General features: G+C 41.5%; 2 protein-coding genes, 2 long non-coding RNA genes and 1 other non-coding gene across 10 annotated transcripts in view; 2 read left to right on the forward strand and 3 right to left on the reverse strand.

Moving 5' to 3' along the window:
• LOC133142908 (uncharacterized) overlaps positions 1–247 on the reverse strand; it is a 10,709-nt gene extending 10,462 nt beyond the window's left edge. For all 3 annotated transcript variants that reach the window (XM_061264541.1, XM_061264542.1, XM_061264540.1), the window contains exon 1: positions 158–247. The gene's annotated coding sequence lies outside the window, so the exon portion shown is untranslated. The remainder of the gene's footprint in view (positions 1–157) is intronic.
• A 16,164-nt stretch (positions 248–16,411) lies between these two features.
• Positions 16,412–28,633, reverse strand: LOC133143226 (ATP-dependent DNA helicase PIF7-like). 4 transcript variants are annotated; one of them, XM_061265069.1, is made up of 7 exons: positions 28,588–28,633; positions 26,465–26,929; positions 25,647–26,364; positions 19,301–21,753; positions 18,161–18,306; positions 17,942–18,054; positions 16,412–17,825 (listed from the first exon to the last, which is right to left on the reverse strand). In XM_061265069.1, exons 3-5 carry the CDS (start codon positions 25,677–25,679, stop codon positions 18,201–18,203), a joined length of 2,592 nt encoding a protein of 863 aa, XP_061121053.1. In that variant the 5' UTR covers positions 25,680–26,364; positions 26,465–26,929; positions 28,588–28,633; the 3' UTR covers positions 16,412–17,825; positions 17,942–18,054; positions 18,161–18,200. The 4 variants fall into 4 exon arrangements, with proteins under 4 accessions (XP_061121053.1, XP_061121050.1, XP_061121051.1 ...); XM_061265066.1 differs by lacking the exons at positions 25,647–26,364; positions 26,465–26,929; positions 28,588–28,633 and having other exon boundaries at positions 19,301–25,640; XM_061265067.1 differs by lacking the exons at positions 25,647–26,364; positions 26,465–26,929; positions 28,588–28,633 and having other exon boundaries at positions 18,161–25,640.
• Positions 28,634–42,658: 14,025 nt separating this feature from the next.
• On the forward strand, positions 42,659–43,424 carry LOC133171212 (uncharacterized). Its single transcript, XR_009718690.1, has 2 exons — positions 42,659–43,101; positions 43,223–43,424. It is a non-coding gene; the product is annotated as an uncharacterized LOC133171212 (long non-coding RNA).
• Positions 43,425–60,182: 16,758 nt separating this feature from the next.
• Positions 60,183–61,698, forward strand: LOC133143269 (uncharacterized). The gene is made up of 2 exons (XR_009710392.1): positions 60,183–60,862; positions 61,365–61,698. It is a non-coding gene; the product is annotated as an uncharacterized LOC133143269 (long non-coding RNA).
• Positions 61,699–63,171: 1,473 nt separating this feature from the next.
• Positions 63,172–63,253, reverse strand: trnas-gcu (transfer RNA serine (anticodon GCU)). The gene has a single exon. It is a non-coding gene; the product is annotated as a tRNA-Ser (tRNA).
• Between the last annotated feature and the right edge of the window lie 8,836 nt (positions 63,254–72,089).

Here is a 72,089-nt window from a genome sequence, read left to right on the forward strand (position 1 = left end):
CAAGAAAACGCAAGGACCGTTTGGGGCTATTTGCCTACACGCGCGGACAGACAAACACCGAATGGACATAAACATGATAGTTTATAGTAAATTTAGACCATTAAAAAAACACATTTGGCCAGTTGCATTCTTATGAGGACGACGTGTTGCTACTTACCTTCGGCACCCATTCACGGCAGGACCGGAATGAATGTGTTCACCTCGTGACGCGTACATGCTCTCGTGATGCATTTACGACAATCGGAAAATCTAAATTTCAAATCCCTCGGGTAAGTAGCTTATTAAATTATCGTGTTTTGAGCCACGTACCTAGTCACAAAAATGACGATGTGCTGCTGGTTGAATATCAAAAGTAGAGTTTGGATTCAGAAAATCAGTCAATTGCCGTCTAGCTCGGCAGGTATTCAATGGCCGTTGAATGTTTCAAAATGTGAGGATTGATGTATGAAATTATAATGTTGACAAACAAGTTTGACTCTTGCAGTAATTTCGATAATCGATTTCATACTTCTTTTTTCTTTTATTGTTTACATTTCCAACGAAGCGACAGCACCACGTCAGTTTTTAATGTCACTTGGGTGACACCTAGTGTTCAAATTGGGAAGTAACAGTTTGGACAATGTGTCAAGCACCACCACAACAGACGTTGTAATGTATGCCAAATCTCTCCCACAATAAAAACCTCGAATCTTTGTGACAGCAATTCATCAAAGCAATTCAACTGCATAAAGAGGAATAGAGCGTGAGAGAAAGAGAGCGAGAGAAATCAGTTACTGTGCTTGAACATAGATTTGTATCACATGTAAAAATTTTAAAATGTTATTTTTAAATACAAATATTTTGGTTTGGGAATTTTAAATATTTATTGCACACAAACTCTACCAACCAAAAACAAGAATGAATTATCAGACATTCACTATCACCGGTACACGCACATGTGCTTCGAATGAGGACATTGTGGATACGCTGCATGTTTACTGTCTGCATTCAGAGATGAATGCAAATGGAGCGCTTTTTGCTTCTTGGAACAAATCTGAATGCGTCTTACAGCTTGCTCGCAAACTAACATACCGTATTTTTCCATGTATAATGCGCAAAATGTAAGTAATTTATTGTCCTAAAATCTGGGGTGCGCATTATACATGGATACAATTTTTTTTTATTTATCCGGATATCATACGGAGGCCGCCATTACATGCGCTTTCTTCTCTGCTGTTCACTTCAAACACACTCCATACGAACACAATGCTCTCATATCAAAGTCTGCTTTGTTGTCAACTTCTTCACATGCCGAGACACACAAAGAGATCGAAATTACGTTTTCTCTATCCCACGGTGACAAGACATAGTACACGATAGACATACAAGTAAACGACGCAATATAAAAAAACAAGAAGGCACAAACAATAAATAATAAGAGTAATAATAAATAATAAATAACCAGATAACACAACAAATAAGAGCCAGTGTGCATACAGACAGTAAAACTACAGGATGCTACGCAGAACGGGGAAGCGAGTTCAGGATCCTAACAGCCTGGAGTATGAAGCTGTTTGAGAGTCTGGTGGTGCGGGAGCGCAGGCTTCTGTACCTCTTCCCAGAGGGCAGAAGCTCGAACAAACAGTGAGCGGGGTGACTCACATCACTCACAATCGTGGTCGCCTTGCGGGTGAGATGGGTGGTGTAAATGTCCTTCAAGGAGGGGACGCTCTCAATGGTGCCGCGGTAAAATGTAGTCATGATGGCCGGAGGAGCGCTCGCTCGCCTGAGTTTCCGCAGGAAGTACAGGCGGCGCTGGGGTTTCTTTGCCAGTGAAGCGGTGTTGGTGGACCAGGAGAGATCCTCACTGATGTGCACCCCCAGGAACTTGGCGCTGCTCACTCTCCCCACCACAGCACCGTCGATGGTCAGCGGCAGGTGTTGGGTGTGACCCTTCCGGAAGTCCACAACAATCTCCTTGGTCTTGTCGACGTTCAGCAGGAGGTTGTTGTCCCTGCACCACATGGTCAGAAGGTCAACCTCCAGCCTGTATTGAGTCTCGTCTCCCTTGGTGATGAGACCCACCAGAGTCGTGACGTCAGCAAACTTCACTATACGGTTGTCGCTGTAGGTTGCAGTGCAGTCATGCGTCAGGAGGGTGAAGAGCAGCGGACTGAGCACGCAGCCTTGGGGGGCCCCCGTGCTCAGCGTGATGCTGGCGGAGATTTTGTTGCCAACACGTACTACCTGTGGCCTCTGACAGAGGAAGTCCAGTAGCCAGTTGCAGAGGTAGGTACTGAGGCCCAGCGTGTCAAGTTTGCTGATGAGGCGTTGTGGCACAATGGTGTTGAAGGCAGAACTGAAGTCCACAAACAGCAATCTCACATACGAGTCCCTTCTCTCCAGGTGGGTGAGGGCCGAGTGGAGGGCAGAGCAGATGGCATCCTCAGAGGACCGTTGGGCTCGGTACGCAAACTGGAAGGGGTCAATGGTGGGGGGAGAACAGATCGGATGTGCTCCATGACAAGCCGCTCAAAGCACTTCATGATGATGGGCGTAAGTGCCACGGGGCGGTAGTCATTGAAGCAGGACGGAGCAGGCTTCTTCGGCACAGGTACGATGGTGGCAGCTTTGAAACACGACGGGAGGATGGTCTGCTGCAGGGAAGTGTTAAAGAATTCTGTGAAGACATCCGTCAGCTCACCAGATGCTTGCTCGATCACCTGCTCGTTTGCTGTCACAATACACAAAAAATGCATTAGAAATTTGAAATGCAATAATGCAGAAATTAGAGTAAAAAACAAAATGTAGAAGTTAGAGCAAATGTTGAATCCCCATAGAGAATGAATGGGAAAATAAAAAAGGCAATTGCGCTAAATCTTTCTAAATTTGGAACAAAACAAAAAAAAATGGCCTCAGGAGGTTCACTTTTGGGGTAAAAATGTTGAAACGGGTTAAATCGGACAAAAAACGAAGACGTTAGCGCAAATGTAGCTATTTGGGGCACTTAGTGTTGAAATAAGGTCACTTCCGGCTTGATTCGGGTCATTTCCGGTCTAATTTGGGTCACTTCCGGTTTATTTGGGTCACTTCCGGTTTAAAACAGGTCACTTCCGGTTTAGCTGAGGTCACTTCCGGTTTATTTGGGGTCACTTCCGGTCTAAAAAGCTCACTTCCAGTTCATTTGGGGTCACTTCCGGTTTGATTTGGGGTCTTTTCCGGTTTACCAGAGGTCACTTCCGGTCTATTTGGGGTCACTTCCGGTTTATTTGGGTCACTTCCGGTTTAATTTGGGTCACTTCCGGTTCGTCTGAGGTCACTTCCGGTTTATTAGGGGTCATTTCCGGTCTAAAAAGGTCACTTCCGGTACATTTGGGGTCACTTCCGGTTTGATTTGGGGTCACTTCCGGTTTACCAGAGGTCACTTCCGGTCTATTTGGGGTCACTTCCGGTTTATTTGGGTCACTTCCGGTTTAATTTGGATCACTTCCGGTTCGTCTGAGGTCACTTCCGGTTTATTAGGGGGCATTTCCGGTCTAAAAAGGTCACTTCCGGTACATTTGGGGTCACTTCCGGTTTGATTTGGGGTCACTTCCGGTTTACCTGAGGTCACTTCCGGTCTATTTGGGGTCACTTCCGGTTTAATTTGGGTCACTTCCGGTTCGTCTGAGGTCACTTCCGGTTTATAAGGGGTCATTTCCGGTCTAAAAAGGTCACTTCCGGTACATTTGGGGTCACTCCCGGTTTGATTTGGGGTCACTTCCGGTTTACCTGAGGTCACTTCCGGTCTATTTGGGGTCACTTTCGGTTTGATTTGGGCCACTTCCGGTTCATTCTGGGTTCATTGGTGGCACTTCAGGGTCATCCAAGATGGCCCCCACACTGGAATTGTGGGGGTGAATGGGAGTGAATGTGGGAAGAATAAGGTGAATTAAGTGAATAAATTTGGAATGGGTTGAATCTGTTGAAAAATGTAGAAATGAGAAGGGAAAAAGGAATTGGGTGTGAATTTCAAAATAAAAGATGTGAAGTTTTTGGTAAGTGGGAAGTTGTGGAATAGGTAGAAAAATGATGAACAGTTGAAAGTTGGAATGGGTTGAATCGGTTGAAAAATGTAGAAATGAGAAGGGAAAAAGGAATTGGGTGGGAATTTCAAAATAAAAGATGTGAAGTTTTTGGGACGTGGGAAGTTGTGGAATAGGTAGAAAAATGATGAACAGTTGAAAGTTGGAATGGGTTGAATCGGTTGAAAAATGTAGAAATGAGAAGGAGAAACGGAAATATTGGAGAATTGGGTGTGAATTTCAAAATAAAAGATGTGAAGTTTTTGGTAAGTGGGAAGTTGTGGAATAGGTAGAAAAATGATGAACAGTTGAAAGTTGGAATGGGTTGAATCGGTTGAAAAATGTAGAAATGAGAAGGGAAAAGGAATTGGGTGTGAATTTCAAAATAAAAGATGTGAAGCTTTTGGTAAGTGGGAAGTTGTGGAATCAGTAGAAAAATAATGAACAGTTGAAAGTTGGAATGGGTTGAATCGGTTGAAAAATGTAGAAATTAGAGTAGAAAAACGAAATTTTAGAGAATTTTGGTTGAATTTCAAAATAAAAGATGTGAAGTTTTTGGTAAGTGGGAAGTTGTGGAATAGGTAGGCAAAAGATGAACAGTTGAAAGTTGGAATGGGTTGAATCGGTAGAAAAATGTAGAAGTTAGAGTAGAAAAACGAAATTTTGGAGAATTTGGTTGAATTTTAAATTTGGAATTGTTGGTAAGTGGGAAGTTGTGGAAAAGGTAGGCAAAAGATGAACAGTTGAAAGTTGGAACGGGTTGAATCAGTTAAAAAATGTAGAAGTTAGAGCAAATGTTGAATCCCCATAGAGAATGAATGGGAAAATAAAAAAAAGCAATTGCGCCAAAATCTTTCTAAATTTGGAACAAAAGCAAAAAAAACGGCCTCAGGAGGTTCACTTTTGGGGTAAAAATGTTGAAACGGGTTAAATCGGACAAAAAACGAAGACGTTAGCGCAAATGTAGCTATTTGGGGAACTTAGTGTTGAAATAAGGTCACTTCCGGCTTGATTCGGGTCATTTCCGGTCTAATTTGGGCCACTTCCGGTTTATTTGGGACACTTCCGGTTTAATACAGGTCACTTCCGGATTAGCTGAGGTCACTTCCGGTTTATTTGGGGTCACTTCCGGTCTAAAAAGGTCACTTCCGGTTCATTTGGGGTCACTTCTGGTTTGATTTGGGGTCGCTTCCGGTTTAGCAGAGGTCACTTCCGGTCTATTTGGGGTCACTTTCGGTTTATTTGGGTCACTTCCGGTTTAATTTGGGTCACTTCCGGTTCGTCTGAGGTCACTTCCGGTTTATTAGGGGTCATTTCCAGTCTAAAAAGGTCACTTCCGGTACATTTGGGGTCACTTCCGGTTTGATTTGGGGTCACTTCCGGTTTACCTGAGGTCACTTCCGGTGTATTTGGGGTCACTTTCGGTTTGATTTGGGCCACTTCCGGTTCATTCTGGGTTCATTGGTGGCACTTCAGGGTCATCCAAGATGGCCGCCACACTGGAATTGGGGGTCAAGGGTTGAATTGTGTAAGCATAGTGGAAGTGGGGGTGAATGGGAGTGAATGTGGGAAGAATAAGGTGAATTAAGTGAATAAATTTGGAATGGGTTGAATCGGTTGAAAAATGTAGAAATGAGAAGGGAAAAAGGAATTGGGTGTGAATTTCAAAATAAAAGATGTGAAGTTTTTGGTAAGTGGGAAGTTGTGGAATAGGTAGAAAAATGATGAACAGTTGAAAGTTGGAATGGGTTGAATCGGTTGAAAAATGTAGAAATGAGAAGGGAAAAAGGAATTGGGTGGGAATTTCAAAATAAAAGATGTGAAGTTTTTTGGACGTGGGAAGTTGTGGAATAGGTAGAAAAATGATGAACAGTTGAAAGTTGGAATGGGTTGAATCGGTTGAAAAATGTAGAAATGAGAAGGGAAAAGGAATTGGGTGTGAATTTCAAAATAAAAGATGTGAAGCTTTTGGTAAGTGGGAAGTTGTGGAATCAGTAGAAAAATAATGAACAGTTGAAAGTTGGAATGGGTTGAATCGGTTGAAAAATGTAGAAATAAGAGTAGAAAAACGAAATTTTAGAGAATTTTGGTTGAATTTCAAAATAAAAGATGTGAAGTTTTTGGTAAGTGGGACGTTGTGGAATAGGTAGGCAAAAGATGAACAGTTGAAAGTTGGAACGAGTTGAATCGGTTGAAAAATGTAGAAGTTAGAGGTGAAAAACGAAATTTTGTGATAATTTGTCGGAATTTTTAACGTGAAAACGTGAAATTTTCGAATTTGGGAATTTTGGGAATGTCGAGAATCCTTCCGAATGTGATTAGAATGTGCTGAATGATGTGAATTTCAAATTGGAACGACGTAAATGTGAAATGTCGAATGTGCCATTAAGAATGAATGGGGAAAAATTTGTCGGAATTTTGGGAATTTTGCGGAATCGGAAAATTTTCGGAACGAGAAAAATACAAGCGCTCGTCGCGTGAATATTTGGAATACGTGAAAAGTGGAATGGAGTGAATCGGATGAATTATGTGGAAGATGAAACGTGTCGAAAAAGTGCGGAGAAACGTAGAGAATAATAATAATAACTAGAATTTTGCAATTTCTGGAGAAATTGCGTGTGAAGGCGAAATGTATGAATAACTTTTTCGGGGAATGCTGCCGAACGATGTTGAAACGTGTTGAATTACTTGAGAAATGTAGAATATTTGGAGAATTTGTGGTGAATTTCAAAATCGAAAGTTTGGAATATTTGGTAAGTGGGAAGTTGTGGAATAGGTAGGCAAAAGATGAACAGTTGAAAGTTGGAATGGGTTGAATCGGTTAAAAAATGTAGAAATTAGAGTATAAAAACGAAATTTTGGAGAATTTGGTTGAATTTGGAATTTTTGGTAAGTGGGAAGTTGTGGAATAGGTAGGCAAAAAGTGTACAGTTGAAAGTTGGAATGGGTTGAATCAGTTGGAATGGGTTGAATCGGTTAAAAAATGTAGAAATTAGAGTATAAAAACGAAATTTTGGAGAATTTGGTTGAATTTGGAATTTTTGGTAAGTGGGAAGTTGTGGAATAGGTAGGCAAAAGATGTACAGTTGAAAGTTGGAACGGGTTGAATCAGTTGAAAAATATAGAAGTTAGAGCAAATGTTGAATCCCCATAGAGAATGAATGGGAAAATAAAAAAAGCAATTGCGCCAAAATCTTTCTAAATTTGGAAAAAAAACAAAAAACGGCCTCAAGAGGTTCACTTTTGGGGTAAAAATGTTGAAACGGGTTAAATCGGACAAAAAATGAAAAAGTTAGCAATTGTAGCTATTTGGGGCACTTAGTGTTGAAATAAGGTCACTTCCGGTTTGATTCGGGTCATTTCCGGTCTAATTTGGGTCACTTCCGGTTTATTTGGGTCACTTCCGGTTTAAAACAGGTCACTTCCGGTTTAGCTGAGGTCACTTCTGGTTTATTTGGGGTCACTTCCGGTCTAAAAAGGTCACTTCCGGTTCATTTGTGGTCACTTCCGGTTTGATTTGGGGTCACTTCCGGTTTACCAGAGGTCACTTCCGGTCTATTTGGGGTCACTTCCGGTCTATTTGGGGTCACTTCCGGTTTATTTGGGTCACTTCCGGTTTAATTTGGGTCACTTCCGGTTCGTCTGAGGTCACTTCCGGTTTATTAGGGGTCATTTCCGGTCTAAAAAGGTCACTTCCGGTACATTTGGGGTCACTTCCGGTTTGATTTGGGGTCACTTCCGGTTTACCTGAGGTCACTTCCGGTCTATTTGGGGTCACTTTCGGTTTGATTTGGGCCACTTCCGGTTCATTCTGGGTTCATTGGTGGCACTTCAGGGTCATCCAAGATGGCCGCCACACTGGAATTGGGGGTCAAGGGTTGAATTGTGTAAGCATAGTGGAAGTGGGGGTGAATGGGAGTGAATGTGGGAAGAATAAGGTGAATTAAGTGAATAAATTTGGAATGGGTTGAATCTGTTGAAAAATGTAGAAATGAGAAGGGAAAAAGGAATTGGGTGTGAATTTCAAAATAAAAGATGTGAAGTTTTTGGTAAGTGGGAAGTTGTGGAATAGGTAGAAAAATGATGAACAGTTGAAAGTTGGAATGGGTTGAATCGGTTGAAAAATGTAGAAATGAGAAGGAGAAACGGAAATATTGGAGAATTGGGTGTGAATTTCAAAATAAAAGATGTGAAGTTTTTGGTAAGTGGGAAGTTGTGGAATAGGTAGAAAAATGATGAACAGTTGAAAGTTGGAATGGGTTGAATCGGTTGAAAAATGTAGAAATGAGAAGGGAAAAGGAATTGGGTGTGAATTTCAAAATAAAAGATGTGAAGCTTTTGGTAAGTGGGAAGTTGTGGAATCAGTAGAAAAATAATGAACAGTTGAAAGTTGGAATGGGTTGAATCGGTTGAAAAATGTAGAAATTAGAGTAGAAAAACGAAATTTTAGAGAATTTTGGTTGAATTTCAAAATAAAAGATGTGAAGTTTTTGGTAAGTGGGACGTTGTGGAATAGGTAGGCAAAAGATGAACAGTTGAAAGTTGGAACGAGTTGAATCGGTTGAAAAATGTAGAAGTTAGAGGTGAAAAACGAAATTTTGTGAAAATTTGTCGGAATTTTTAACGTGAAAACGTGAAATTTTCGAATTTGGGAATTTTGGGAATGTCGAGAATCCTTCCGAATGTGATTAGAATGTGCTGAATGATGTGAATTTCAAATTGGAACGACGTAAATGTGAAATGTCGAATGTGCCATTAAGAATGAATGGGGAAAAATTTGTCGGAATTTTGGGAATTTTGCGGAATCGGAAAATTTTCGGAACGAGCAAAATACAAGCGCTCGTCGCGTGAATATTTGGAATACGTGAAAAGTGGAATGGAGTGAATCGGATGAATTATGTGGAAGATGAAACGTGTCAAAAAAGTGTGGAGAAACGTAGAGAATAATAATAATAATAATAATAGAGAATGGTGTAGAATAACATATGTGTGAAGGCCTTCGCCTTCACACAACTAGAATTTTGCAATTTCTGGAGAAATTGCGTGTGAAGGCGAAATGTATGAATAACTTTTTCGGGGAATGCTGCCGAACGATGTTGAAACGTGTTGAATTACTTGAGAAATGTAGAATATTTGGAGAATTTGTGGTGAATTTCAAAATTGAAAGTTTGGAATATTTGGTAAGTGGGAAGTTGTGGAATAGGTAGGCAAAAGATGAACAGTTGAAAGTTGGAATGGGTTGAATCGGTAGAAAAATGTAGAAGTTAGAGTAGAAAAACGAAATTTTGGAGAATTTGGTTGAATTTTAAATTTGGAATTGTTGGTAAGTGGGAAGTTGTGGAATAGGTAGGCAAAAGATGAACAGTTGAAAGTTGGAACGGGTTGAATCAGTTAAAAAATGTAGAAGTTAGAGCAAATGTTGAATCCCCATAGAGAATGAATGGGAAAATAAAAAAAAGCAATTGCGCCAAAATCTTTCTAAATTTGGAACAAAACCAAAAAAAACGGCCTCAGGAGGTTCACTTTTGGGGTAAAAATGTTGAAACGGGTTAAATCGGACAAAAAACGAAGACGTTAGCGCAAATGTAGCCATTTGGGGCACTTAGTGTTGAAATAAGGTCACTTCCGGCTTGATTCGGGTCATTTCCGGTGTAATTTGGGTCACTTCCGGTTTATTTGGGTCACTTCCGGTTTAAAATCGGTCACTTCCGGTTTAGCTGAGGTCACTTCCGGTTTATTTTGGGTCATTTCCGGTCTAAAAAGGTCACTTCCGGTTCATTTGGGGTCACTTCCGGTTTGATTTGGGGTCACTTCCGGTTTACCAGAGGTCACTTCCGGTCTATTTGGGGTCACTTCCGGTCTATTTGGGGTCACTTCCGGTTTATTTGGGTCACTTCCGGTTTAAAACAGGTCACTTCCGGTCTAGCTGAGGTCACTTCCGGTTTATTTGGGGTCATTTCCGGTCTAAAAAGGTAACTTCCGGTTCATTTTGGGTCACTTCCGGTTTGATTTGGGGTCACTTCCGGTTTACCTGAGGTCACTTCCGGTCTATTTGGGGTCACTTCCGGTCTATTTGGGGTCACTTCCGGTTTATTTGGGTCACTTCCGGTTTAATTTGGGTCACTTCCGGTTCGTCTGAGGTCACTTCCGGTTTATTAGGGGTCATTTCCGGTCTAAAAAGGCCACTTCCGGTACATTTGGGGTCACTTCCGGTTTGATTTGGGGTCACTTCCGGTTTACCTGAGGTCACTTCCGGTCTATTTGGGGTCACTTTCGGTTTGATCTGGGGCACTTCCGGTTCATTTTGGGTTCATTGGGGGCACTTGAGGGTCAATCCAAGATGGCCGCCACACTGGAATTGGGGGTCAAGGGTTGAATGTGTAGGCGTAGTGGAAGTGGGGGTGAATGGGAGTGAATGTGGGAAGCATAAGGTGAATGCATTTGGAATGGGTTGAATCGGTTGAAAAATGTAGAAATTAGAGTGGAATAACGGAATTTGAGAGAATTTTGGTTGAATTTCAAATTTGAGAATTTGGAATTTTTGGTAAGTGGGAAGTTGTGGAATAGGTAGGCAAAAGATGAACAGTTGAAAGTTGGAATGGGTTGAATCGGTTGAAAAATGTAGAAGTTAGAGGTGAAACACGAAATTTTGTGAAATGTGGAATGTGCCATTAAGAATGGATGGGGAAAAATTTGTCGGAATTTTGGGAATCTTGCGGAATCGGAAAATTTTCGGAATGAGAAAAATACAAGCGCTCATGTCGTGAATATTTGGAATACGTGAAAAGTGGAATGGAGTGAATCGGATGAATTTTGTGGAAGAAGAAGCGGGACAAAAAAGTGGCGGGAATAAAATAGAATAATAATAATAACTAGAATTTTGCAATTTCTGGAGAAATTGCGTGTGAAGGCGAAATGTATGAATAACTTTTTCGGGGAATGCTGCCGAACGATGTTGAAACGTGTTGAATTACTTGAGAAATGTAGAATATTTGGAGAATTTGTGGTGAATTTCAAAATTGAAAGTTTGGAATATTTGGTAAGTGGGAAGTTGTGGAATAGGTAGGCAGAAGATGAACAGCTGAAAGTTGGAATGGGTTGAATCGGTTGAAAAATGTAGAAATTAGAGTAGAAAAACGAAATTTTGGAGAATTTGGTTGAATTTCGAATTTGGAATTTTTGGTAAGTGGGAAGTTGTGGAATAGGCAGGCAAAAGATGTACAGTTGAAAGTTGGAACGGGTTGAATCAGTTGAAAAATATAGAAGTTAGAGCAAATGTTGAATCCCCATAGAGAATGAATGGGAAAATAAAAAAAGCAATTGCGCCAAAATCTTTCTAAATTTGGAAAAAAAACAAAAAACGGCCTCAAGAGGTTCACTTTTGGGGTAAAAATGTTGAAACGGGTTAAATCGGACAAAAAACGAAAAAGTTAGCAATTGTAGCTATTTGGGGCACTTAGTGTTGAAATAAGGTCACTTCCGGTTTGATTCGGGTCATTTCCGGTCTAATTTGGGTCACTTCCGGTTTATTTGGGTCACTTCCGGTTTAAAACAGGTCACTTCCGGTTTAGCTGAGGTCACTTCTGGTTTATTTGGGGTCACTTCCGGTCTAAAAAGGTCACTTCCGGTTCATTTGTGGTCACTTCCGGTTTGATTTGGGGTCACTTCCGGTTTACCAGAGGTCACTTCCGGTCTATTTGGGGTCACTTCCGGTCTATTTGGGGTCACTTCCGGTTTATTTGGGTCACTTCCGGTTTAATTTGGGTCACTTCCGGTTCGTCTGAGGTCACTTCCGGTTTATTAGGGGTCATTTCCGGTCTAAAAAGGTCACTTCCGGTACATTTGGGGTCACTTCCGGTTTGATTTGGGGTCACTTCCGGTTTACCTGAGGTCACTTCCGGTCTATTTGGGGTCACTTTCGGTTTGATTTGGGGCACTTCCGGTTCATTCTGGGTTCATTGGTGGCACTTCAGGGTCATCCAAGATGGCCGCCACACTGGAATTGGGGGTCAAGGGTTGAATTGTGTAAGCATAGTGGAAGTGGGGGTGAATGGGAGTGAATGTGGTAAGCATAAGATGAATAAAGGGAATAAATGTGGAATGGGTTGAATCGGTCGAAAAATGTAGAAATTAGAGTGGAAAAACGAAATTTTGGAGAATTTGGTTGAATTTCAAATGTGAAAGTTCGGAATTTTTGGTAAGTGGGAAGTTGTGGAATAGGTAGGCAAAAGATGAACAGTTGAAAGTTGGAATGGGTTGAATCGGTTGAAAAATGTAGAAATTAGAGTGGAAAAACTGAATTTTGGAGAATTTTGGTTGAATTTCAAATTTGAAAATTTGGAATTTTTGGTAAGTGGGAAGTTGTGGAATAGGTAGGCAAAAGATGAACAGTTGAAAGTTGGAATGGGTTGAATCGGTTGAAAAATGTAGAAATTAGAGTAGAAAAACAGAATTTGAGAGAATTTTGGTTGAATTTCAAATTTGAAAATTTGGAATTTTTGGTAAGTGGGAAGTTGTGGAATAGGTAGGCAAAAGATGAACAGTTGAAAGTTGGAATGGGTTGAATCGGTTGAAAAATGTAGAAGTTAGAGGTGAAAAACGAAATTTTGTGAAATGTGGAATGTGCCATTAAGAATGGATGGGGAAAAATTTGTCGGAATTTTGGGAATTTTGCGGAATCGGAAAATTTTCGGAATGAGAAAAATACAAGCGCTCATGTCGTGAATATTTGGAATACGTGAAAAGTGGAATGGAGTGAATCGGATGAATTTTGTGGAAGAAGAAGCGGGACAAAAAAGTGGCGGGAATAAAATAGAATAATAATAATAATAAAGTAAATGGAGTAGAATAACATATGTGTGAAGGCCTTCGCCTTCACACAATAATAATAAAGTAAATGGAGTAGAATAACATATGTGTGAAGGCCTTCGCCTTCACACAATAACTAGAATTGCAATTTCGGAAGAAATTGCGTGTGAAGGCGAAGGCAGATGTTAATTTACAAACGTCAAGCGTTAAAAATGATGAGCGGGAAGAATAAAAAGGGAAAATAAATTATTGTGAAATAAATGGGAAAATGTTACAAATAGATGTTACAAAAAGGTACAAATGATAAGCGTTAAAATTGAAATGTTACAAATGTTACAAAAAAGATACAAATGATAAGCGTTGAAAATGATAAGGGGAAGAATAAAGAGTAAAATAATTTGGGACGCCCAATGCGGGAATCGAACCCACTACAGGAATCTGGCGTGGATAGAGATTGCCATTGGTTTCCTACTGAGCTAATCAGCTTCATTCCTTCATGCTGGTTGAATGTGGTTAATGTAATGAATGTGTTTGTTGAATGCGAAAGCGAAATCAACGTGGTGGAAATTGCTTAATGTAATGAATGTTGAATGCGAATAATGAAAGTTACAAATGATAAGCGGCTAAAATAATAAGGAAATAAGGAAATAAATTGGTGTCGTAAAGAATCCACACGGGATTCGATACCACACGGGAAAGCCGCTCACGTTCTGGAATCACTTGTGTTTCCCACGAGCTAATCGGGTCGCTCACTTTAAAGTGGTTGAAATTTGTTAATGTAATGAATGTGTTTGTTGAATGCAAATACGTAAGCAAAGTGGTGGAAATTGCTTAATGTAAAGAATGTTGACTGCAAATTTTAGTTACAAATAATAAGCGTAGAAAATAAAAGGTATAGAGAATAAAGAGTAAAATAATGAATGACGCCGAATGTGGGAGTTACACCCACTGCAGGAAACTGAAATGAATGGGGATTTTTCAGGCACAAATTTGCTAATTACTTAAAAACGGTAAAAGTTATGAACGAGAAAAATGGTGGCAAGCTTGACATGAATTTTTGGAACGTGTTAAAGTTTGAACGAGGTGAATCAGTTTAAGCATGTGGGAGTCGTTTTTCGCTTCGCCTTCACACACTAATAAAGTAGAACAAAAAAAATGGTAGCAAGCGTGACATGAATTTTGGGAACGTGTGAAAGTTCGAATGGGGTGAATCAGAACATTTAAACGCTTCCCAATGAAAAGCACAACTGCACCCATCCAACCTTTAACTGACAGAAAACAATGTAAGCAAATGGACAGCATTGGCAAAATAAAAATTTATTGACAAATCTCCACCACTTCACCCTCAAAATAAATAAGCTTCAAGGGGAGTCCTTCTTCGGGTAACGTTGGTGGTTCCACAAAGGTCTTGGTCCATACGTTAAGCGCAATTACGGTCTCGACCCCCTCCACGTCGAACAATTTGACCTCCTCGTCCTCCATCAGTAGCCCAATGGCCACCAAGCTGACACTTGTATTGTAGCCCTAGGGAATAAAAACACATTTAGGTTTACTCAGGTGAAAACTGAGAACAATTATACAACTCAAAGGTCAAGAATAACTCCATAAAGTTAAAGGTCAATTCATCACAGTCACATCACATGCAATTACTAATTCATAAAATCCTTCCATTATCTGTACCGTTTTGTCCCCACCGGGGGGAGGGGGGGTTGTTTGTAGACACGCTGGTCACAATTCAACAGCCTTTGTTGTAAAGTTGTAAAATTTGAACCTAAACTGATGACATTCCTTTTCCGTTATCCAGCCTTTTCTTTACTCACCGATATCTTTGAGTGCTGTGTTGTGTTTAGGGACAGGCCGAAGTCGTTAGTCACGGCACTCAGGTGCGTGAAAGTGTAGGAGGCCCCGACCTTGATCGGGGTCAAGGTGGCCTCCCTCCACACAGCCACTCTCACGACCGCTTCGTCCTGCAATAGTTTAAAACCAAATATTACTTCAGCATGCATGTTTGAAGCGCAATAGCAGTAAAGCGACAGGTTACTTACTTTTTTCAGGTACACGACGCTTAAGGGCACCAACCGAGCCCCGCGCACAGACACGAGTCTGGTTGGCTGTTTCTAATTTGGAACAAACAGACATACCATTGAGTTGGCCTGCAACGTTTAATGCAAGAAAACTAAATTTTGTATTTTTAGTAGTTCTAAATAGATATTTAACATGCAGGTGAATTAAACTTACACTTTCGACCTGTCCCTGGACGTTTACCAGCCCCTCAGGAGGGTTCCCGATCACCTCGCTGAGGGGCATCGCCAACGCCGGGGGGGAAAATGAGTGCGCGTGCCTCAGCCCTTAAGGCATCGCTACACCGCACCTCCGCCCCGACGTATACTCTGCTGCTCTTTGTGCAGAGCAGCACGTTTGGAGCGTTGGGCTCCGCCATGAAATGGGCGAAAACATAACTGTTGCCCTCTGTGACTCGGCTAGCCAGATGACTGAAAAGAGTCATCTTAAACACGGTCTTACCGTCACAGAGGGCAACAGTTATGTTCTCATAATGCCCATCCATCTCGCCGGTGGGCTTCCAGGCTCTGGCCCGGATGTCACGGCGCATCCCCACCACAACAGCTTTCGTGATTTTTTTGTTCATTCTGAAAGAGAAAGGGCCAAAATCAAATAATCAGGAATTTTTTGGATCTGGTTTTAGTGTACACATTCCCATTTCATTCCAAGTCTGTGAAGAAAATTTCAAAAAATGTGCAAAGTCCTTGTCAATCTGGCGAACGCATGTCCCACTGCAGCATTTAGCGACAAGGCGAAGCACTTTGCCTTCACTCGGACAAATTGCAAAACTGATGACCGAAAGCGGCCAAAGCAACTTGAAATGTTGCTTGTATTTGTAGCATGTGATTTTACTTCTCTTCCTTTCTTTGTTTGTGTATCCACTTTGACTTTAAACCAGCAATGTCTTCAATTGCAAGCACATGGGTATGGCGGTGGCCATTTTGTCCCATTGTGCACACATGGACGGCCAATTTTCCTCGTGCAAAATCCTTGCGCGTAGACTTTGAACAGCCTTCCTATGATACAGCATTAATTTTCACAGGTAAAACAATAGGGCAGATTTAAAAGTGCCGCCTATGCTCGTTTTACAACTCATTTTCACTTTCATGCATCTGATTGAGTTAATTCATTCCAAATTCATCAGAATGTACCTCAAAAAGACCATTGCAACAACAGGGCAATATTTTTTCCGAGTATAGTAAATGAAACGGCAGATTCTTAGAATATTCGATTAACCTCCACCCTGTTTGGAAATGATAATTTGCACACCAACACATCAGTCCAGGCTAAAACAAAATAATTAATAAATGAACTAGGCACATGCCTCAGTGTTTATCAAAGATGTTAATCCAAAATCAAATTTGAAGTTGGAGGGGAGATACCTGAGAAACCACTTACCTCTGTCTTCAAGTTTGATGTAACAAGGGCAGCTTGGTGTCCCCACCCGCTTTTATGCGTGGCGGAGTAAAAAAAAAAGCTGTTTGAGCATATTGTCACAACTTTATTAGTTACACCGATAGATAAATAGATAGATCTTTATTGCCATTGTTACATGTACAACAAAATTAAAAATGCCAAACGATCAGTGCATCTGCTAAAATATTTAAAAAATAAAATTAAGTTTAAAAAAACAAAAAAAAAACAAGCTGAAAGTTTATATAAACTAAAAACAACACAAAAGCTCCAGCTCAGTGGCCTAGTGGTAGAATGTCCACCCTGGAACCGGAAGGTTATGAGTTCAAAACCCAGCCAGGTCATACCAAAGACTAATAAATTAGGACCCATTGCTGCAAACAATCACAGCAATGTGAATAAAATCCAGAAGTAGGAAACAAAGTCAATTCCCTTTTTTTTTTCCAGACACCTTGACATGTTGAAACTATAATACATATATATAGTGCGTTAGAGGAGGTCTTGCATAATATTGTCAGTGGGGCGTGCTGTGGTGCGCAAGAGAGATTGTACTGCTATGTGAGACAAGTGGGGAAAAATAAAAAGTTGCTGAATAAAAAAGTACATTAGCGTTCATCTCTACTCTGCATAAACACAACAAGTGTTTTTTTTTAATTTATTTAATAATTCAACTGTAGCATGATTGGAGATGGTATTAGACAGACTTGGGATACATATACAAAAGATAATGTAAACATGGTTTGAGGCAAAGAAATGTATAAAGTTCAACAATTGTGCAAATCAAAATGATTACAACTTCAGAGTTCAAAGCATTGCCGAAAAGGTAACCAAATAAAAGTACGATTAAACAATAAATAAGCAATCAAACAAATAAACAAATAAATACATAAATAAAGGAGAACAGAAAACAGACTGTACGTATCTGAGACTTAATAGAGTAAAGCCAAAGGGACAAGTTTCCAACAGTCAAAGGCCAGGCAATACCCAAGAAGATACGATAAAAACATGGAGGTGAGGAAAAGCAGCAAAACTAAAAAGGGACAATTTTCCTCGCTGGCTACTCATAGAAGTCAAGTCAAGTAAAATATATTTACATAGCCCTAAATCACAAGCAGTCTCAAAGGGCTTCGCATAGACAAATTGGCAATTATTCTCAAAGCACCCCCTGATCTTAAGCTTCCAAAAGGGCAAGGAAAAACTCAAAAAAAAAAAAACACCAGGGGAAAAATGAGAAACCTTGAGAAGGGACCACAGATGGGAGGATCCCCCTTTCAGGATCACCAGGCTGCAATGGATGCAGAGAAGGCACATGAAAGACAGCATGTTAAAAATAAAAAAGGTAGATGTCAGAGTCAAAGCAAAGAGCTGCCAGAGGTGCCCTTGATTGTTCCATAGAAGAATCAGCAGAAGTCACGATTGCCACGCTGGTTTGGGAGTTTGCGTTCCATGATGCTGGCCTCCATCGTACGAGTCTTTTTGAAAGACTTGGCTGTCGCTGTGCTACAATATAATATCATTATGAAATCATTTTTGAAAATCACATTACAATACTTCAAGAACATGTACAACTAGCATCCGTGTACTAAAGAGTGAATGACGTGAACACATTCACAAACCTGTGTCATTTCTCTGGCAAGACAGGCCAAATCCCATCAAGGTTGAGCACCGCAGGGGCCAAACTCCCGTCTTGACAAATGGAGCACGTGGAGTTACAGGAAACACGGAAAAACTGAAACAACAAACATTGAGTTGGTGAGGGTACGAGCTGAAAAAAATGTAAAGTTAAAGGGGGTGTTTCGCGACAATAGTCAATAAAATATTTGTTGCCCACACACAGAAGAATAAGTCTTGCTTCTCGCCTCCCTGGTTCGGGAGTCATTGGTCCACGCTGGAAGTTTTTGCATCCTCAAGGTCTTTGTGGAGAATGTTTACCTCTGGCCTCCATTGTGGGTCGAACTGCTTTCGCCAGATAAAAGAAACTCTGAAAATAGAGAAGAGTGAAATAGAAGCATTTAGTGTTTTTAGAAAGGGAAAACACATGTTTATTGATGAGCAACTTACCTCGTCTGTTTTCCGTTCTCGCCTCGTGATTATGACGTTAAAAAGAATTGAAAATAATGATAAAAAAATAAAGTTTAAAAGGCCTTTCCTGAAGTCATCTTTAAAATTTGATTCTAGCATTAGAATTAAAAAGTTTAAAAAGTCACCCCTTAACTCATCTGGGAGTTAATTTAGAAAATGTAAACATTTTAAAAGTTAAAAACTTTAAAAGTCCATTCCTGAAGTCATCTTTAAAATTTGACGTTAGAACGAATAAAACGCAAAAAGTTAAAAAGTCGCCTCTTAGATCATCCGTGAGTTCATTTACAAAAGTTAAACATATTAAAAGTTAAAAAGTTTGAAAGTTAAATATTTAAATAGTTCAAATTTCTAAAAGTTTAAAATTTAAATCAAGTTGAGTTAAGGGAGGACTTTTTAAAATTTTAAAAGCCTTCCCTTTGATGGACGATGAGATGGACTCTTCCATCCATCCCGCAGACGAGTAGACTAGCAGTTATTTCCGCAAGTCTTATTTAGGTGTCAACGGCCGTGCCGTCCCCTCGCCACCCTCAGAGGGTCTTTTGCCCAGCAGCTGCCCATACTGCCACATGCATGGGCGGCCCAAGAAGGTGCAGCTTCCCAGCTGGTTGAGCGCCTTCCCTTAACTCAACTTGATTTACATCCACAGACACGAGTTCAGCGTAAAATATAAAGCGCATCACTATTCACATTGGTCGTTAGTATTTTTTTCTATATAATTGTGAGGTTTCTGCCCAACGCCAACATTACATTTGCCTTTCTGAGCCACCTACGCCTCCGATACCATCTCATCTCAATTCAACAAATCGCCCACCGCGCACCGCCACTTACGCCATCTGATTTCCGTCCTTGTTAATTTCCCAAATGCTGAAATACACAATTTAGATTTGACTTACCTTTCAGTATTCAAGACACAGAAAACAGGATTATGATAGCTGTAGTACGTTTGCAGGACACCTGAATAAAGAGCACACTGAGGTCGAGAGACAAAAATTAGGTCGATCAATGTGTTTTTGTCAGTGGTAGCAGTGGTTATGAGCTGCGTGTAACCCTTTGAGCAAAACAATTCAAGGACGGGCTTGTACGAGGCGGAGAGCGCATCTTCGTTAAAATCGCCACATACCAAGATCTGGTGATGGTCCATGACTTCAAGATAACGCAACAGGTTTCCCAAGCTTGGCAGAAATGCGCGCAGACTGTGCCCGGGAGGCCTGTAAACGGCAGCGATCAACAAATTGATGGGAGCTTCCAGTTTCACCGCAACAAATTCAATATCGGTCACACCCTGTACGTATTTCTTTTCCTGGGCCGCGATGTGACTTTTGACACAAATACCTACGCCGCCACCGAGTTTTGTCGCCAAGTCGGGACAGGTTGTATAAGAATCACTTCGATTCCTGTGAAACATGGTATAGCCTTCCAAGCAGGCGGCCGCAGATCCTCGGAGGTGCGTTTCTGTGAGGCACAAAACATCAGCAAAACGCAGTTCGTGGTGACACGCGATATCCTGCACGTGACAAGACAGCCCTTCGGTGTTATGATGGACGACGATCAGGTCCTTTGCTTTATCCACCCTCGGCATCACGTGAAACAGGGGCATCACGCCGTCCAAAGAATCCTCTGTCATCTCAGCAAGAGCAGCAGTGATTTCCGGATTTGCATGAATTTTTCTCTCATCCATATGCAGAATATGAAGACCGCTGAGCGAAGTCACTCTACTCAGAGCTACGTAGCCCATGCCGTGTTCGAAAACGCCTTTCAGCGAAACCGCGGCCTCAGATGTTGTCATGCCTTGTACCTTATGGATCGTGCAAGCAAAAGCAAGCTTAAGGGGAAACTGCCGGCGCACCACTCCGGTATTCTGCATCCTCTCCTCCTGTCTGTCAATGAACACAGAATTCTCAGCACTTCTCGTCTTAGCGACACAATCTAGCTCCAGCCCGAGTTTCTGTACACGCGCTTCGTTTGGGTAATTCACCAATTGCACAACTTTTGCAAATGTCCCGTTGCACAGACCTGCTTGAACATCAATATTGCGTGTGATCATGACGCGGGCGCCGACGGCGACTTTGATCGAGTCGGGCAACCCGTTCTTAGGTCCTCGGACAGGGGTCGCTTGCCTTGCCATTCTGCCGGTTTTTTTGTCTTTCTTGTAGTCATCGGCGTCGATTTGCACAACGTCCTTATGAAGCAGATTCAGCATCGCGGAATTATGGCCGTCTACCTGCTTATTGGTGGCAAAAATATGCAGAATATTCTTTGGACACGTTACTGGAGAAGCGTACCTCGTAGCAAGCAGAGATGCGTCCGGTTCCGACAGTTCGCGAAACCTGTCTTTGACGCGGAGTCTGTTCAGCACTTCGGCAAAGGCGGCATCATCTTTCTGCCTCATGATGTCCGTGAGCGTGATCTTTTTGAAGTTGTCGCGCCAGTGGTCCAGCCGAGTAGGATCGTACACGCACAAAGGTTTGGATTGTCTCACAGGAGGGAGCTGAAAGAAATCTCCGACAGCAAGCACAGACATACCGCCAAAAGGTAAATCGATTCCTTTGATTTGTTTCAATCTGGTACTCACGTAGGCAAAAAGGTCTTTTGACACCATGGAAATCTCGTCGATAATGAGTATTTCAGCGATCGAAAGCTCCGCTCTGACTTCGTCCAGTTTGTTGCCCAGGCCTTGATACGGGGGTCTGAGACTTCTCGGCAGTTTGAGGAGAGAATGCAAAGTGGTCCCTGAAATGTTAAATGCCGCCGTACCCGTGAAGGCTGCGAGAACAACAGTCTGTTTGCAAATGTCCGCTTCCTCAGCCAGTCGTGGTAGTCTGAGCAGTATTTTCGTGGCGTCCGCGTGGATGCATTTGATCAGATGCGATTTGCCGGTCCCGGCGCCACCGTTGACATAGTAGAAAAACTGCTCGATCGGCTTCGAGCTACAAACACGTTTCACGCACCAATCTCGGACCTTGTAGAACACAGACGCTTGTTTTCGGTTCAGGTTTCGATACATACCGCGTAACACCGTGGGATCGATGGCAGCAGGTTCAGCCACAATAGCCGTTTCTCTCGTCGCCGATCTCACGTTATAGTCGGGGACGTTTTCCTCCGCGTTCTCAGTCGGGTCGTCTCTCGCGTTGATTTCCTCAATGCATTCGAGTCTTTGCAGCTCACTCTCGGGAGCCAGGTGGCACCATTCGTTCACATTGAGCCCGCTTTCCTCCAACTCTCTGATGGCATCTTCAATGTCTCCACTGTGTCCCTCGTACGTTTTTCTGTTCCTCTTGACGATTTCAGACACGCGCTCCACATGGTCGGCGTACGGTAACTGTACACAGGCGTGCTCGTGGAACAACTGTGAGGTGGGAAAGCGTTCAGATTTCAACTGGCAATCAGCACGATGAGGCAGGTACAGCTTGAGCAAGGTGCGGTGATATTCCTCTGGATTCTTTTGTTCTGAGAATTTACAATATTTGATGACCGCAGGTTTTTCTGTTCTTTTTTGTACAAACCCCATATCTTTCAGCAGACGCAAAACGTTTTTACCTTTGACTTGGTTACCGTAAACAATTCTGCACCTTGATGCGAAATCAGCCAAGCACATGACTTCAAATTCCTCCGTTTGAGGTCTGCATTTATACTTGTCCGGCAGCCCAGTCATCCACACTTCGTGCGAGTCCTGGGTTTTGCCCTCAAGCAGCGAGAGAGGATAACTCATTTTCAGCGCATTGTCACTCGTTTGTACAAATACCACCATGCGGGAGGACTGTTTCATATGCAGGCCGCATGCGCGCGCCACACACTCCTGAGCACTCACTTCCCTCTTCTTGGAGTACGCTTGCATAATTTGTTTCATTTCGTCGTTCTCGTTGACATTTTCGTTGCGGGAGTTCTCAATGACCGATTTCAGGTATTGGCTCAGACCGTGTTCCGCTTTGCTGATGTAGCTGCAGATGTACGCGATGCAAGAATAGGCATTCAGGATGTATTGAATGTCCAGATTTCCATCCCAGGCAAGAAGCAAATGGCGGTTGTAGTAGTTGACCCAGCAGTCTTTGGGTTCTCGCTTAAGCACGACGGAACTCGACGAGGCCGTCAGGTGCAAACAGTTCACAAAGTCGTCACCGGTGAGCTCGCATTTAGCCAGCAGCTGAGGCAAAGTCATGGATGAAGTTTCAGGCTCATTCAGGAGATTTAGCACGGGAACAAGCTTGGCGTTGGCCGCCGAGCGATTCTCCGCGTGTCGATCTCGATTGTCGTCGTCTACGGGCGCAGGTCTGATGATCATCGTTTCGTGGCACGGTTGTTTGGGGAATCCAAAACGGCAATTTGCACCCTGGTGTTTGACACACGTTTTGGAGTGACTTTTGCTGTGCATCTGAACCTCTGTGACTTTTTTGTACAATTCGGGTTCCTTTTGCGGGTCCGGCAGCTCAGCGGAGATGTAGCGGGATACAAAATCACAGATGGCTTTGTCTGAGGATTCCTCAAATACAGGGGCACCTTTAACCCATATGAGGCAATGAATGTGAGGACTTCCTCTGTGCTGAAACTCCAATCGGTAAAAGTAGTCAACCACTTCACCAATCGGTTGCGCCGGAGAGAGGATCAAATCTCTGAACAGAGCTTCCACACGTTTGTCAAACATGCGCATTGTCGTCACCGGATTGCCGCGTAGAATTTCGCACTTGGTAGCCCAGTCCAATCCAGCAAAATTCACCACTTCACCTTGTTGCGCTTTGATGGCAGTGATGACCTCTTCCCAACGCATTTCAGCAGCAGAAAATGTGCAAAAGAACGTGGGTGTACCCAGCTGTCGGATCATTGCAAAAAGATCTTTGGTGGTTCTCTCCCAGTAGGCTGGCGTGCCTCTCAGCGGCGTCATGAAGCGGACGGCGTCTTTGCTGCGCACCAGTTTTTCAACTTGACGTTTGTCCTGAAGCATAGCGTTGGTAATTCTCCGACCATCTCGGGTAAACGGTTTACCTTTGCGTAGCTGTATTGACATGCTCGACGTCGCCTGGTAGATTTCGGTCACAAACTGAGCAAAGAACAAGTAGGTCGGATCCCTCGCAAAACGTTCATCCACGCAACACAGTCGGGTTTTGAAATACTTGCTCGGTGTGAGTTTTATCGGTCTCTCTTCATCGAGCGTGTTTTGCCCGCTCGGGAACTGCACTGGAAAAGCCATGGCCTCGAGTTTGGGAGTCTTGAAAAAGCTTACAGGGTTATTTCTTTCTGCAGGAGCAACAGAGTAAATGCCCTCAGTAAAACTCATAATTTCCTCCGACACGTCACTCGGTTGGAGACACGATTCAAGTATAACTCCACCGCTAGGTTGATCACCATCTTCTAGATTTCCTTGTTGCTGATTGACATTTTGTGACTCACCGTTCATTCCACGCAGAGCTTCAGTCTCAAATCTGTACATCTCCTCCAGGGCTTCCTCATTGTACTCGATGTCGCTCATTTCCGCTTCATCTGAGCCGCTTTCATCATCAGTGAGGGTTGGGTCGCAAAGGTCCGGATCGTCGCGGATAGTTATGCTTCTGTATTGCGGATGAATTTGCTTCAGTTTTATCAGAGCGCTCATTAGCTTGGACCAAGTGACAGTTTGAAAAAACTGATGGCCTTTGTAGCAAAGTCGTCTCTTCAGTTTCACTCTCAACATCTGCGACTTACTTCTTATCCTCGGCAAGGCATTGACTGTCTCCTGTACCTCCGACGGCACGCACACAACATTTCCGCGAATGGCTCGTTGTTGACCTTTGGGAAGCGGTACAATTTTGGCAAACGCTATGCATTTGGAAATGAGGTGTCTCTCTAATATGTTCAATCCACGCAGTTCTGTTGGAATATCAGCTAGCGTGAGATTGTTTGCAACAGCGATTGCTGGCATTTTACCATCTTTGAGATGTGTGTGGCAGGTGTGACATATCCACTCTAGTTTTCTTTCAGCCGGTACTCTACACGACGAATGACATTCATCATTACAAATATGAACAAATTGTCCCGTGAGACAACGTGCAACAACATTTCGGTTCTGCTTATAAAGGAGACGCCGACAAGACTGCACCTGGTTGGGAAATAAGGCTCTGTGGCAAACTGTGCAAACAAACGTGGGTCCATTCTTAATTTGGTCTTTGAACAGGTCCACGGCTTTCATTAACGCACATTCATTTCGCTCTCTACATAGCCGATTTATGAGTTTGTATTTTTGTAAAACCGTACTTGCTCTGGTCATTGTTTTATTACGCAACGAATCAGATTTTGTTCTCATAATGGACCTCATGATTTCCTGATGTTTAGCTCTGAATTCAGGATTGCTAGAATAACGGTGTTTAAAGTAAAAGCGCTGTCTAGAATTAAATCTAAAATCGTCACGATAACGCTGTGTAATATACATGCGCTGTCTTGTTTTAAATTCAGGGTCATCACGGTAACGTTCTGTAATGTAGGTACGTTGTCTTGCATTAAACTCAGGGTCGTCACGGTAGCGTTGCGTTACGTAGGAACGTCGCCTTGCATTAAACTCAGGGTCGTCACGGTAACGTTGCGTTACGTAGGTACGCCGTCTTGCATTGAACTCAGGGTCGTCACGGTAACGTTGCATTACGTAGGTACGCTGTCTTGCATTGAACTCAGGGTCGTCACGGTAACGTTGCGTTATGTAGGTACGCTTTCTTGCATTGAACTCATTGTCGTCACGGTAACGTTGCGTTACGTAGGAACGTTGCCTTGCGTTAAACTCAGGGTCGTCACGGTAACGTTGCTTTACGTAGGAACGTTGCCTTGCGTTAAACTCAGGGTCGTCATGGTAACGTTGCATTACGTAGGAACGTTGCCTTGCATTAAACTCAGGGTCGTCACGGTAGCGTTGCGTTCTGTAGGTGCATCGTCCCATTCGAAAACAATTATCCGTCTTATAACGAAGTAAGAAGCGGGAATGATTTTTCTTCTTAAAGATATGATCAGTCTTACAACGCTGTGTATAATACGACCTTTGTTTCGCGCGAAAATGTACGTCTTGCTGATAACGCATTGTAACATAACACCTCTTCCTCTGTCTTGTCTCTAAATTTTGACTGTACCTTTCCTTATTTCTCAGATTTTTATTTATTCTCTTTAGTTCCTGTTTTGTAAGTCTTTGTTCAGATTTAGCATTCAAACTTTCCTGTTTCTTCATTCGTCTTAGAAATTTTCTCCTACTTGATTTCGGAATTTTTGACAAGCGTTGGAGCTCTTTACCTGTAGTCCAAGAAACCACTTCGCCATCCTCATCGATCAACTCGTCGCAGTGACGTTGTTCGCCAGCAGGTGTTGTAGAATCACTCATCTCCAAATATGAAGTCTCGGAAACAGCTTTGCTTACACCGTCGTCGTCAACATCTCCCAGCACAGATTGCAATGAAGTACATGGCACCATCTCAATGTCATTTGTAGGAACATCAATAGGTTCAAACTGAACCGGTACAAGCTCATACTGAGAATTACAGGTACATTCCAAACGCGTGTAGAGCTCTGTCAATTTATTTCTAAGGTCATTCAGACGCACGAAAAGCATCATGACAGCTGTGCCATTGGGAGCAGGGAGGCCATCTCGTCCTCTAGAGTGGGGATCAAAATATCCGTACTTGCCTTGGCGGTCACGGAAAACAGCAATGCACGTCGTCTGCATAATCAGAAGAGCACAACAGACCTCAGATGTCAAGCACTCAAGTCTGTCACAAAGGTTCAGAAAGAGCGCATCTCCATGGAAAGAGGTGAAAAACCCACACATTGACATACTCCTAATTAACACATGCTGTTTTGTGGAACTGCTTACAATCTCTGGAAGTTCATCAACCGTCAAAAAACTGTTTAGAAAGCATCCTCGGGCTTTCAATGCAGCCACAGTACATGTATACAGTTCATTACCCACACTGAGAACAGCATCCAGGTCAGACGTAGTCAAGTTATTTATATCCTGCAGGAAAGCCAAAAACGTTACAGAATTAGCCACACATTGACTGTTTCTGGATTGGCCGTATCTCGGATGGTCTTGGCTGTGAGTTGCCATCACGTACATTACCAAATCCTGTTGCACTGGTACCGTTACATCAATGGAAACATCAGCAGCGATCTTCTTCTCAGAGTGTAGTATATCGTTTGTTATCATTTGCTTGTCGTTTGTATCATAGTTGTTCATTTGCAAATCATTTGTAAGTCTGTCAGTTGCTTCAACAGCACGCTCATGCCGGGCAGAGATATCAGCAGAAGGTGGAAGAGGTGCTTGGGAGCTACGTGTTTTAGCACGTCGCTCCCAGGACAACTTCACGGACTGTGATCTCCTGCCCTTTTTCGGCATGTCGATCTGAAATGGGTTCAGCGAATTATGGGGCTTAGACAGAAGGAAGGCAGAGACAATAGGTAGAACAGAGACAAGACAGGGTATTGGGGTATCAGCCGCAGGTCAGCAGGATCAGCCAAAAGTCAACTGGATCAGCCACAGGTCAGCAGGATCAGGTACAGATCAGTCGCAGTTCACAGACCTGTACAGAGAAAGAGAACAAATACAGCTAAGCCTCGATCTTATGCAGACTTTGTAGTGCAGAATTATGGGATGGCGTTATGCACAAAAGTCTTTATCTTTGAAGGGGAAATGATTCAGAGCCACGTATACAGGTGCATTGAAAAATCGATGTTGGGAAACACGTTGTATGACACGTGTTTGCATTTGGTAATGAAAAACATTGTTCTGGGTGAAAATGCAATATAGTCACAGTATTTTCCGCAACATAAGGCACTTCGGGATGAGAGGCACAGATTCAACTGCGATGTATACTTTGTACTTAACTTAGGGCAGGGGTGTCAAACTCAAACACACAGCGGTCCAGAATTTGAAACTTGGACGAGGTCACGGGCCAACATCGATATTTATTGAAAAATATCTTCCTCCACATATAATAACGAACCTTTTCATAGTGACCCAAATAAGTTTTGATTATCAAATATGGAACAAGAAAAGCTTAATTTTGTTCAATATATAACTAAATATTGCACACATGCAAAATTTAATTTCAACTTAAAACATCCATTTCTTAAATAAAACATACCGTTTTTTTCCATGTATAATGCGCAAAATTTAACTCACTTATTGTCCTAAATTCTGGGGTGCGCATTATACATGGGTACAATTTATTTATTTTTTTGGTAAGAAAATCATGGTACAACAATTTTTGAAGAAAATCTTGTCACGGATGGAGTGTGGAAAGGAGCAGAGCGACCAAGTGCAGCTTGGACCAGGGTTCATTGGAGGAACTCAAAACACAGACTTGGTAAACTAACATAACTCTCTAACAAAACCAACAACAGGACTGACCGACAAAGAAGTGGAACAAAAAGACAGGGTGACATTACCAAAGACAGGAACAGAAACCTTGTTATTGTCCAATATTGTTTGTTTTTTAATCTCCATCGCGGACTGGACGTCATACGGAGGCAGTATCACTGCGCATGCGCTCTATGGATCGGATGCGAATAGTCCTCTTCTCTTCTTGACTGACAATGAATGTGATAATTTAATACAATCAGCAAATAACAAAATGCGTATTACAGGTAATATTTTATTTCACAACACTTTGCCTTGTTCCTTTCGTCTCTGCTGTTCACTTCAAACATGCTCCATACAAACGCAATGCTCTCGCATCAGACGCTTGCTAGATCACCTGCTCGTTTGCTGTCACAATGTACACAAATCTGAAACATTTGTTGCGGCTCAGAGAAAAACAATTGATATCACGCGATCAACCAATAGTGGCTTGGCGATCGACCGGTCTATCGCGATCGACGTATTGGGCACCCCTGGCCTAACATTAGCTTACATGTAACGTCATTTTACTTTCTAAACCCACATGCTTGTAAAAGTCAAAACGTAGCTTTGTGGGGTTTTTTTTGTTTCAATGTGGTCCTTTACTGCTCCTAGCGCCGTGTCCTATCTTGACAGACAATACACAAAACCTAAAACTTAATCCACACAAACAAAGTTTGCCAGCTCAAGTGTATAAACGAGACAAAAAGTCTACACCACACCGCAAAAACAGCAATGCGAAACTGCTTATCTATTTGTACATTAGGGTTTAGGGTTAGCGTCGTGTAAATTGAACACTTATAATTGTTAATATTGCACTAAGACACCACATTTACTTACGTCTGGTCAGCCGCAGGCAATCCGAACAGGTGTGCAAATCAACAGCACTGAGCAGATAACAAATGATGCATTCGCGTACCGTTGGAAATGAATGCTTTATTCCACTGCCACAAAACTTAAAAATGCCGTCGCGGCGGGTGGGGAAATGGTCGCGGGTCTATCTTAATATCGCACCAAGACACCACATATACTTACGTCTAGTCAGCCGCAGGCAATCTAAACAGGCGCGCGTAATCGATAGCACTGAGCTATCAGATGCTGCATTCGTGTACCATTGGAAATCAAAGCTTTATCACACAGTCTTTATTTTACACGTTAAAATGGGGAAAATGATAAGAGTGAAAAACGAAAAGGCAAATAAATTATATTAGGATAAATGGGAAAAACGATAAGTGTGAAAAATAAAAAGGTAAATGAATGATGGAAAAACAAACTGTTGCCAAAAGTGGGGATCGAACACGCCACACTGAGGTCAATAATATGTTTCTCTACCGACTGAGCTAATCAATTTTCTTTGGAAGCATGGGGGGATGTGCTCAATTTAAAATAAAATCAAAAATGATAAGCGGGAAGAATAAAAAGGGAAATAAATTATTGTGAAATAAATGGGGAAATGTTACAAATACATGTTAAAAAAAAGTTACAAATGGTAAGCGGCAAAAATATTTAAGGAAATAAATGTCTTGAATTAGTGTCATGAAAAACCCACGCGGGTTTCGATAGCTTCGATGAAAAGCGTTAAAAATGATAAGCGGGGAGAATAAAAAGGGAAATAAATTATTGTGAAATAAATGGGAAAATGTTACAAATACATGTTACAAAAAGGTACAAATGATAAGCGTTAAAAATGAAATGTTACAAATGTTACAAAAAAGGTACAAATGATAAGGGGGAAGAATAAAGAGTAAAATAATTTATGACGCCCAAAGTGGGAATCGAACCCACTACAGCAAACTGGCGCAGGTTGGCATTGCCATTGTGTTTCCAACTGAGCTAATCAGGTTCCTACCTCAGTAACTGTTGAATTTGGTTAATGTAATGAATGTGTTTGTTGAATGCGAATGCGTAATCAAAGTGGTGGAAATTGCTTAATGTAATGAATGTTGAATGCGAATGACAAAAGTTACAAATGATAACCGTTGAAAATGATAACCGGGAAGGATAAAGAGTAAAATAAATAATGACGCCCAATGTGGGAATCGAACTGACGCGGGTTTTGATACCACTCGGGAAAGATGCTCGTGTACTGGAATCACTTGTGTTTCCCACGAGCTAATTGGGTCCCTTTTTCACAGCGGTTGAATTTGGTTAATGTAATGAATGTGTTTGTTGAATGCGAATGCGTAATCAAAGTGGTGAAAATTGCTTAATGTAATGAATGTTGAATGCGAATGTTAGTTACAAATGATAAGCGTTGAAAATGATAAGCGGGAAGAATAAAGAGTAAAATAATTAATGACGCCCAATGTGGGAATCGAACCCACTACAGGAAACTGGCTCGGGTTGACATTGCCATTAAGAATGAATGGTGAAATAAAAGGCACAAATTTGCTAATTACTTAAAAACGGTAAATGTTATGAAGGGGAAAAAAGGTGGCAAGCTTGCCATGAATTTTTGGAACGTGTGAAAGTTTGAACGAGGTGAATCGGTTGAAGCATGTGGGAGTAGTTAGATGTCAAAAAAGTGGGAGGAATAAGTTGTTTAATAATAAGAATAAAAAAAATAATAATAATAAAGTAGAATAACAATGTGTGAAGGCCTTCGCCTTCACACAACTAGAATTTTGCAATTTCTGGAGAAATTGCGTGTGAAGGCGAAATGTATGAATAACTTTTTCAGGGAATGCTGCCGAACGATGTTGAAACGTGTTGAATTACTTGAGAAATGTAGAATATTTGGAGAATTTGTAGTGAATTTCAAAATTGAAAGTTTGGAATATTTGGTAAGTGGGAAGTTGTGGAATAGGTAGGCAAAAGATGAACAGTTGAAAGTTGGAATGGGTTGAATCGGTTGAAAAATGTAGAAATTAGAGTAGAAAAACGAAATTTTGGAGAATTTGGTTGAATTTCGAATTTCGAATTTTTGGTAAATGGGAAGTTGTGGAATAGGTAGGCAAAAGATGTACAGTTGAAAGTTGGAACGGCTTGAATCAGTTAAAAAATGTAGAAGTTAGAGCAAATGTTGAATCCCCATAGAGAATGAATGGGAAAATAAAAAAAAGCAATTGCGCCAAAATCTTTCTAAATTTGGAACAAAACAAAAAAAACAGCCTCAGGAGGTTCACTTTTGGGGTAAAAATGTTGAAACGGGTTAAATCGGACAAAAAACGAAGACGTTAGCGCAAATGTAGCTATTTGGGGCACTAAGTGTTGAAATAAGGTCACTTCCGGCTTGATTCGGGTCATTTCCGGTCTAATTTGGGTCACTTCCGGTTTATTTGGGACACTTCCGGTTTAATATAGGTCACTTCTGGTTTAGCTGAGGTCACTTCCGGTTTATTTGGGGTCACTTCCGGTCTAAAAGGGTCACTTCCGGTTCATTTGGGGTCACTTCCGGTTTACCAGAGGTCACTTCCGGTCTATTTGGGGTCACTTCCGGTCTATTTGGGGTCACTTCCGGTTTATTCGGGTCATTTCCGGTCTAATTTGGGTCACTTCCGGTTTATTTGGGACACTTCCGGTTTAATATAGGTCACTTCCGGTTTAGCTGAGGTCACTTCCGGTTTATTTGGGGTCACTTCCGGTCTAAAAAGGTCACTTCCGGTTCATTTGGGGTCACTTCCGGTTTACCAGAGGTCACTTCCGGTCTATTTGGGGTCACTTCCGGTCTATTTGGGGTCACTTCCGGTTTACCAGAGGTCACTTCCGGTCTATTTGGGGTCACTTCCGGTCTATTTGGGGTCACTTCCGGTTTATTTGGGTCACTTCCGGTTTAAAACAGGTCACTTCCGGTTTAGCTAAGGTCACTTCCGGTTTATTTGGGGTCATTTCCGGTCTAAAAAGGTCACTTCCGGTTCATTTTGGGTCACTTCCGGTTCATTTGGGGTCACTTCCGGTTGACCTGAGGTCACTTCCGGTCTATTAGGGGTCACTTCCGGTTTGATTTGGGTCACTTCCGGTTTATTTGGGTCACTTCCGGTTTAATTTGGGTCACTTCCGGTTCGTCTGAGGTCCCTTCCGGTTTATAAGGGGTCATTTCCGGTCTAAAAAGGTCACTTCCGGTACATTTGGGGTCACTTCCGGTTTGATCTGGGGTCACTTCCGGTTTACCTGAGGTCAATTCCAGTGTATTTGGGGTCACTTCCGGTTTGATTTGGGGCACTTCCGGTTCATTTTGGGTTCATTGGGGGCACTTTAGGGTCAATCCAAGATGGCCGCCACACTGGAATTGGGGGTCAAGGGTTGAATGTGTAAGCGTAGTGGAAGTGGGGGTGAATGGGAGTGAATGTGGGAAGCATAAGGTGAATACATTTGGAATGGGTTGAATCGGTCGAAAAATGTAGAAATTAGAGTAGAAAAACAAAATTTTAGAGAATTTTGGTTGAATTTCAAATTTGAAAATGTGGAATTTTTGGTAAGTGGGAAGTTGTGGAATAGGTAGGCAAAAGATGAACACTTGAAAGTTGGAATGGGTTGAATCGGTTGAAAACTGTGGAAATTAGAGTAGAAAAACGAAATTTTAGAGAATTTTGGTTGAATTTCAAAATAAAAGATGTGAAGTTTGTGGTAAGTGGGAAGTTGTGGAATAGGTAGGCAAAAGATGAACAGTTGAAAGTTGGAATGGGTTGAATCGGTTGAAAAATGTAGAAGTTAGAGGTGAAAAACAAAGTTTTGCGAAAATTTGTCGGAATTTTTAACGTGAAAACGTGAAATTTTTGAATTTGGGAATTTTGGGAATGTCGAGAATCCTTCCGAATGTGATTAGAATGTGTTGAATGATGTGAATTTCAAATTGGAATGACGTAAATGTGAAATGTCGAATGTGCCATTAAGAATGAATGGGGGAAAATTTGTCGGAATTTTGGGAATTTTGCGGAATCGGTAAATTTTCGGAACGAGAAAAATACAAGCGCTCGTCGCGTGAATATTTGGAATACGTGAAAAGTGGAATGGAGTGAATCGGATGAATTATGTGGAAGAAGAAACGTGTCAAAAAAGTGAGGAGAATAAAATATAATAACTAGAATTTTGCAATTTCTGGAGAAATTGCGTGTGAAGGCGAAATGTATGAATAACTTTTTCAGGGAATGCTGCCGAACGATGTTGAAACGTGCTGAATTACTTGAGAAATGTAGAATATTTGGAGAATTTGTGGTGAATTTCAAAATTGAAAGTTTGGAATATTTGGTAAGTGGGAAGTTGTGGAATAGGTAGGCAAAAGATGAACAGCTGAAAGTTGGAATGGGTTGAATCGGTTGAAAAATGTAGAAATTAGAGTAGAAAAACGAAATTTTGGAGAATTTGGTTGAATTTCAAATTTGGAATTTTTGGTAAGTGGGAAGATGTGGAATAGGTAGGCAAAAGATGAACAGTTGAAAGTTGGAACGGGTTGAATCAGTCAAAAAATGTAGAAGTTAGAGCAAATGTTGAATCCCCAGAGAGAATGAATGGGAAAACAAAAAAAAGCAATTGCGCCAAAATCTTTCTAAATTTGGAACAAAACAAAAAAAACGCCCTCAGGAGGTTCACTTTTGGGGTAAAAATGTTGAAACGGGTTAAATCAGACAAAAAACTAAAAAGTTAGCGCAAATGTAGCTATTTGGGCCACTCAGTGTTGAAATAAGGTCACTTCCGGTTTGATTCGGGTCACTTCCGGTCTAGTTTGGGTCACTTCCGGTTTATTTGGGTCACTTCCGGTTTAGATCAGGTCACTTCCGGTTTAGCTGAGGTCACTTCCGGTTTATTTGGGGTCATTTCCGGTCTCAAAAGGTCACTTCCGGTTCATTTGGGGTCACTTCCGGTTTGATTTGGGGTCACTTCCGGTTTACCAGAGGTCACTTCCGGTCTATTTGGGGTCACTTCCGGTCTATTTGTGGTCACTTCCGGTTTATTTGGGTCACTTCCGGTTTAATTTGGGTCACTTCCGGTTCGTCTGAGGTCACTTCCGGTTTATTTGGGGTCATTTCCGGTCTAAAAAGGTCACTTCCGGTACATTTGGGGTCACATCCGGTTTGATTTGGGGTCACTTCCGGTTTACCTGAGGTCACTTCCGGTCTATTTGGGGTCACTTTCGGTTTGATTTGGGGCACTTCCGGTTCATTCTGGGTTCATTGGTGGCACTTCAGGGTCATCCAAGATGGCCGCCACACTGGAATTGGGGGTCAAGGGTTGAATTGTGTAAGCATAGTGGAAGTGGGGGTGAATGGGAGTGAATGTGGGAAGCATAGTGGAAGTGGGGGTGAATGGGAGTGAATGTGGTAAGCATAAGGTGAATAAGGGGAATAAATGTGGAATGGGTTGAATCGGTCGAAAAATGTAGAAATTAGAGTAGAAAAACGAAATTTTAGAGAATTTTGGTTGAATTTCAAATTTGAGAATTTGGAATTTTTGGTAAGTGGGAAGTTGTGGAATAGGTAGGCAAAAGATGAACAGTTGAAAGTTGGAACGGGTTGAATCGGTTGAAAAATGTAGAAATTAGAGTGGAATAACGGAATTTGAGAGAATTTTGGTTGAATTTCAAATTTGAAAATTTGGAACTTTTGGTAAGTGGGAAGTTGTGGAATAGGTAGGCAAAAGATGAACAGTTGAAAGTTGGAACGGGTTGAATCGGTTGAAAAATGTAGAAATTAGAGTGGAATAACGGAATTTGAGAGAATTTTGGTTGAATTTCAAATTTGAAAATTTGGAATTTTTGGTAAGTGGGAAGTTGTGGAATAGGTAGGCAAAAGATGAACAGTTGAAAGTTGGAATGGGTTGAATCGGTTGAAAAATGTAGAAGTTAGAGGTGAAAAACGAAATTTTGTGAAATGTCGAATGTGCCATTAAGAATGGATGGGGAAAAATTTGTCGGAATTTTGGGAATTTTGCGGAATCGGAAAATTTTCGGAATGAGAAAAATACAAGCACCCCTTTCCTGAATATTTGGAATACGTGAAAAGTGGAATGGAGTGAATCGGATGAATTATGTGAAAGATGAAACGGGACAAAAAAGTGAGGAGAATAAAATAGAAGAATAATAATAATAATAATAATAAAGTAAATGGAGTAGAATAACATATGTGTGAAGGCCATCGCCTTCACACAATAATAAAGTTAATGGAGTAGAATAACATATGTGTGAAGGCCTTCGCCTTCACACAATAATAGAGAATGGTGTAGAATAACATATGTGTGAAGGCCTTCGCCTTCACACAATAATAGAGAATGGTGTAGAATAACATATGTGTGAAGGCCTTCGCCTTCACACAATAATAATAAAGTAAATGGAGTAGAATAACATATGTGTGAAGGCCTCCGCCTTCACACAATAATAATAATAATAATAATAAAGTGAATGGAGTAGAATAACATATGTGTGAAGGCCTTCGCCTTCACACAATAATAATAATAATAATAACTAGAATTTTGCAATTTCTGGAGAAATTGCGTGTGAAGGCGAAATGTATGAATAACTTTTTCGGGGAATGCTGCCGAACGATGTTGAAACGTGTTGAATTACTTGAGAAATGTAGAATATTTGGAGAATTTGTGGTGAATTTCAAAATTGAAAGTTTGGAATATTTGGTAAGTGGGAAGTTGTGGAATAGGTAGGCAAAAGATGAACTGTTGAAAGTTGGAATGGGTTGAATCGGTAGAAAAATGTAGAAGTTAGAGTAGAAAAACGAAATTTTGGAGAATTTGGTTGAATTTTAAATTTGGAATTGTTGGTAAGTGGGAAGTTGTGGAATAGGTAGGCAAAAGATGAACAGTTGAAAGTTGGAACGGGTGGAATCAGTTAAAAAATGTAGAAGTTAGAGCAAATGTTGAATCCCCATAGAGAATGAATGGGAAAATAAAAAAAAGCAATTGCGCCAAAATCTTTCTAAATTTGGAACAAAACCAAAAAAAACGGCCTCAGGAGGTTCACTTTTGGGGTAAAAATGTTGAAACGGGTTAAATCGGACAAAAAACGAAGACGTTAGCGCAAATATAGCTATTTGGGGCACTTAGTGTTGAAATAAGGTCACTTCCGGCTTGATTCGGGTCATTTCCGGTCTAATTTGGGTCACTTCCGGTTTATTTGGGTCACTTCCGGTTTAAAAAAGGTCACTTCCGGTTTAGCTGAGGTCACTTCCGGTTTATTTGGGGTCACTTCCGGTCTAAATAGGTCACTTCCGGTTCATTTGGGGTCACTTCCGGTTTACCAGAGGTCACTTCCGGTCTATTTGGGGTCACTTCCGGTCTATTTGGGGTCATTTCCGGTTTATTTGGGTCACTTCCAGTTTAATTTGGGTCACTTCCGGTTCGTCTGAGGTCACTTCCGGTTTAGCAGGGGTCATTTCCGGTCTAAAAAGGTCACTTCCGGTTCATTTGGGGTCACTTCCGGTTTGATTTGGGGTCACTTCCGGTTAACCAGAGGTAACTTCCGGTCTATTTGGGGTCACTTCCGGTTTATTTGGGTCACTTCCGGTTTAATTTGGGTCACTTCCGGTTCGTCTGAGGTCACTTCCGGTTTATCAGGGGTCATTTCCGGTCTAAAAGGGTCACTTCCGGTACATTTGGGGTCACTTCCGGTTTGATTTGGGGTCACTTCCGGTTTACCCGAGGTCACTTCCGGTCTATTTGGGGTCACTTTCGGTTTGATTTGGGGCACTTCCGGTTCATTTTGGGTTCATTGGGGGCACTTGAGGGTCAATCCAAGATGGCCGCCACACTGGAATTGGGGGTCAAGGGTTGAATGTGTAAGCGTAGTGGAAGTGGGGGTGAATGGGAGTGAATGTGGGAAGCATAAGGTGTAAGCGTAGTGGAAGTGGGGGTGAATGGGAGTGAATGTGGGAAGCATAAGGTGAATGCATTTGGAATGGTTTGAATCGGTCGAAAAATGTAGAAATTAGAGTAGAAAAACGAAATTTTAGAGAATTTTGGTTGAATTTCAAATTTGAGAATTTGGAATTTTTGGTAAGTGGGAAGTTGTGGAATAGGTAGGCAAAAGATGAACAGTTGAAAGTTGGAACGGGTTGAATCGGTTGAAAAATGTAGAAATTAGAGTGGAATAACAGAATTTGAGAGAATTTTGGTTGAATTTCAAATTTGAAAATTTGGAATTTTTGGTAAGTGGGAAGTTGTGGAATAGGTAGGCAAAAGATGAACAGTTGAAAGTTGGAATGGGTTGAATCGGTTGAAAAATGTAGAAGTTAGAGGTGAAAAACGAAATTTTGTGAAATGTCGAATGTGCCATTAAGAATGGATGGGGAAAAATTTGTCGGAATTTTGGGAATTTTGCGGAATCGGAAAATTTTCGGAATGAGAAAAATACAAGCCACCCTTTCCTGAATATTTGGAATACGTGAAAAGTGGAATGGAGTGAATCGGATGAATTATGTGAAAGATGAAACGGGACAAAAAAGTGAGGAGAATAAAATATAATAATAATAATAATAATAATAATAAAGTGAATGGAGTAGAATAACATATGTGTGAAGGCCTTCGCCTTCACACAATAAAGTGAATGGAGTAGAATAACATATGTGTGAAGGCCTTCGCCTTCACACAATAAAGTTAATGGAGTAGAATAACATAAGTGTTTTTCAATCGATTCAACCCATTCCAACTTTCAAGTGTTCATCTTTTGCCTACCTATTCCACAACTTCCCACTTACCAAAAATTCCACATTTTCAAATTTGAAATTCAACCAAAATTCTCTAAAATTTCATTTTTCTACTCTACTTTCTACATTTTTCAACCGATTCAGCCCATTCCAAATTTATTCACTTTATTCACCTTATGCTTCCCACATTCACTCCCATTCACCCCCACTTCCACTACGCTTACACATTCAACCCTTGACCCCCGATTCCAGTGTGGCGGCCATCTTGGATTGACCCTCAAGTGCCCCAATGAACCCAAAATGAACCGGAAGTGCCCCAAATCAAACCGGAAGTGACCCCAAATACACTGGAATTGACCTCAGGTAAACCGGAAGTGACCCCAAATCAAACCGGAAGTGACCCCAAATTTACCGGAAATGCCCTTTTTAGACCGGAAATGACCCCTAATAAACCGGAAGTGACCTCAGCTAAACCGGAAGTGACCCATATTAAACCGGAAGTGACCCAAATAAACCAGAAGTGACCCAAATCAAACCGGAAGTGACCCCAAATAGACCGGAAGTGACCTCATGTAAACCGGAAGTGACCCCAAATGGACCGGAAGTGACCTTTTTTAACCGGAAATGACACCAATAAACCGGAAGTGACCTCGGCTAAACCGGAAGTGAACTATATTAAACCGGAAGTCACCCAAATAAACTGGAAGTGACCCAAATTAGACCGGAAATTACCCGAATCAAACCGGAAGTGACCTTCTTTCTACACTAAGTGCCCCAAATAGCTACATTAGCGCGAACTTTTTCGTTTTTTGTCTGATTTAACCCGTTTCAACATTTTTACCTCAAAAGTGAACCTTCTGAGGTCGTTTTTTTTTTTTGTTTTGTTCTAAATTTAGAAAGATTTTGGCGCAATTGCTTTTTTTTTATTTTCCCATTCATTCTCTATGGGGATTCAACATTTGCTCTAACTTCTACATTTTTTTAACTGATTCAACCTGTTCGGACTTTCAACTGTTCATCTTTTGCCTACCTATTCCACAACTTCCCACTTACCAAAAATTCCAAACTTTTGGAATTTGTAAAATTTTGCGTGTCCGTGCGTCTTCTTGCTATTGTTAGCACGCTAGCATCTGCGGTTGTTACTGTTAGCTTGTTAGCGCGTGTGTAAACGACATATATTCTTCAAACGTTGCGTCTTCCAGCCTTAAGACGCTCTAACGTGAGCAGTGATTAGATATATCCGCTTATCGTGATTGTTGCAGCCTGCGCGCAGTGGTCAGTCACAGACGGCAGTTATCGACAGAGACTGTTGCTGTGATTGTGTGGGTGTTTGCCAAAAAGTAAGTATAGACATTGTAAAGTGAAAAAGGGGGGTGTTCCTTTTTCTTCACCAAATAAATGGTGTGCAGCGGTGACTTTTCCGCTGTCTGCGTGGTGGAGAAAAGTAGGACGATGCGTGATTCCTTTTTCAGTTGAAAACACGCTTATTTATTTTACAAACACACTGGCGCTAAACGCAACAACTTCTCCGTCAGTCAATCCCATACAACAATCCGCATGTCCGTTGTCACAGGACTTTCTTTCCCGGTAGCATCAATGTAGTGACGTCATTACCGTATATAACAAACATAAAGGTAAACAGAATTGGTACCTTAATACACACAGTGAGTCTAAGGGCGGACATAAACAATAATACTTAACAGACATTTAAGTGTTACATTGTTTACTGTTGTGCTGTTTGTCTGCTCCCAGATTGTTTCGTGTGTGCGCCGTTTGGTTGGTAGCTTCGGCGATGCTTTACATAAGAAGTTGTTTATTTGGTTTATTTTCTCAGTGAAGCATTGCCGCTAGCTAGTTAGCATTAGCGAAACGTTCAATAGCAACTACCTTGGTTGCAGCTCGGCTCCGGAGTTCAATAGGCGTAAATAGGTTCAACTTAAGAGGCGGTGGCTGTGTCGAATTAAATATTTTATATTGAACTTTGATTCTTTCAATAATCGCAATAGGGACTTTTACGGTGAGTACGGCGACCAGATATGACGTCACATTGTAGTTTTCCCCACCCTCGTGTTTACTTGTAGGCCACAAATCGGCGACCAAATATGACGTCACATTGTAGTTTTATTACGTTGAGTTTACTTGGATGCAACAAATATATCTTACAATGGTTTTCACTATTATGCATACTGTAATATAAATAAATTCTGATGTTTAGTAGACAAACAACGCATCCTATGTTGAAAAATCAATGGACATTTTGAGGTTAAATTGTTGCGTTGGAAAGTGACGTCACCATGCCAAGTCTCGCGTGAGTTATACCCGCTTATCGCGATTGTTGCAGCCCGCGCGCAGTGGTCAGTCACAGAGGGCGGTTATCGACAGAGACTGTTGCTGTGATTGTGTGCGTGTTTGCCAAAAAGTAAGTGTAGACATTTAAGTGTTACATTGTTTACTGTTGTGCTGTTTGTCTGCTCCCGGATTGTTTCGTGTGTGCGCCAGTTGGTTGGTGGCTTCGGCGATGCTTTACATAAGAAGTCGTTTATTTGGTTTATTTTCTCAGTGAAGCATTGCCGCTAGCTAGCTAGCATTAGCGAAACGTCCAATAGCAACTACCTTGGTCGAGCTCGGCTCCGGAGTTCAATAGGCGTAAATAGGCGGTTGCTGTGTCGAATTAAATATTTTATATTAAACTTTGATTCTTTCAATAATCACAATAGTATGTATATAAATGTCTTTATTTCATCGGGACTTTTACGGTGGCGCACGGCGACCGGATATGACGTCACATTGTAGTTTTCCCCACCCTCGTGTTTACTTGTAGGCCACAAATCGGCGACCAAATATGACGTCACATTGTAGTTTTATTACGTTGCGTTTACTTGGATGCAACAAATATATCTTACACAATGGTTTTCACTATTACGCATACTGTAATATAAATAAATGTTGATGTTTAGTAGACAAACAACGCATCCTATGTTGAAAAATCAATGGACATTTTGAGGTTAAATTGTTGCGTTGGAAAGTGACGTCACCACGCCAAGTCTCGCGTGAGTTATACCCGCTTATCGCGATTGTTGCGGCCCGCGCGCAGTGGTCAGTCACAGAGGGCGGTTATCGACAGAGACTGTTGCTGTGTGTCACTTCCGGTTTATCTGGGGTCATTTGGGGTAATTTCTTTATGGCAGAAATGCATGGCGTCTTTCTCCCTGCAGTCCCTGTGGAAGTTTGAACATTTTCTCCAAACACAAGATTCACGTTTTTATGCTGTATTGTATCTTATTTTTCATTGGTTGAGTTTGTGTGCAAGACATATTTAAAATTCCCACACCAAAATATTTGTTTGTATTTAAAATTAATATATTTTAAAAAAAATTACATTTGATGGAAATTTATGTTCAAGTACAGTAACTGAATTTTCTCTCTCTCTCTCTCTCCCTCTCTATGCAGGTGAATTGCTTTGATCAGGTAAAGTGTGGATTATGATTATTTATTTTCATTAATGGCATCAGACGTTTTCAGACAGATTTATAGTTTTTGTGGCAACAAAATTCTTTCTTCGTGCTCATGATTTTTAAAGAATTTTGAAAATACAAGACTAAAGAGAAAGTAGGTTTTGGTGTTACATAGAAAGGGCTCTGAAAAAATACTATCACAAAGATTCGAGTTTTTTTTGTGGGAGAAATTTGGCATACATTACAACGTTTGTTGTGGTGGTGCTTGACACAAACTGTTGCTTCCCAATTTGAACACTAGGTGTCATCCAAGTGACATTAAAAAACTTATGTGGTGTTGTCGCTTCGTTGCAGCGTAAACAACAAAAGAAAAAAGACATATAAAATCGATTATCGAAATTACTGCGAGAGTCACACTTGTTTGTCAACATTATAATTTCATACATCAACCCCTCACATTTTGAAACATTAAACGGCCATTGAATACCTGCCGAGCTAGACTGCAATTGACTGATTTTCTGAATCCAAATGTGTTTCGTTTAAGTGGTTACGTTTATAAAGTCAATACACCTACGGTCGCCATTTTAATTTCTCTACGGCAGAAAGGCATGGCGTCTTTAATATAATATGTTTGAATTAGAGCTGCACCAATCCGACTTTTTCAGTTCCGATACCGATGCCGTGGCTTTGCGTATCGGTCGATACCCGATACCGATCCGATATTATGGTTGACTTAAGCTACATAACTCTACATGTGGAACAGAAAAGACCAAAGGCAATGGCATCAGGCAGACTACACAGTTCTTTGCTCTAAATTAGGGGTGTCCAAACTAACGGTCCAGTTTTTATTGGCCCGCAGCAAATTCTGAAAACATAATTGAATATGGCCCGCACAAGAAGCTTGAGCTCAGCTTCTCAGTTTCCACACTAGATGGAGCCCGCCACACAAAGCGTTTGACGTCCCATTAACACCCCCCCGGAAGAGAAGCGAACACGCAGCGTTTGACATCCGATTAGGCTATGTGTCATATTCAAACGCTAATATTAAGGTCACCTTTTGGGTTTTCTAATAAGTCGTGTTGTGTGCAAATAGCGACTATTCCTCTCATTTTTTGTATCATTGGTTTGTATGGTGGCAGGAGCATCCCCAGTTATGACCACTGTGTGGATGTGTTTGAAGTGAATCATATTCAAATGTTTATGTTCTGTTCTTGTTTAATTTTGTTTAAGTAGATTGTGTGCTAGAAATATTTAAAATATCAAAATATGTGTATATTTTAAATAGTCCTGCAAAATTTTGTATGTTCAAGTACAATAACTGATTCTCTTTTTGTCTCTGTTTGCAGAGTTCATTCGCTTTGACCAAAGGTGAAGTGCCGATTATATCCAGCCAGCTAACATGCTTCCACCCATTATGCAATAAAAGTTTCATAGTGATGTTTAACTGTAAAAAATGCTGTTTGTTCTTTGTACAACATACAATTAGATGCAGAGATCCTGTCACCTGTTTGTAAATGCGTTTATACATTTAATGTACAAATGCTATTGTTAGGAATATTACAATCTTTTAGCATTTACTGTTGTGCATTTTATCATTCATTTTATGTGGCCACATAATAAACACATGTTTTTCTGCAAAGAATTGCTAACCGAATTTCACATTTTATTATAAATTGTCATGCAAATTAAATTTAAGTAAATTTCTAGTATACGGCTGTTCAGCAGTGACAGTAAAAATAAGGTTGCAGTGCCACCATTTTTAAAGTTGACGTGAATTACAAGAGAAGTAGAAAGATGGTACCGTTGTAACAAATATTTAAACACTGTGGTTGACTTTTATGCTTTTTGTACCCCTTCTCCCCAGGCTGCTGACTGAGTCCCAACCCACCCCACCCCAACCCTCTTTATCGCTGCTCCACCTTTTGTCTCTGACTTCTTTCACTCACTGTCCATCTTGTGGTGTTGATAAGACAATTTGTGGTGTGGATAAGACAATCTGACTTGTGGATGAGACAATCTGACTTGTGGATAAGACAATCTGACTTGTGGATAAGACAAAAACCCTTTTTGGGCTGTGCATTGAAATATATCCCCTTGCATCGGGGCCCAACTGTTGAGACTTCTTTATTACCTGTTGTGTGGAATCCAATTGAGAAAAGTGCAAGACGCGAGCCATGCCACGCAAAAGCAAGAAGGCGCAAGCTGCCAAGGTAAGCTGGCAACAGCGTAAAAACAACACAGACTCTGGAAGTGCAGATAAACCAACAACTGCCAAAGAATTGATGGCCACTGAACCTGGAAACTCTATGGAGGTAATGATGTCTACATCTCATGATCCTGTAACATGTGTTTTGGCATCCTACAGTCAAGCGCATCCAAAGTATGCTTATTCCAGAAACAGTCAGTGTGCTGCAAACTCTGCTACATTTCTAGCTTTCCTGCAGGAGATAGACAATGTGACCAGTGCTCACCTGGACCTTGTTCTCGATCGAGGCAATGAGCTCTATGTGGCTACTGTGGCTGTGCTGAAAACAGAAGGGCGGTATGAACATCATCATTTGGCAACCGATGAAATCCCATCCATTGTGAATGGCTTTCACAAACAACATGTGTTAATAAAGTATCAGTCAATGTATGGTCTTTTCAAATCCTCTATTGCTGATGTGGCATTTATGATGCTCTGTGACGGACTTCAGTGCCTGGTGTCAGAGGTAAATTATGCTCTTTTGGTTATGAATTCATTGTTTATTGCTGTATTCCGAAACCACCAAGGCAGATATGGCTATTTTGATCCACATGCCAGAGAATGTGATGGGCTCCCTCCGCCCTCCGGTGCACCACGTGGTACAGCTGTAATGATGCTTTTTACATGTTTGAACGATCTGATAAATAAGCTCATACAGGTTTTTACTCTGGCCGGTGCCGCTCCCACTACTCAATATGAATTGATGCCGGTAAGGTTTCAACCAGTTGACAATGCAAGTGACCGTGAAATGGCGACTGATGGAGAATCAACTCTTATGACAACACACAATGATGCTATGGTAAGCATGTCTGCTGCTGAGATGACACGTATGGTGACGGGTGAGGCCAAACCATGTGCGAGCAAGCACGAGTCCATTGAAGGGGTACAAGAAAACAGTAAGGTGGTATCGACACAACAAACACGAGATGTGTTTAAAATTGCGAAGTCCAAAAGGAGAACATTTACAAGACGAACTCAAGCCCAACAAAAGATAATTGATAAAGCTATGGCGAGACTCACAAAACAAGAAACAAGGCGAATACACGCAAACATGAAAAAGAAGGAAAGATACAGCCGAACTCCAGAGGTTAAACAACGTAAAAAGTCTTACATCGTGACTCGCTACCAGCAAGACCCTAATTTCCGTGTAAAACAAAAGTCGTTCGCAGTCGACCGCTATTGCAAATATGACACAATTAAGATGAAACAGCGCAAATATATCAAGCAGAGATACAGTCACGATGATAAATTTCGGACCAAAATGTGTTCCTATATCAAGGAAAGGTATGGTCATGATGGTGAATTTAGGGGCAAACAGCGCTTTTATATCAAGCAGAAATATGCACATGACGATCAATTTAGGCGCAAACAGCGTTCCTACATCAAAGAACGTTACGCACAGGACCCTGCCTTCAGAGCCAAGCAGAAGGAAAACATGCGTTTGCGCTGGAAAGCCAAACATGATTCATCAATGAAGGTAAATGCGAATCGCACTGCAATGAAACTGCTACAAAAATACAAAGTCATCAACAGATTATGCAAAGAGAGAAACGACCATGCAATCATGAAAGCTGTTGCGCTATTCCAAGCTCTGGTAAAAAATGGACCGACTTTTGTTTGCACAGTTTGCCACAGAGCATTATTTCCCAATCAAGTACGCCAGCTGACCAAATATAAGAAAAACAAGGACATTGTTGCAAGTTGCCTTACACGAAGGTTTGTTCATGTTTGTAATCGTGAATGTAACACATGCTGCAAAGTACCGGATGAGAGAAAAATGGAGTGGATATGTCACACCTGCCATGCACATCTCAAAGATGGTAAAATGCCAGCACTTGCTGTAAGTAACAATCTCCAACTTGCAGAGATTCCCACTGAACTGTGTGATCTGAATATTCTGGAAAGACATCTTGTTTCAAAATGCATTTCATTTGCCAAAATTGTGCCTCTTCCAAAGGGTCAACAACGAGCCATTCGTGGGAATGTTGTGTGTGTACCATCTGAAGTGGAAGAAACGGTCAATGTCTTGCCCAGACTAAGAAGTAGGTCTCAGGTGTTGAGAGTGAAACTGAAGAGACGACTTTGTTACAAAGGGCATCAGATATTTCAAACTGTCACTTGGTCCAAGCTAATGAGTGCCCTGATAAAACTGAAACAAATTCATCCGCAGTACAGAAACATCACCATCCGCGACGATGCTGACCTTTGTGACCCGACGCTCACTGATGATGAGAGCAGCTCTGATGAAGACGAAATGAACGAAAGTGACTACAATGAGGAAGACCTCGAGGCAATCCACGCATTTGAGAGGGATGCTCTCTGTGAATTGAACAGTGACTCACAAAACGATGCACGTGGTAATGTGCAGCAACAACAGTGTGCTGAAAATGTGGACGAAGGTGATGCACCAAACGGTGGGGTTATCCTGGAGTCATGTCTCCAACCAAATGATGTGTCAGAGGAAATTATGAGTTTTACTCAAGGCATTTACTGTGTGGCTCCTGCAGAAAGAAATAACCCCGTAAGCTTTTTCAGGACTCCCAAACTTGAGGCCATGGCATTTCCAGTTCAGTTTCCAACCGGAAAAAACACCCTTGATGAAGAGAGACAAGTAAAAGTCACACCAAGCAAATATTTCAAAACACGTCTGTGTTGTGTGGATGAACGTTTTGCTCGTGATACAAACTATTTGTTTTTTGCTCAGTTTGTGATTGAAATTTACCTGGCAACATCAAGCATGAGAATCCAGCTACGCAAAGGTAAACCTTTTACCAGGGATGGTCGGAGGATAAACAATGCTATGCTGCAGGACAAACGTGAAGTTGAAAAGCTGGTGCACAGCAAAGATGCAGTCCGTTTCATGACGCCCCTGAGAGGCACGCCAGCCTATTGGGAAAGAACCACCAAAGATCTTTTTGCAATGATCCGACAGCTGGGTACACCCACATTCTTTTGCACATTTTCTGCTGCCGAAATGCGTTGGGAAGAGGTCATCACTGCCATTAAAGCGCAACAAGGTGAGGTGGTGGATTTTGCTGAACTTGACTGGGCCACCAAGTGTGAAATTCTACGCAGCAATCCAGTGACGACAATGCGCATGTTTGACAAACGTGTGGAAGCTCTGTTCAGAGATTTGATCCTCTCTCCGGCACGACCGATTGGTGAAGTCGTCGACTACTTTTACCGATTGGAGTTTCAGCACAGAGGAAGTCCTCACATTCATTGCCTCATATGGGTTAAAGATGCCCCTGTATTTGAGGAAGCCTCAGAAGGAGCCATCTGCGATTTTGTGTCCCGCTACATCTCGGCTCAGCTGCCGGACCCAGAAAAGGAACCCGAGTTGTATAAAAAAGTCACAGAAGTTCAGATGCACAGCAAAGGTCACACCAAAACGTGCGTCAAACACCAAGGTGCAAACTGCCGATTTGGTTTTCCCAGACCACCGTGCGAAACCACAATGATCATCACACCTGTAGCCTGTGAAAATCAAGATCAACACAAGGAGAAGCAGGTGGTGGCAAATGACAAGCTTGTTCGTGTGCAGCGTTTGCTGAATGAACCCGAAACCTCATCCCTGACTTTGCCGCAGCTTTTGGCTAAATGCGAGCTCACTGACGCCGAGTACGTGGAATGTTTGTACATGACCGCCTCAAAGAGTTCTGTTGTGCTCAAGCGAGATCCAAAAGACTGCTGGGTGAACAACTACAACCGCCATTTGCTTCTTGCCTGGGATGCCAACTTGGACATCCAGTACATTCTGAATGCCTTTTCGTGCATCTCATACATCTGCAGCTACATCAGCAAAGCTGAACACGGTCTGAGTCAATACCTGAAGTCTGTTATTGAAAACTCACGCAATGAAAATGTCAATGAGAGCGATGAAATGAAACAAATCATGCAAGCGTACTCAAAGAAAAGAGAAGTGAGTGCTCAGGAGTGTGTCGCACGCGCGTGCGGCTTGCATATGAAACAGTCCTCTCGCAGTGTGGTATTTGTACAAACGAGTGACAATCCGCTGAAAATGAGTTATCCTCTCTCGCTCCTTGAGGGCAAAACGCAGGAGTCTCATGAAGTGTGGATGACTGGCCTGCCAGACAAATATAAAAGCAGACCCCAAACGAAGGACTTTGAAGTGATGTGCTTGGCCGATTTTGCATCAACATGCAGAATTGTTTATGGAAAACAGGTAAAAGGCAAAAATGTTTTGCCTCTGCTGAACGACATGGGCTTTGTCCAGAAAAGAAAAGAAAAAGCTGCGGTCATCAAATACTGCAAATTCTCTGAACAAAAGAATCCAGAGGAATATTACTGCTCCTTGCTCAAGCTGTACCTGCCTCATCGTGCTAATTGCCAGTTAAAATCTGAACGCTGTCCCTCATATCAGTTGTTTCATGATCATGCCTGTGTACAGTTACCATATAACGACTCTGTGGAGCGTGTGTGCGAAATTGTCAACAGGAACAGAGAAAGGTATGAGAAGCACAGTAAAGACATTGACGATGCCATCCAAGAGGTGGAGGAGAGCGGGCTCGTCATAAACGAATGGTGCCACCTGGCTCCTGAGAGCGAGTTGCAAAGACTCGAATGCATTGAGGAAAACAACGCAAGAGATGAACCAAATGACAACGTGGAGGACAATGTCCCGGACTATAACGTAAGGTCAGAAACGTCTGAAATTTCCATTGCGACAGAAGCTGCTGCCATCGATCCCGCAGTGTTACGTGACATGTATCGGAACCTGAACCAAAAGCAAGCGTCTGTTTTCTACAAGGTCAGAGATTGGTGCATAAAACGTGTGTGTAGCTCAAAGCCCATCGAGCAGTTCTTCTACCACATCAACGGTGGCGCCGGGACCGGCAAATCGCATCTCATTAAGTGTATCTACACCGAGGCTACCAAAATACTGCAAAGACTACCACGACTGGCTGAGGAGGCCGACAATTCCAAACAGACGGTCGTTCTCGCAGCCTTCACTGGCACGGCGGCATTCAACATTTCTGGGACAACTTTGCATTGTCTGCTCAAACTGCCGAGAAGTCTCAAACCCCCGTACCACGGCCTGGGCAATAAACTGGACGAAGTCAGAGCCGAGCTGTCGATCGCCCAAATACTCATCATCGACGAGATTTCCATGGTGTCCAAAGACCTCTTTGCCTACGTGAATGCCAGGTTGATACAAATCAAAGGCATCAATTTACCTTTTAGTGGCATGTCTGTTCTTGCTGTTGGAGATTTCTTTCAGCTCCCTCCCGTGAGACAGTCCAAACCGCTATGCGTGTACGATCCCACTCGGCTGGACCATTGGCGTGACAACTTCAAAAAGATCACGCTCACCGCCATCATGAGGCAGAAAGACGATGTTGCCTTTGCCGAACTGCTGAACCGACTCCGGGTGAAAGAAAAGTCTGATGAACTTTCGGAACTGGACAGAGCTCTTCTTGCTACGAGGTACACTTCTCCAGAAATGTGTCCAAGTCATATTCTGCATGTTTTTGCCACCAATAAACAGGTAGATGGCCATAACTCTGCGATGCTGGATCTGCTTCATAAGGACATTGTACAAATTGATGCAGATGACTACAAGAAGGACAAACAAACCGGCAGAATGGCGAGGCAAACTTTCCCTGTGCAAGGCGCTAAGAGCGAGCTCCCGGACTCGATCAGAGTTGCCCTCGGTGCTCGTGTTATGCTCACGCGTAATTTTGATGTTCAAGCAGGTCTGTGCAACGGGACGTTTGGAAAAATTGTGGAATTGGTCAACTATCCGAATGAAGCCCGCGTAAAGAAAGTTGGGTTGGAACTTGATCATGTGAGTAACACAGCGCGTGCCGCTAACCGTGTGTACATTGACAGACAGGAGGAGAAGCTGAAAAAGCCTGGAGTGACGCGCCGACAGTTTCCCATCAAGCTTGCTTTTGCCTGCACGATCCACAAGGTACAAGGCATGACAACATCAGAGGCTGCTGTTTCGCTGAAAGGCGTTTTCGAACACGGCATGGGGTACGTAGCTCTGAGTAGAGTGACCTCGCTCAGCGGTCTGCACATTCTGCATATGGACGAGAGAAGACTTCATGCAAATCCAGAAATCACTGCTGCTCTTGCTGAGATGGCAGAGGATTCTTTGGAGAGCGTCATGCCACTCCTTCACGTGATGCCGTCGGTAGATCGAGCAAATCACCTGGTTGTCGTCCATCATAACACCGAAGGGCTGTCTTGTCATGTGCAGGACATCAGGTGCCACCACGAGCTGCACTTTGCTGATGTTTTGTGCTTCACAGAGACACACCTTCAAGGATCTGTGGCTGATGGACGTGCCTGCTTGGAAGGCTTCACAATGTTTCACAGGAACCGAAGAGATTCTTACACAAACTGTCCTGACTTGGCAACAAAACTTGGTGGCGGCGTAGGTATTTGTGTCAAAAGTCACATTGCAGCCCAGGAAAAGAAATACATACAGGGTGTGACCGACATTGAATTTGTTGTGGTGAAACTTGAAGCTCCCCTCAATGTGTTGATTGCTGCCGTTTACAGGCCTCCAGGCAACAGTCTGCGCACTTTTCTGCCAAGCTTGGGAAATCTCTTGCGGTACCTTGAAATAATGGACCATCATCAGATCTTGGTATGTGGAGATTTTAATGAAGATATGCTATCTGCCTCATTCAAGCCCATTCTCGATTTGTTTCGCTCAACAGGTTACACGCAACTCATAACCACTGCTACCACTGACAAAAACACATTGCTTGACTTAATTTTTGTCTCTCGACCTCAGTGTGCTCTTCATTCAGGTGTCTTGCAAACGTACTACAGCTATCACAATCCTGTTTTCTGTGTTTTGGCCACTGAAAGGTAAGTCACAGCTAAATCATGTGGTTCAGCATTTGCAGAAAGGATGGAAATCAGAACGTGAACGTTGTCGTAAGTGTATAATATTAGTGGTGGGATGTGGTGGGTGATTTGTTGCCTTTAGGTGAGATGGGATCTGGGGCGAAGGTTGCTCAAAATGACAAATGAAAGAAACCTGCAGATAGGACCTCATGTCTATGGTGGGAAGATAGTCCTATAGGTTGAGATGGAATAGTGGTTGGGGGTCGGTGAGGAATCACGTTGAGTTAAGGGAAGGCAAAGACTTTTTAAAATTTCAAAAAGCCTTCCCTTAACTCAACTTTTTAATTTTTAAAAAGCCTTCCCTTAACTCAACTTTTTATTTTTAAAAAGCCTTCCCTTAACTTAACGTTTTAATTTTTAAAAATGTTACTTTTATTTTTTTAAAATTTTAACTTTTAAAACTCTTAACTTGTTAACTTTTTAACTTTTTAAATTAACTTATGGTTGAGAGGAGACTTTTTAACTTTTTAAACCTTTATTTTACAATCAAATTTTAACCTTTTAAACCTTTATCTTGCAATCAAATTTTAACCTTTTAAAACTTTATTTTACAATCAAATTTTAACCTTTTAAACCTTTATTTTACAATCAAATTTTAACCTTTTAAACCTTTATTTTACAATCTAATTTTAAAGATGAGTTAAGGGAAGGCCTTTTACATTTTAATTTTTTAATTGTTTTGAACTTTTATTTTGAATTTTTTTGAATGTCATAATCACCAGGCGAGAACAGAAAACAGATGAGGTAAGTTGCTCGTCATGAAACATGTTTTTTCCTCTCTTTCTAAAGACAGTAAATGCTGCTATTCACTCTTTTGTATTTTAACAGTTTTTATCTGGCGAAAGCAGTTCATCCCAGAATGGAGGCCAGAGGTAGGCATGACATATCACCTTATTGTAATGTAATTATAACATTGTAACATGTTGTAATTTATAGTTAAGCTTGTGTAAGCCCTCTGTAGAATCATACATTTTCAATCAATTTAGCTGGATTGTCCTTTTTTCTCCACAAAGACCTTGAGCATGCAAAAACATTCATCATGGACCAATGACTCCCAAGCAGACTCAAGGCACGCCACCCCTACAACATGGCAGCACAAGAGATGCTCAATTCCATCCCTGAAGACATCTCCAGAGATGCCTGGCTGGTGGCAGCTTGGAAGCTGGAGTGGGAGGCAGCTGGCCCCTCCCTCATGCACCGTTATGTCTGGGAACCAGGAGACGGCGCCATAGGAGGAGACGAACTACCTCGCCAGCAGTGGACCACACTGAACCGCTTAAGAACTGGTGTTGGGCGCTTCAACATGTCTAGTGGGGACTGGCGGACAGTGCGGCATGCGAGTGCGGCGCTCCCGAGCAGACAGCCGACCACATCATCAACACCTGCCCCCTTTATAGACCACCCTCAGAGACCGGCCTCTTCGACCTGGGACCAGAGATGCTGGTGTGGCTCCACGACACCAAGTTGGAGCTTTGATGATACACGAGAGAGAGAGAGAGAGAGAGAGAGAGAGAGAGAGAGAGAGAGAGAGAGAGAGAGAGAGAGAGAGAGAGAGAGATGGTGGCAAGAAGCAGGACTTCTTATTCCTCTGTAAGTAGCCAATTATTATTGACTATTGTCACAAAACACTCTCTTTAATTTTGAATGTCTTTTTCAACTCGTGTCCTCAACCACCTCTATGTTTTTTCTTCTTCAGTTTTTTATGTTGCGTGTGGCTCCACATGTCTAGACCACCTTGGCCACCTTGGTACTCAGCCTTGATGAGACCTGGCCTGTCTCGCCAAAAAAATGACCGAAATTTTAAGAAGATCCATGGGACCAGTGTTATTCTCCTTTTCTATTGACTCCAAGCAACACGTAAGTAATTGTCATTCCAAATTGAATGTGTTCATATCATTCACTCAAGATGGACACAAGTTGTACATATGCTTGATGTATGACTGTATTGTAATGTGATTTTTAAATATGAATTAATTATGATGTTATATTATAGCACAGGGAGAGCCAAGCCTTTCAAAAAAAACCTGTACAAGGGAGGCCAGCATCATGAAACACAAACTCGCAAACCAGCATGGTAACACACAGGACTTCTTCTGATTCTTCTGTGAGTAACCAACAAGGAACATTTTCATGAAGCATTTTCCTCCTTTTCCTCAACACCTCTTTCATGTTTTTTTTAGTATGTTCTTGGGTCTTGCCTGTGGTTTTACACGCATCCAGAAATGCTGACAAAGAACAGCTTGGCCTTTAACAGTCGGAAGCCTCTGATTTTACTCTACTAAGCCTCAGATACAGTCTGTTTTCTGTTCTCATTTATTTATTTATTTATTTATTTTTTCATTTATTTATTTATTTATTTATTATATATTTGCCTCACATTATGTTTGCATTATCTTTTGTATAACAGCGTCTACAATCATGTTCCACTTAAACTCTTAAAAAACAACACTGAAATTAACATAACATCCATCCATCCATTTTCTGAACCGCTTAGTCCCCACGGGGTCGCGGGTGTGCACTTCAGTCTTCAATCGGCCTACCAAGCATGTATTTGGGATGTGGGAGGAAACTGGAGTGCCCGGAGAAAACCCACGCACCCCGGGGAGAAGATGCAAACTCCACACATGGAGGGCTGGAGGTGGAATCGAACCCGCACCCTCCTAACTGTGAGGCGGACGTGCTACCCAGTGCATAACATTCAAAATACAAAATAGCATCCCCATGCACAAGCATGACTTCCTTTATGGCATATTTTTGCCCCACTGCCGTCTTTGATTCAGCTGGAAAAAGAATCATACTGCATTTTTGTCCTAAAAAGCACACTTTTTCTTTTCTTGCGTTTGGTTCATTATGTTTAGTGTGTCAAATGTTTACACGAAAATTTGAACACATTTAAGTCTTAATTCATTATTGTTTATCATCACTGTGTTTATTTATTTAATCAGTAAAACATTTGATATGTTTTCTGTTTTTGTTTGTTCTTGTTCTTTGTTTGTTGTCGTTTATCATTTTTATGTTTATTAATTATTATTTTTGTTATTTCTTGAGAGTTTCTAAAAGTTATCTACATTATTTCTAGCATTACATGTTTGATTCAGCAAAAAACCATCAACATTGTATTCAGTCCGAAAATATTTAAACATAAGTTTGAACTCATTCAAGTCTTTGTTCGTTGTCGTTAATCATTTTTATGTTTATTATCTATTGAATCAGTAAAATACTTGATATGTTTTTATTTGTATGTCTTCAGCGTTTCTGAAAGTTATCATTACTTCTTTGATTCGATTAAAAAAAACTGTATTTCGTCCCAAAAAGCACAATTTTTTTTCTTCTCGTGTGTGATTTATTATATTTTGTTTCCAATATTTAAACATGAATTTGAACACTTTCGAGTCAAGCCCAATTTATCATACTTTTTCAGAGTTTCTGAAGGTTATTTATATTATTTCTTGTATTACTTCTTTGATTAAAAAAAAAAAAAAAAACTATTTCGTCCCAAAATCAGGACTTTCCGGGTTAACGTAATAAATCGGTGAGCGATTGGCTAAGGCAGCGCCCAATTACGTGAGCGGTTGTCTAAGGCAGCGCCCAATTATGTGAGCGGTTGCTAAGGCAGCGTTATGGTAGCCAATCAGGGCCGGTAATCTGTAAACAATTGCGTTTCTGTGTTACAGTGGAAATTATTACTCGCCACTTTAAACTTTGTGAAAATTAATTAAGTATTCCAATATCCTCACATTTCATTTACTAGACATTTGCGTCTACATACCTTTTCTAAATTTTAGAAAAGTCGCGTACACGCAGATTTGCGCTGCTAGATAAGAGTCAACATTCAGCAACTTACAAAATACACAAATCAGACATTTATTCGTTTAAGAATACTAATTCATTATGTTCATATGCCCATGTATTTCACCACGTAGTAATTCCCAATTTATATTTGGTGAACGACATCTGGCCGCAGAGAATGACATTTAGAATCGCGATCAGAATTGTAGTCGAAAATATGTTTTCACCATGACTGACAGCTCTCGATCGTATAATCACATTTCACATGATGTGTTTAGCAGTTAGTATTTGTCTTTCTTCCGTGTGTAATTAATATCATATTAACGATGCATGGGGGCGGAGTTGGGGGTTGTGTTACGTTCATAGAAATCGGAATTCACAAGGACTGTGATCGTAGTATATCATTAACATCATCTTAAAATGCTGAAACATGTTCACTCAATCGTTTAGTCACATTTCAGACGAATTTACAGGGATATGTGTGTCTGACACTCTTTTTATCGAATGTGTGTCTGACACTCTTTTTATCGATTGCATATGCAAATGTGGCATATCTGTTTAGCGTGCACTGTAACTGAAATTTCCCACTACCCGCAAAGATATTGGGGCGCACACAAGTTCCCATCAGACTTTCCCACACGTCGAAAAGGTAAGTCGCTTTTTAACAATGTCAGCCCAATCCGAAATCCGATTTTCCCAAAACATTTATAAACACTTTGTAGTCTATTGTTGTACTGTAGACCATTGTGTTACTGTGTAAATTAGTATTTACTACTTTAAACTGGGTGAAAATTAAGTAACATCCTCACTTTTCCGCGTGAAGACGTCTGACTCAAATTCGAATTTGAGTCAGACGTCTTCAGGTCCGTTTCTTACAATGTTTAATAACAATTGTACCGATTTGGTTGAAGAACAGCTAGCTGGAATTCAAGGAAAGAAAAAGAAACGAAATAAACCTCGCGCACGACGGCAAGTGTAAAACGATTAAATGAGCCCTATAACCTTAAAAATCTATATTATTATATCTATTATACCTATGTCCTCAAAAAAATGGATCCATTAGTAAACATCTCTCGAACAATATATTTCTTCATATGGTTTAGTTTTTGAGACAGACAGTGAATGTACATCTTGTCTTGAATAAATATCAAGACGGACTCTAAAACGAAATGAGCAAATAATCCGAGTCATATTGTATAAACTTAATTGTACAATTAAAAAATGCGCAATATTGTTCTATCCGTGTTCTAACATTGTGATGCCGCCTTAACAAGGCCGTGGACACCTCTTTTGATCTGTACCGCGTGTGGGAAAAAAAGCCTGAGAACTAGTGCGCGGCCAGAAAAAAAAAAACGTGGCGCTGTCAATCATGCGAGTTGTGCGGCTAGATCAGAGTCAACTCTCAACCACCGTTTCTGGCAGTAGTATGCAGATGTTTATTTCACTATAACAAATAGAAAATCAGTCTTTGCTTACCGTGGGAACAAATGCACAGGTGCCAACATATGAGCTTCCAAAATATGTAGGGGATGAAATTGTAGATCAAAAGAGTCAACTCTTAACATCTTCCAAAATACACAAAACTGGAAGTAGTCCATTGGAAATAAATAAATAAATAAATAAATACATAAATACATAAATAAATAAATACATAAATAAATAAACAGATAGATACATAGATAGATAGATAGATAGATAGATAGATAGATAGATAGATAGATAGATAGATAGATAGATAGATAGATAGATAGATAGATAGATCGATCGGCCGGCCGGCCGGCCGACCGACCGACCGACCGACCGACCGACCGACCGACCGACCGACAGACAGACAGATAGATAGATAGATAGATAGATAGATAGATAGATAGATAGATAAAACCAACAAAAAACAATTCAACAATAGCCATTTGGGGAAGGGTATACACACTTACCATAATCCTTCCAAAGGGGTAGGGCTGCTCTTTTATGAAATCAGTTTCTGTCATCATGTAGACTAATTAAACCACATATAAGTGCTGTGGTAATAACGTCTCTGCCGATCAGTTATTGTTTTCATTTATTTTTTTCAGAATGGAAAAGCTTTGGACCGTCCATCAAGTACCAGCGGCGCTCACGGCCAAAGTGGTGGCCTTGAAAACCAAGGAGAAACATTCTCGGTGGGTCCTGAAAGAGGATGGCACGGTGGAGGCTGGGGCTTCCCACTCTAACACAGTGGCCGCCCTCTGTGATGGCCACCGTGTGTGCAAATTTGTACTCTTTGCAAATTTAGCCTCCGACGTCTTTGTCGGAGGTACATTTCGCTTCATTAATTTCGGCCGGGGAAGGGAAGAAGGGGTCCTCCTCTCCCGGCACAACACCACCATTTACGTGGCTGGGGGGATGGAGGTGACGCCTGATTTGGAGGCGAAGGGGACAGCTCTGCTGTACCCTTTAAGTATGACCAGAGCATTAAAGGACATCAGCCATGAGGAGGGTGTCCTGTTTACGACAGACGGCATTGTCTCTGCTGTAAGATCACGCTCTCTCTTTTTGTTCCCTCTCCGTCATGAAGTATTGATGTTTAATCTGTCTTTGGTTTTTAGATCCGCCCCATTAGGATGGTGCTGACACGCGCGATGCCGGTCCCATTGGGCATCTTTTATTTGAAAAAAGTAAACTGACTGTTCTTTCTCTCTCACACTATGTGTGAGTGCGTGCGTGCGCATGTGTGTGTCTAAATATAGATATAGATCACACTCTCATTTCACCTGAGTAAGGTCCCTTAGGGCATCATGTTGCCTTTGTAATTGCAGTGTAAATCTACATTCCAACACCTAGTACTAATTTGACATTTTCATTATAGGATCAAAGGGAAATAAAGGTGCTCAGGTGGCGGGAGACCAACTTTTTCCAAGTAAGAGTTGGACAGCGGCTATCCCTGACGCACATGATGACATCATGTTCTGATGGCGTGGAGCTCCACTCCACAGAAAATACTCTGATAAAGGTACCTAAAGCAAGCAGGTTTTTCCCGTGTATAAACAAAGGTATTTTAAATTTAAACAATACTGTTATTTACTTGAGATAAACTGCTATCAGTGGCTCATCATCATCAAGGCTGAAGTCAGAATCATGCTTTAGAGTTTTCTCTAAATCTGGATCACCAATTCTGTAAGATTTTGTCTCAGATACAGCTCTATCAGGAAGACATGCAATTTCACTTGCTTCCCTGACTGTATAAAATCATTGTGGTTGTGATTATGGTCATGAAATTAATCAAATTGTTTTAGGTTTTACGTTTTTTATCTGTCTGCCTGTCTGCCATCCATGCATCATGTTTTCTCGTGGTGTTTTAAACCCATAATAAATTGTCAAAACATTTCTTTGCGCAGGAACTGGAAGAAGTGTTTCACGTTGTGGCCTTCAAAATAAAAGGCGACAACGTGGAGCTTGTCAATGACAACAATGCCACCAAAAGCGTCCCTTTGGTTGACTGGAACCAAAGATTCCCCGAGGGCCCTAATTTTCCCCCAGAGGGGTTTTTGTGGTAATTTTGTTTTATATTTTGTTCTATTGTTTGTATTTCTTGTTGTTCTGTTTAAAATGTTCTATGATTAAAGTTTAAATTTAAATGCACAAAATAGTCATTGTTTATTTTAGTTATTTTTATTAAATTGAATTAATTTAATCTAAATTATTAGGGGTGTAACGATACATCGATACACATCGATTAATCGATATAATGCTCTACGATTTATTGGCATCGATGCTAAAGGTAAACATCGATTTATATCGCCGTGTTTGACCTCGGACATTAGACGCGACTTTATTTTGAAATCCAGTTCATTGTTGCTTGCTTCCTCTCTCCGGGAGCAGTGCGCCCGGCGTTGTTGTGTTGTGAGCAGAGCACGCGCGTGAAAGGGGAGGCGACAACTAGTACGCGGCTCCTGGGCTGGTGCTATGGCTAGTGTCCAAAGAGACGAGGAAATTTGCTCCCCTTTAGGCTTCAAGTCATTCGTTTGGAAGCACTATGGATTCCAAAGAAAAGATGGCTCAACGGACAAGACACGTGCAGTTTGTAAATCCTGCCATGCGGTGATCAAATATTCAGGGAGCACAAATCTCGCCGCACATTTAAAGAAAAAACACGACATCAAAGTTCAGTGTTAAAATAAGCACTTTGTATACTACAATACTCTTGTAATTTCCTAAATAAAGAGTTTGCAGTACCTTGTTGATTTTGCGTATGAATTGTTATAAATCAGGATATTGTTCTATATTTTTTATTAAAAAAAAAAAAAAATCGATCGTAGAGCACTATATCGCGATATATCGTGAATGAATCACAGCAGGCTTTAAGATATCGGCAAATATCGTATCGTAGTTCTTTATATCGATATTATATCGTATCGTGAGAAAACCCGCGATTTACACCCCTATAAATTATGATAATATATTTCACCACTTAGTTATATTTTGTTGTCCGTGTATAAATTGTGTATTGCATCATTATATTAAATGTATTAGTTGTATCAATTCAATAGATACTTTAATTTTTCTTCTCCCCATATTTTTCCAACTGTTTTTTTTTTTTTAATTATGATCAATTATTATTGAATATTCCTCCACCAAAATTCAACTTATTTGGACATATTTAGTTTTCCTTTCATAGGCTGGCTTGATAACCACATAAGGTACAACAAAACCAGAAAAAAAGTAAGTAGGTCTTTACTAAACTTTGCTAAATGTGCAATATGATGAGTGATAAGCAGTACAGTTCTGTTGATTCTGTTGCTCAGCACTGGTGGATGTTGAAAATCATTACCAGCAAAGTCATATTTCGTATTTAAGTGACCTAGTTTTATTATATTTCTATTGCAAATACGATCGCGATCTTGATTCAGTTGCTCGACACTGACACTTAGCGGCTGTATAAAATCATTACAAGCAAAGTCTTCCGTGCATTTAAGGTACCCGTTTTATTAAATTACCGTATTTATTCCAATTATCACCCATTATTGTCCGATTGCCAAGGGGCACTGAAAAGGGCGATAATATGTATATTTTCCTTATGTAGTATCTAACTGGTGTTCTTAACACGAGGACAGCGGCTGTTTTGAGCTACCTCTAACAGCAGGGTGCGTCAATTGACGCTCTATCGATGCGACACGCTACCGTCGCATATCACGTGTTGTACACGTCATATTAACGCGATCGTCTTGTTCGAGCCCATGCCCCGAGAACGTAATTGTGTGAGGAGGATATTGTTGCGGAGTGACGAGTGTAATTGTATCATAGTTTATGGAGAAAAACAATTTAAAAGGGACATTCAACGCGCTGTCAAATCAGTCATATTTAAACTTGCGCAATGACGTCGGCATGTGGTCGCGGAGGAAAACGTAAGTTTTGGGGGGAATTTTTTAGCAGCATGGGCGATAATTAGAGGTATCAATGTTTAATTTATGCTATCGCTAACACACACAGGGCGGTTATTAGAATATGGGCGATAATTATTAGAATAATTACGGTATTGCAAATACAATTGCAAAGAAACAATTGGTTGAGGAGCAGTTTTATAGCTGATTTTTGTTGTTGTATTGCGATAGCGTATTGCTAATGCTAATCTGTTGATTGTGTCGAGAGAGAGAGAGAGAGAGTCAGAGAGAGTCAGAGAGTCAGAGAGTCAGAGTGTGTGTGTGTGTCTCAGTAAAGATATACATTTCAACAACTAGTACTAATTTATCATTTTCATTACAGGATCAAAGAGAAATTAAGGTCCTCACATGGCGCGAAACCAACTTTTTCCATGTCAAACTTGGACAGCGGCTGTCCATGACACACATGACAACATCATCTTCTAGTGGCGTAGAGCTCCACTCCACAGAAAATACTGTAATAAAGGTACCTAAAGCAAGCAGTTTTTTATGTGTATAAACAAAGGTGTTCTCAATTGAATCAATACTGTTATTTACTTGGGATGCACTGCTATCAGTGGCTCACCATCATTAAGGTTGAAGTCAGATTCATGCTTTAGGAGTTTTCTCAAAATCTGGATCACCAACTTTGTAGGATATTGTCTCAGATACAGCTGTCTGTCTGTCTGTCTGTCTGTCTGTCTGTCTGTCTGTCTGTCTGTCTGTCTGTCTGTCTGTCTGTCTGTCTGTCTGTCTGTCTGTTTATATATCTATATCTAACCAAGCTACATACCTACTTACTAGGGGTGTAAATCGCGTAAATTGTTTGTTCTGTTTAAAATGTTCTACTATTAAAGTTTAAAGTTAAATGCACAAAATAATCATTGTTTATTTTATTCATTTTTATTAAATTATGATAATATATTTCACCACTTCATCAACATTTGCCCCCTATAGAGACTACCCTCAGAGGCCGGCCTCTTCGACCTGCAACCAGAGATGCTGGCGTGGCTCCACGACACCAAGTTGGAACTCTGACGTTACACGTGAGAGAGAGAGAGAGAGAGAGAGAGAGAGAGAGAGAGAGAGAGAGAGAGAGAGAGAGGCAACGTCAGGTGACCCAGTTTATTATTTTGTTTATAGCAAATACAGTCGCAAATATATTGTTTCAATGTGTAGTTAATGGTATTAATGTATTGTATAGTATATGATTTTAATCTATTTTAATCTATAGTAATGGTATTTTACCCATGTCTTACTTTGGGATATTTGTAACTTCTGCTGTCTTTATTTTAGTATTCTGGAATACTATGGTTTATTTTGAAAATGTTGCTCAGATGTCGCATGTATTCCCATTCTAGATTGATAGATAGAATTTACGGTAGCGTTCTTTGGCCCGCTGTCCAAAGAACATAGAAAACAATACGGAATGCGATCATCTCATGTGCGGTGGCACCACAAAGTAGATTGCAGAAGTTAACTCAGCAGCATGGACGCGTTCCAGGCAGTTACTGCGACCGCAAGGGGGTAAGTATTACTAAAAAGAAGCACACAAGTTTCAAACTTGCCGAGTGGACAGTGAAGCAGAAAATAGATTTGTCAAAAAGTGTGAGGAAAATATGCACTGTCTGCCGACTCACATTTTCCATAGTCCATGTGGAACTGACTCACCTTAAGCAACACGGTGGACACGAACGAAAAAACGCACAACTAAGCAAGGGGGAACCTGGAGAGATCCATCAGGCAACGACAAAGATGGTACGTAAATATTTTTTTAAACCCTCTCAAGGTTAATATGAGAATGTACAATGGATGTCTATCGTATAGAAAAAGCTATATTTGCTTTTGGGTGTAATAAACGACCAGGTAAATGGATAGATAATACATAAAAACCATTCGTTTGCATACATTGATAAATAAAAGATCAACATTATGTGGCACTTGCCTCCCCAGAACTTTTGGTTTATAGGAAGGTTTGTTTTCTATTTAGAGGAAGAAACGCATGCGCCCAAGTGCAATATGTATTTTTGCCAGTAGAGGGCGCTGAAACTAAATATGTTGCATAGCGGATGAGCTGTCTTAATCATTTCTGTCTGTAACAATTGCACACACAGCCTTACATTTGTAACAAGTTTCAAGAGATGTGCATATTTTTTCATTAGACATGCAATGTAATTCTGTCAACTTTTAAATAAACTATGTTATTTTACTTTTAATGTGGATAGAGGATTTATTTTTGGTGTTTTTGATTTTACTGCAGATTATCCAGACATCCCCAACGTCAAAGCAGCAGTATCTTTGGCCTCAGCATCCTTATTTTCCAATGGGATTTGTGGACAGGAATGTCTTTTTCGACATGTTCCAACTTTAAACTGTTCATCTCATGCTTAATAACTGTCGCTCAGCACTGACACCTGGTGGACGTTATGTTGTCATGCAGATGTTATTATGCCTAATAAGAACAGATTCAGATTTGATTCTTAGTAGTTACCTTGCTGACTGTTTCTTGTTGACTAATACTTCTTGCGTATGTACTGTTTTTACTCGCTTATTGGTTTTCTTGCTTACTGCTTTTTCTAAAATGTACATATTCACCTGCAGTTTCCAAATTTTTTTAACCTATTTGTATTGTCCCAACATCAACAGGTTCAGCTAAATCCCACTTCATGTATACATCATTCAGTGTCATTTAACAGCGTTTTTCCTTTCTAACTTATTCATTTTGCCACCAATTCAACCCGTTTCAACATTTAGCTCATGCATTTTATGCCTAACTATTCCACAACTTCTCACTTACCAATAATTCGAAATTCTCTAAAATTTGGTTTTTCTACTCTAATTTCTACCATTTTCAACCGATTCTACCTAGTCCAACTTTCAACTGTTCATCTTTTGCCTACCTATTCCACAACTTCCCACTTACCAAAATTCCAAACTTGAAATTCAACCAAATTCTCCAAAATTTCATTTTTCTATTCTAATTTCTACATTTTTCAACCGATTCAACCCATTCCAATTTTCAACTGTACATCTTTTGCCTACCTATTCCACAACTTCCCACTTACCAAATATTCCAAACTTTCAATTTTGAAATTCACCACAAATTCTCCAAATATTCTACATTTCTCAAGTAATTCAACACGTTTCAACATCGTTCGGCAGCATTCCCCGAAAAAGTTATTCATACATTTCGCCTTCACACGCAATTTCTCCAGAAATTGCAAAATTCTAGTTTATTGTGTTATCTGTTTATTTATTATTTATTCATCACTCTTACTATTGATTGTTTGAATTTTTGCCTTCTTGTTTTTATATTGTGTCGCGTACTTGTATGTCTATCGTGTTATGTGTCTCGTCACCGTGGGATAGAGAAAAACGTAATTTCGGTCTCTTTGTGTGTTGTGACGTGGAGAGATTGACAATAAAGCTGACTTTGACTTTGACTTTGACTAAATACAAACCAGATTACAGATACAATGGAGCCTCGGTTTTCGACCACAATCCGTTCCAGAAGGCTGTTGGAGAACTGAATCGTTCAAATACCGAATCATGTTTTCCCATTACAAATAATGGAAAAAAAAAAAAAAAAAATTAAAACCCCCACCTTTTTAAAGTATTTTTTCATTTGTACATTTTTGTCCGATCGCGCAACTGCAGTGCCTAGCCTTATTGTGACAGAGCGGTCGCTAAAATTTAGAAAATATTTTTAAAGTCCTGATGTACTTTCCAAAATTTAAGTGGACCTCAGTGCGCAGGGAGCTTAATTTGGTCCGAGCGCTCACTGTTGCATTGCTTTAGGAGCGTCTTTGTGTTTTACTGGCTTTACTGATCCCACTTGCTTCCTTTAGAGGCATGATTAGAGTTGTTGCAATCCTCAGAGTAACGAGAATGTAATAACGAACAGAGTCAGTTGGCATGCGGGTCCTCTCATGAGGTTCGACAATCAAATTTCGTTCGACATCGGGAGCAAAAAATTCTCAAATTTATTCGTTCAAATATTGATTTGTTCGAGAACCGGGACGTTCGAAAGCCGAGGCTCCACTGTAAAACAATGTAACATTAACTTTCGACGAGGATGGGATTTGAACCCATGCGTGCAGAGCACAATGGATTAGCAATCCATCGCCTCAACCTCTCGGCCACCTCGTCTTGCTTATAGAGTGTTGACAACATGTTGTGCCGAGATACTTTGTGTGAAAATCTGACGAGTATGTGATATGAAATGTTGAGTGGAGAGCACAATGGAGTAGCAACCCATCGCCTAAATATCTCAGCGATCGCATCTCATGCATGAGTTGCATGGGCGACATGATATGGCATGTACGGGGTAGTATAAGCTACAAGGTAAAATAATATGATACTTTAGATGTGAAATGAAGAAGAGCTAAGCCACAAAAGAAGTGACACTGTCAGCGAAGAAATTTTTTTTTTCAATGTTGTCTCACCCCAAATCTTTGGGATCATCGGTTCTGCGCAGTTGGATAGTTCCACTAACATTTTAACATCAACATTCTTTCATGGTCTGCCTGGGTATCTCGGCTGATGATCCTAAAGAAAAGAACCTAAATTTCTTGTATGCTATGGCATGACTGTATAGCCTCCGGCCGTCATGACTACATTTTACCGTGGCACCATTGAGAGCGTCCTCTCCAGCTGTATTGCTGTTTGGGGTGGCGGCTGCACTGACTACAACGCTGATCACTCCTAGAATAAACAACCCTATCATCCCAGTTTGTTCCGTCCCTGGATCAAACCTGATACCCATCCGTCAGAAACAGCTCCAGAAATCAAAACACTCCACCAGAACCAAAACAATTCGAGCGACCCTGCTCAATATTAAATCATTAGTCAATAAATCACTTCTCATCAATGACCTCGTTACGAGTGATGAATTAGATATCATGTTTCTTACAGAGACCTGGCTTGATCTAGATAACAGAGAATATATTCTTATATATAATGATAATATAATATAATGAATCAACTCCACCTTATTTCAACTGCATTGACGCCCTCAGAATCGGAAAGAGAGGGGAAGGCGTTTTGCTAATCTATTCTGATTTGTTTCAATGTAAACGGACGTCATTTGGAGATTGTCTTTCGTTTGAGTGTCTTGCAGTTGTAATGAAGTCTTCTCCCCCTGTCCTACTTATGGTTGTATCCAGACCCCCAGGTTATGCTAATAACTTCTTTGTCGAATTCTCTGAACTCCTCGCTATAATCTCCTTGGAACATGGCTGTATATCAATAGTAGGTGACTTTAATATTCACATAGACAAACTCAATGATAATAACATCAAAGAACTAAACGACCTCCTTGACACCTTCGACCTATCCCAGCATATCTCTGGACCTACACACAACGGAGGCCATACACTCGATTTATTCATAACCAGAGGTCTTGAGTCATCTTTCCTCTCAGCAGTCGATATTGCCTTATCTGATCACTTCTGCATCTTTATCGAAATGAAGGTCACCCCTATAGCTCTCAGTCAACCACAAACCATTAAAAAGCGGCACTTTAATGAGGCCACTAGTACACTATGGAGGCCTTCTCGCAGGCCCCTACCCTTCCATCAGAATCTGTCAATGACCTCCTAGATAACTTCAACTCTAAAACCCTAAAAGATATCGACGCAGTAGCCCCTCTGAAAACCAAATTAATCTCTGGTAAGAAGAAAGCACCATGGACATACTCTCTCTCTGTAAAAGATAAAAAAAGAGAGCCTAGAAAAGCAGAACGCAAATGGCAAAAAACTAAACTTCACATTCATCATGATATTTACAAAGACAGCCTTAAATCCTATAACCAAGAACTACAAAAATCCAGACAATCTGTCAGGTTTATTTTGATGACTGAATAACTATTAAGAGAAGAGCAACAGCAAACAGACCACAAGTGAGACTGAATATTAAGTCTTTTCTCGCGAGGAGTGCAGTACAGATCCTTCACAACAATCTCACTACACTAATTACCGTTTTTTTCCGTGTATAGTGCGCCAAATTTAACGAATTTATTGTCCTAAAATCTGGGGTGCGCATTATACATGGGTACAAAAAAAATTAAAAAACTTTTTTTAGAAAACAAAACCAACAACAGGACTGACTGACAAAGTCGTGGAACAAAAACACAGGGTGACATTACCAAAGACAGGAACAGAAAGCAAACAGACTGTCATGATTCGTCCCCGGCCACGTCCAGGTTGTCATTGTTTTGTCCGTCTGTGTGCTCATGTCCGTGGATCATGTGGGCTTCTGTCATGTCTTGTCCCCAGTTTTGCTAGGTTGCCATGGTTTCTGTTCGCGTCGCCCCTCCCCTCCTGTGTTCCCTCAATCAGTGTGATCATTCTCACCTGCCTCTCATTTCCAGTCTTGTATTTAAGCCCTGTCTCTGTGTCACTCCCCTGTCGGTTCATTGCGAATGTCACCCGGTCCCTTTGTCTCACATCTCGGTCAGTATCTGCTGTTGGTTTGGTTGCAAGTTATGTCTGTTTACCGAGTCATTCCGTAAGTTCCTGCAATAAACCCTGGTCCAAGCTGCACGTGGTCGCCCTGCTCCATCTTCCACTCCGTTCGTGACACAGACATCATGACAGTAACACATGCAATGATCCGACGGTGAGCGAGGGGCAGACAGGACTTAAATACAAAACACGTTACATCGATTGAGGTGACACAGGAAGAGAGGGGCGACGCGAACAGAAACTATGGCAACGTAGACACATAGCAAAACTGGGGACGAGACGTGACAAATGTCCCTCGAAATGAAACTTGAAATCACCAAGTTTTGGTTTCCAAGGGTGTTTTTATTCCTCTTCAACGTCTCTCCCATACAGAGCCGCCTTTTTCACGTCCGCACGCCTCGGTACGTATGATACATGGGTACAGGCTTTTTTCCAGCATCAGCATGCCATTTTTAGGGTGCGTATTATACATGGGGGCGCACTATACACGGAAAAAAACGGTATCTGTATGCACTCCTGCTCTTTTTATTTGGATTTGCCCTACCCACAAAATGAGACAAGCCCTGTAAAAGGGGAGGAGGGAAGCACGTGGGCTTTGTCTCGTAAGAAGAAAAATCACAAGGTGTTACATACTGATATGGAACAGTGTGAGAAAGAGTACGAGTGATCAGCAACCATTCTTTGTGTCTGTGATGAATTCAGGAAACATGAGTGATCAGCGATCATTGTTTGTGTCTGTGATGAAATCAAGAAACATGACTGATCAGCAATCATTCTTTGTTGAAAAGGAACTGTCTTGGTAGATGTCTTCATTTTGCTGTGTCACTGAGTTGCCAGCTGCGTCCTGTCTGACCCAGCTGTAATCTCTCTTCTGTGGTACATCATAAAAACAGCAAGGCCAAACAGCAAGCATCTCTTGCAGTACTATTGGGGTAAAGCATTGATTAGAGAACGCATGATAACATATATATACATTTTTCTAACAATTCCCTCCTGTTTATCATAAGTTCTCAGAGACCACCTTACCACCCAAAAGCGGCCATTTCAAAAAGATTTTCAGCCGTAGGATCACAATTCATAAGAACAAATTTACACCCGGGAGGAGATCGAGCCTTAATAATCAATGTCAGAGTCGGGAAACAAATCGGACAGGTTTACCACAGGAGCTTCAAAGATGGAGCCATCGCTAGAGCGACAACCCTCGTCAGTCGCAAAGTCGTCCCCTTGGAGCAACAGAAAAGTCTCAGCTGCTGGAGAGATAGCAGTTGTAATTAATCTGTTAATTAGAGACCGGAGACACGGAATACAACAACATCCACACAAGGTCAAAACAGCAGAAAAAACGGCAAGGGAGACTAGGACCGAGGAAACCAGGGTACGGTACTGTCCGAACATGTTTAGCGAGTCGTTCCAAACCTCCGTGTTCACTCCACTGTGTTCCTTCATTTTCCCATTCAAGGTCCTCAGGCCCTCAAGGGCCTGGGACAGGCTTCCATCAGCGGCAGTACCATTTGGAATGAATGTGCAGCATTGCTCACCAAACATGGCGCAGACACCACCCTCTTTTGAGAGTAGCATGTCAAGGGCCATTCGGTTCTGGAAAGCCATGAGGGAAGTCGCGGCCAGTTGGGAGTGAACCGCCCTGAAACCCGCCTCGGTCCAATTTCCAAGCCTCTGCACGTTGTAATGGATGTAGTTGACCCTGTCGACATTTTTGTTGAGAGTACACCACCAACACAGGGTGGATTCAAAGCCAGCTGCTATCTGATTCACCAGCTTACACTTATCCGGTACTCCTCTGGGAACACCTATTGCATCAATTTTGGTCAGACCATCGTCAGCTGTCAAATTCAAAGATATTTTGGTTTCTACCAGCTTTTTCTTTTTTCTTTTCTTGGGATGTTGATACATATACATTTTAGCTTGACTACATTCTCTGAAAGCAATGGCTTCTTTTTTCTTTCTTCAATGGATATTACTATAAAGAATGCTCTGTCACACATTTCATAATCCAATAGACGTGATAGATTTCCCACAATCTTTGATCAATGGTGACGGTACAACATAAAGCAATGGTCACAAACCCATACATATGACATATTAAATTTCGTTTGTCTTTACAGCTTGTTTTGCCATTAGCAATCAATTGTTTCGTTTAGCAGTTTACTATAATACTAGTTACCTGAAACAAATTATCCACATTCACTTTAGATATATTCATCCCATTCTTTAACATCTACAGCGGTTGTTGACAAAGTACACATATAAACATCATACTTTCATGGCAGTCCAGATCTGACACAGCAGATCATCCTGCAAAGGTCAAATTGATCTTTTAAATCGCTACAATGCAGCATAATTATTATTATATATTTTTTTTTGGGAGTGATCAATATAAGTTGTTCACTCATCTCTCCCCTACTCGCATTCAGTGTTTTTGTTTAAACCAAATCAAACCATTTTGAGAATGCATGTCACAACCGTGCCAGAGCACGGTCTGCCTGCACTTCCCTCGGCCACACACCTTTCGTTACCGTAATGTCTGTCACCTGGTTCCTCTTGTTACCCTGTGTATTTAAGCCCTGCCCGTGTATTTCTCCCTGTCGGTGTCTACTGTTGTGACCTGTCCCTGTCCGCGCCCAGTGTTCCTGTCGTTTGGTTTTCCACGGTCTGTCTGGAGGCTCACGGTCAGAATTTTATCCTTGTCCAAGTTTCCAAGTGTCCAAGTATCCAAGTGTCCAAGAAGACTTCTGTCTGTTTGCTGGCCGTGAGTCTCTATCCCGCTTGTGTCTTCGTTTCCCCACCTGACTCCCTTCCAACTCCCTTTCCCTTCAATAAATCCTGGTTCAAGCTGCATTTGGTCGCCCTGGCTCACCTCATTCCTGACAGAAGACACCGACCAACACAGCGACCAGCGCTTGGACCCCCCTCCACCACCAGCTTCCGTTGTCCAAGCCACGCCACCAAGCCACGCCACCAAGCCAAGCAACCAAGCCAAGCAACCAAGCCAAGCCAAGCCAAGCCAAGCCAAGCCAAGCCAAGCCAAGCCAAGCCGAAACCAAGCCAAGCCAAGCCGAAACCAAGCCAAGCCAAGAAACCAAGCCACGCCAAGAAACCAAGCCTTGCCAAGCGAAACCCAAGCCAAGAAACCAAACCAAGCCAAGCCAAGCCGCCTTCAGCTACGCAGGATCCAGCGGCCAACCCCCGACCCTGTCCCGTCGGCGTGGATGCTACGGCCGCCACCAGTCCAGGCGGCGTGGATCCAGCGGCTGACTCCCGACCCTGTTCCGACGGCGCGGATGCTACGGCCGCCACCAATCCAGGCGGTGTGGATCAAGCGGCCGACCCCCGACCCAGTCCCGACGGCGCGGATGCTACCCTCGACCCTGTCGGTCTTCGGAGGCGTGTGCAGGGCTTAAAAAAGGCGTTTTTTTGCTTGGAATGGGTTCATTTTTATTCTATTATTTGTAATGGGAAAACATGATTCGGAATTTGAACGATTCACTTCTCGAACAGCCTTCTGGAACGGATTGTTGTCGTCAACCAAAGCTCCACTGTATTTGTAATGGGAAAAATAGATTCGGAATTCGATCGATTCGCTTCTCGAACCGCTTTCTGGAACGGATTGTGGTCAAAATCCAAGGTTTGACTGTATTTTTGCTATTCTTGTTAAAATCACACTTACATGTGAACTGGAAATGACAATAATAACACATAGTGAAAACCAAATTGAGCAAATTGGCTGCTTCAGAAGTGTGTGTCAAACTGGTAGCCCTTTGCCTTAATCAGTACCCAGGAAGTAGCTTTCGAATTAAGAAAGGTTGGTGACCCCTGGCATACAACATACAACAATAGGGAAAAAACACACTAAAACTAAAACTAAAGAGAATAATGAATGGATCCAGGTTCATATGGGAAGTGTCAAAGAGAAGTGATTTCAGAGCCTTTTTAAATTGGTGAGAAGAAAAGTCCCATAAAAATAGTGGTAGCGAATCGATGGCATTTAACAATGTCACATTGAATTATATAGATGCATTAAGATGCAGATATAGAAGATATAGATGCAGTAAGATTATCAATAGAGCCGATATATGCTTGAAATATATCATTGGAGCCACCGTGTATCACTATATCCGAGTGGCTAGTTTTGTTGGAACTACGCGGTTGACTAGACCTATTGCGAGCTAGCGCCCTTAGATTAGCTTCTATGTCGGATGCTCTGCCTCCAGGGATACACAATACTGTGGCTGGATTTTTAAGTGTGATGCTTTTCAGGTAATGGAGTCAACTATGACCAAGGTGCGAGAGCCAGTAGGCCGAAATGGCTTGGGACGGCTATGCGTCTTAACTGGCTTATCGTGGTTTGGGGCTAATGCTAACTGGGCTAGCAGGCTGACTACAGTCCGCATCTGGGTTCGCCACATTTACTGTTATACCACTATTCTGCTCTAGCTGGCGGACACGTCCCTCTAGCAGGGACGACCTCTCTGAGAGAAGGGTGCAGTTGGTGCAAAAAGCCGTACAAACCTCTTTATCCGCAGCCATACTTACGTGTCCGATGATCGACGGTAGACAAACAGCCACGAAGCCGGGCAGGAATTGACGGTCCGCGACTTTCAACAATAGTAAACTCCAAAAAGTGGAGTAAAAAGCGAGGAAAAACTAGAAAAGCATATAGAAATGTAGGAATGTAGATCGTCTCTCTAGTGACGCTGCGGCGCTCTACGTGGCAAACCGGAAGTATGATACAAAGTGAGGTTAAAAAGATGTAAAATAACACAAAGTAACAGAGAGCGAGTTACCGAGGTGGCGATCTGCGGCGCCATCTTACGATGTAATGATACCAACCAATGCATCTATATAATTACTCTGCTGCAAACACTGGTTAACGCACATGGATTGAAAACCTGCTTAAATGCTATTTCGCATAAAGAAGTAAACTCCCCGTCAGGGAATCGAACCCCGGTCTTCGGCGTGACAGGCGGAGATATTGTCCACTATACTAACGAGGACTGCGCTGCAGGGGGAAAGGAAAGCGAGGGGGCGGGCGAGAACGCTCTCGGAACACATGCGCGCATAACTATTATGTGGATTTTAACCGTCTGTAAAGGTTTCTAAAACAGTTCTGAAATGGGGCAATCTGCTGGTCCGGTTCGCATATGCCTGCTTTCAAGTTTAGAGAGCACTACCTTTAGTGGGAGCATTAGAGATTAAAGGTGAGGGGGTTATGGTAGGCGGGTTAGCAGGTTAAAGTTTATGTTATTAGGGTTTGTTAATTGTTAGGGTTTTAGGGTTAGCGTTAGGGCTTGAAGTTGGGGAATTGGGAGCCTTAGGCCAACCAGATTTCATTTATTCCATAAATCACTGGCATTCAGTCTTCAGGGCTTCCAATCAGAATGTAACGGGGTCAGCTGGTCTACTATGGGGCTCATTGGTACAGGGGAATGATTCTCGCCTAGGGTTCTTTGATTACCCGGGTTAAGGTCCCGAACGAGCTTTTCTTTGAAACACTGTTGTCTATCGCTGTGTGGACTGTTTGACAGGCCAATGTTACACAGAATGTAACATGGTCTGCAAGCTTTTTTTGTGGCTCGTTGGTCTAGGGAAGGGGTGTCAAACTCATTTTTGTCGCGGGCCACGTTGTAGTCAAAGATTCCCTCGACGGGCCATTATGACTGTCAACCCAAATAAATAAACACCTCATATTATATACAGTATAAGCTACAAAACAAACTGACAATAATAATAATAATAATTGCTTTTTCAAATCAGAGTGGAAACTTTTCAAATATTTCAAAAATAATTTTAAGAAGATTCTTGAAAGTTACAACAATTTGCAATTTTAGTATGACATACATTTAATGCACAATTTGTCGTTCCGGGCCACAGAAAATGATACGGTGGGCCATAACTGGCCCTCGGGCCTCGAGTTTGACACCAGTGATCTAGGGGTATGAATCTTGCTTTGGGTGTGAGAGGTCCGGGGTTCAACTCCCAGATGATCCCTTCGTTATCACATTGCTGTTGATCAACTAGCCCGATTTCATCTGAGGTGCATATTACATGGGCTGTCAATTAAAACAAAACGGGTTCAGTTAATTTACCTCGGGTCTCTTAAATCTTTTGTTTTGATTCTCATCACTTTTCGTCATGTGTCTTCCATTGCGCCACTCACCCTACAAGACTGTATCGACTGTAAACTTGTGTGGAAAACTGTCATTGTCCAAAGGAAGGCTGTCTAGCAACAGTGACCAGCAGACAAATTCAACAAGGTAATTTGATTAAACCATAACCCGGATTCGAATCGACCACTACACGATCATGGCGTGTATGCAGTAGCGTTAAAAAAGTTATGCATATTGGCCATGATCGTATAGTGGTTAGTACTCTGCGTTGAAGCTGCAGCAACCCTGGTTCAAATCTGGGTCATGGCATAATTTACTTTGAAGAATTTCTCCCTTGCTCACTATTGCTAAACTGCCATCTTGTGGACAACGACGATTTTCCACACAAGTTTACGG

The sequence above is a fragment of the Syngnathus typhle genome, linkage group LG18, assembly GCF_033458585.1.
Source record: "Syngnathus typhle isolate RoL2023-S1 ecotype Sweden linkage group LG18, RoL_Styp_1.0, whole genome shotgun sequence".
NCBI classification, from domain to species: Eukaryota; Metazoa; Chordata; class Actinopteri; order Syngnathiformes; family Syngnathidae; genus Syngnathus; species Syngnathus typhle.

Coding starts and splice junctions, on each gene's coding strand:
- LOC133143226 (XM_061265066.1), bottom strand. CDS start 25,584: ATGAAGAAACAGGAAAGTTTGAATGCTAAATCTGAACAAAGACTTACA. Junction 18,307..19,300: donor TGTGTCTTGAATACTGAAAG/GTAAGTCAAATC, acceptor CTCTATTTTCAG/AGTTTCTTTTATCTGGCGAA.